This window comes from Cornus florida, unplaced genomic scaffold (genome assembly GCF_030987335.1).
Source record: "Cornus florida cultivar Cherokee Brave unplaced genomic scaffold, ASM3098733v1 CherokeeBrave_3.0.0_Hap2_Chr11, whole genome shotgun sequence".
NCBI lineage: Eukaryota > Viridiplantae > Streptophyta > Magnoliopsida > Cornales > Cornaceae > Cornus > Cornus florida.
Genome location: NW_026775581.1, coordinates 110574451 through 110645253, shown reverse-complemented (window position 1 = coordinate 110645253; position 70803 = coordinate 110574451). Strand labels below are relative to the sequence as shown.

At 35.7% G+C, this 70803-nt stretch overlaps 6 protein-coding genes across 20 annotated transcripts; 2 read left to right on the top strand and 4 right to left on the bottom strand.

Annotated features, from left to right (window-relative positions):
- Positions 1-2712: 2712 nt before the first annotated feature.
- Positions 2713-5476, bottom strand: LOC132285306 (cytochrome P450 78A5-like). The gene is made up of 2 exons (XM_059787476.1): positions 4381-5476; positions 2713-3592 (listed from the first exon to the last, which is right to left on the bottom strand). The coding sequence occupies exons 1-2, from the start codon at positions 5353-5355 to the stop codon at positions 2978-2980; spliced, it is 1590 nt and encodes a 529-aa protein (XP_059643459.1). The 5' UTR covers positions 5356-5476; the 3' UTR covers positions 2713-2977.
- Positions 5477-6693: 1217 nt separating this feature from the next.
- On the bottom strand, positions 6694-9289 carry LOC132286638 (cytochrome P450 78A5). The gene is made up of 2 exons (XM_059788995.1): positions 8250-9289; positions 6694-7607 (listed from the first exon to the last, which is right to left on the bottom strand). Exons 1-2 carry the CDS (start codon positions 9225-9227, stop codon positions 7005-7007), a joined length of 1581 nt encoding a protein of 526 aa, XP_059644978.1. The 5' UTR covers positions 9228-9289; the 3' UTR covers positions 6694-7004.
- Positions 9290-22375: 13086 nt separating this feature from the next.
- Positions 22376-27420, bottom strand: LOC132284163 (transcription termination factor MTERF15, mitochondrial). 3 transcript variants are annotated; one of them, XM_059786238.1, is made up of 2 exons: positions 25804-27420; positions 22376-23046 (listed from the first exon to the last, which is right to left on the bottom strand). In XM_059786238.1, exon 1 carries the CDS (start codon positions 27341-27343, stop codon positions 25964-25966), a length of 1380 nt encoding a protein of 459 aa, XP_059642221.1. In that variant the 5' UTR covers positions 27344-27420; the 3' UTR covers positions 22376-23046; positions 25804-25963. The 3 variants fall into 3 exon arrangements, with proteins under 3 accessions (XP_059642221.1, XP_059642220.1, XP_059642222.1); XM_059786237.1 differs by having other exon boundaries at positions 22376-22982; XM_059786239.1 differs by having other exon boundaries at positions 22376-22837.
- Positions 27421-29996: 2576 nt separating this feature from the next.
- LOC132282821 (nitrile-specifier protein 5) lies at positions 29997-45785 on the top strand. 5 transcript variants are annotated; one of them, XR_009471890.1, is made up of 12 exons: positions 29999-30385; positions 31423-31572; positions 32240-32407; positions 32818-32970; positions 34196-34348; positions 34876-35040; positions 35179-35358; positions 38155-38341; positions 38451-38658; positions 42841-42991; positions 44697-44879; positions 45154-45785. XR_009471890.1 is itself a non-coding variant. In XM_059784622.1 (11 exons), the coding sequence occupies exons 1-11, from the start codon at positions 30205-30207 to the stop codon at positions 44765-44767; spliced, it is 1767 nt and encodes a 588-aa protein (XP_059640605.1). In that variant the 5' UTR covers positions 29999-30204; the 3' UTR covers positions 44768-45785. The 5 variants fall into 5 exon arrangements, 4 of the variants coding, with proteins under 4 accessions (XP_059640608.1, XP_059640605.1, XP_059640606.1 ...); XM_059784622.1 differs by having other exon boundaries at positions 44697-45785; XM_059784623.1 differs by having other exon boundaries at positions 30000-30385; positions 44700-45785.
- An 821-nt stretch (positions 45786-46606) lies between these two features.
- Positions 46607-51976, bottom strand: LOC132282953 (protein SPIRAL1-like 2). Of its 7 annotated transcripts, none has more exons than XM_059784799.1 (5): positions 51855-51953; positions 48790-48891; positions 48494-48605; positions 47868-48200; positions 46607-46982 (listed from the first exon to the last, which is right to left on the bottom strand). In XM_059784799.1, exons 3-5 carry the CDS (start codon positions 48506-48508, stop codon positions 46902-46904), a joined length of 429 nt encoding a protein of 142 aa, XP_059640782.1. In that variant the 5' UTR covers positions 48509-48605; positions 48790-48891; positions 51855-51953; the 3' UTR covers positions 46607-46901. The 7 variants fall into 7 exon arrangements, with proteins under 7 accessions (XP_059640782.1, XP_059640781.1, XP_059640787.1 ...); XM_059784798.1 differs by having other exon boundaries at positions 48790-48899; positions 51855-51938; XM_059784804.1 differs by having other exon boundaries at positions 48531-48605; positions 48790-48899; positions 51855-51937.
- A 1259-nt stretch (positions 51977-53235) lies between these two features.
- LOC132284211 (uncharacterized) lies at positions 53236-70126 on the top strand. 3 transcript variants are annotated; one of them, XR_009472219.1, is made up of 8 exons: positions 53236-53529; positions 54313-55785; positions 57400-57603; positions 60273-61155; positions 61339-64012; positions 65119-65176; positions 65298-65529; positions 69515-70126. XR_009472219.1 is itself a non-coding variant. In XM_059786295.1 (7 exons), exons 2-6 carry the CDS (start codon positions 54426-54428, stop codon positions 65146-65148), a joined length of 5151 nt encoding a protein of 1716 aa, XP_059642278.1. In that variant the 5' UTR covers positions 53237-53529; positions 54313-54425; the 3' UTR covers positions 65149-65197; positions 65298-66064. The 3 variants fall into 3 exon arrangements, 1 of the variants encoding a protein (XP_059642278.1); XR_009472218.1 differs by having other exon boundaries at positions 53237-53529; positions 65119-65197; XM_059786295.1 differs by lacking the exon at positions 69515-70126 and having other exon boundaries at positions 53237-53529; positions 65119-65197; positions 65298-66064.
- The last annotated feature ends 677 nt before the right edge of the window (positions 70127-70803 follow it).

Here is a 70803-nt window from a genome sequence, read left to right as displayed (position 1 = left end):
ATCTGTGTCATATGCCATAAGGAATTGGAATACCATAATCACTTATTTTTTTCCTATTCCTGCGTCAAGCCCTTATGGACATTTTTTCAAATGCGTTGTGGGTTTTACATTCATCCACCAAATTGGGCAAGCCTTGTATCTTGGATTGCACACCATTTGAGAAGAGATAATTGCAATCACAGAAGCTATATCTCAAGAATGGCGCTCTCATCTCGTCTATAGTGTCTGAAATGAGCGTAACAGAAGGATCTTCAAGAAAAAGTCCCTACCACAGAACTCTATCCTCCAACACACACTTGATATTGTCAGAATCAAGCTTGCTGCCCTTCCCATCTTGAATTCCATTAATGGGAAACATATTGCTGATGAGTAGGAACTCCCCATTTCTTTATCCCGACCGCCGGTGGAACTAACAGATCGTTGATTGTGGAGTCCCCTCCTTGTTTATACCGGAATGTGGAGATTTGGCAGTTACATCATTCTCCATTTGTAGGGATGGAAATGGGGCGAGGTGGGACGGGGATCTCATTCGCCGTCCCCATCCCCGGTTAAATTTTTTACCCCTATCCTCACCCTCATACCCATTTAATTTTCAACCCCCTCCCCCATCCCCGCCCCGCATAACATTTTTTTAATTCTAATTCACCTTCAACAAAATCAACACAGTTATAATATTTTTCAACCTAATAATTAAATAAAGCTTCAGCACAATTATAACAATTTAAAACATGATTAGATGTTTGATGCACAACGATTACGTTTTTTCTCTATACTGCAAAGGAATGGATCTAGGGTTTCACTTTCAGAAGTGAATATATTATATATATAGTTATGTAATTTAGTAATATTTTATAACATATAAGGGCAATTTTGTAAAAATGCACTATAAACGGGGCTGGGCGGGGTTACCCGCCCCAGCCCCATCCCCCACTGGGGTTTCAAATACAATTCATATCCCTTCCCCATTTACATAAATGGGTCCCCAAACCTACCATAAATAGGGCGGATAGGGCGGGGACCCTTCGGGTATTGGAATTTTGCCATTCCTATCCATTTGATACCCCTCTATTTCAGTTGGAGTTTTTGGCATTTCATTGGGCTGCAAATGTATATTTTATTTGGGCCTAAGTGGTCAGTTCCTCTTTTTGGGTTGTATACTACTTTATATCTATAAAATTTGAAATTAACCTTTCAAAAAAAATAAAATAAATAAAAACTATGTTAGTAGGTGTAATATGACATTTACATGTAATTTGTTATACATATTTTTTTGGCCTGTATTCTTTTTTCTTTTTTTTCATCAATTGTGGCCTGTACTCTAGCCATTCAACAAGTGGAATAAGTGAATAAAATATTTTTTTACATGTTCCTCCCTTCACTTCTCTTACAAAATTATTGACTTAATTGTTCTAATTTTTAAATTTATGGCAAATTCAGTATTCCCAATCACAACAATAAACCTTCGTCACAACATTTTGATTCAAACAAAAACTACTATAAAAATGCAAAGAAGAATTCCATTGAAGTAAGAGAACCCCTCCATGTATAGCTAGATGACGTTAATTAGGATTGAAAAGTAGTGAAATATAAAATAACCAATATCAAATACCATACAAACATGCAAATTAACAACTACTTTGGAAAATATATTATATACTAATAATGTCCAATAAAAGCTAACTATAGTGCATTAAATTTCCGAGACTGCAGGAAAATACAAGTTGTCAACCCTTCCACCAAACACAGTCTAACACATCACGCATGCAAGAGTTTCATTGTGTCGAGAGTTGTCGTTTGTATCACAAGTCTAGTAATTACTACCTCCGCCCCCAAAATAAATACGAGTCGCAATATCTAAGATATTTTGAGATGGAGGGAGTAATATTTTTGTCACTATATTCTTTGATTACTATTATCATAAGAGTAGTGTTTTCCGAGCTGCTACTCTAACTGAATCACTCACAAGAGTGGTGAATCCCACCTCTTTCACGTTGGATAGGTCCAAAAAGTACCATTCTAGCTAGCACAAGCAACTTGCAACTTAAGAGTGAAGAGGAAGAACCCTTCATGATAGGTCCCCCTGCTCAAAACAAAGAAGGGATTATCTCAGAATCTCTGGAGGCGATGGAAAAGTAAGCTAAAGATCAACTTGCATGCCACTATTTAAATTTTGGATTTTTCAAGACAAAGTTCTTATTCAATTCCATGCCTCCATCAGAACAATTTGATTCCAAGTTTGGGCCCTGGAAAACAAGGGCAACGCAGACTACTAGACTCTCATCATTACAGAATCATAAGAACAATTAAAACATGCTAGACTTTATTTCATGTTACATGAAAAGAGATTGTTTTTCCTTTTAAACATGTAACTTTCTTATTGCAACTGACCAACTTCCTTCTTTTTCTTTTTCTTTTCTTTTTTTTGTAATTGTTTTATTTAAGATAGATCAATTTTCTCTTCAATTTTTATAAAAATCTTGCTTAAAATATAATAAAAGAAAAAATAATCAATCAATATAAAGTTTTTACATCTGCTATTTTGTTCAAAAACATTATTTTATCTTATCATTTTTCAACTTGATTATGTCTCCATCGTTGCAAAACACCTGTGATGATTGTAACTAAATGCGAATAATGTTAGGGAGTTCAATAATCATAAATTGATAACATAATGAAAACTTCAGTCGGGCTTCGCAAAATAAACAATATCAAGACAAAAATGAGCATACAAGCTGCTATTGCTTTATTTATATAAGGAAAACAAAAGGTGAGTACAATGCATAAAACTTCCATATCTGTGCAAAAACATGAATCTTAATCCTCCAGTCAGACCAAAACCAAACCAGTTCATTAAACAAAATCACCAAAGACTTTGTCGCCAATATCACCACTACTTCGACAACCTAAAACAGCAAATACTTCAATAGATAGCATATGTGACCACCCCATGTAAAATTTCCAAAACGCAGAAACCCCACTATTCAAACTTTCCAGGAACCCTAGCAACAGCTTTGCAAACCAAGGGGTGCTTCATCTCCATGGAGAGTTTGAGGCACTCAGACAAGTCCACACCATTATCAGAAGCAACCCATTTCAAGTTCCGAAGCAACTGGGCTAACCAAAGCTGAACAGTTGCTAGCCCCATGGCTTTACCGGGACAGACCCTCCTCCCAGCGCCGAAAGGAGCCAACCTGAGATCAGACCCCATAATGGGAACCTCCTCCTCCATGAACCTCTCTGGTTTGAACTCATTTGGCTCCGACCACACCTGCTCGTCGTGAGCAATGGCCCACATGTTTACCATAGCAGTGGTGCCAGCCGGAATGAAGTGCTGGCCGACATGGGTGTCGTGGATGGCGAGCCGAGCCCAGGACAGTAATGGTCCTGGTGGGTGCATTCGCAGTGTTTCCTTCACTATGGCACTGAGATAGGGAAGGTGAGGTAGGTCGGAATCGGATACTGGTCGGGAGGTTCCAACCACAGTGTCAATTTCAGATTGGGCTTTGGCTTGGATTCCAGGATGTAAAACCATTCTTGCAAGTATCCACTCTAGGAGTATTACCACTGTATCAGTCCCCCTAAAGATCATTTCCTGCAAAAATACAGAAACCTCCATTCACCCACAGTACATTTGTATATTTGATGATAAAACATGTAGTATTAATAAATAAATATACATATATATAGGGAAGATAATCGCTTAATTTCTGAAAACAGGCCTTTAAGAACTCAGAATTTTATTTATGATATAAATGTAGAGAACAGTAAAAGTATCACAGTAAAAGCATCACGAACAAAATGAGAAAGGATAAGAAAATATCAGCCTCATCATCAAACAAAAAAAAAGAGAGAAAAAATTCAGATTCTCTATATCTTTGGAACCCAGATAAAGAGAACAGAACAGATTCAATTCAAGCATCTGGTTACAACAGTCTCAGGTACAATGGTAACACAAAAAAGCAAAATAGATTTAAAGATGATCAGCAGCAATCTAAAAAATTCATAGAATCCCATAAAGTAACGTAAAAATAATTCTAATAATGATAAGGAAAGGAACGAAGTATAGAAATACACAAGTTCTGTTTTCTAACATCAGTTTTCATGGTTTTGTTTTCTCAAAATAGTTGGAAAACTAAAAAATAGTAAACATTTGAAAATTCATTTATTTGAAATTCTCACTGAGGTAAAAAGAATGCATAATTTAGGAGAATATCTATTGTATTGTCTGAAAATTGTTACTCTATATATTTTTAGAGTCATTGAAATCTGTTTGAAGGAACTGAGGCAAATATTAAATCATCATCATAAGCACAATAAAAGCAACACAATTCACAAACTAAAAATTAAAGGTTGACAAGAAAGGGTAATAAAAAAAATTACCCAAAGAACTGCAACCATGTCAGAGTCATTGAGTATGTTCTCCATTTCTAAATCAAGCAAGACATCAACAAAATCAGCAGAGCTCTCATCAACACCACAACCATTTTCAACCCTCTTCATCCTATGCTCTTCTATGATCTTCCCAACAAAAACATTCACCTTAGCAACCAAATCTTTGCATCTCTTTCTCACTCCCTGCAAATCCAACCAGCCCAGAATAGGAAAATGGTCACTCCAGTTGAAAATACCAAGCAATTCATACCCTTCGCTCACTAAACCCTCCAGTTCACACCCATCCCCAACACCACCAAACTCGTAACACCTTCCGAACACACTCATCATCACATTGTTCAGAGACCCAAAATGCAAAACTCTCTTTACATCAATCTCTCCATTTCTCTCCATCAAATCCATGATTTCACTAACCATTTTGATCCCAATCGTTTGCCGAAACTCCCCAAAACAGCCGATTCTCTTGGGACTGAACATATGGGTCGCAGAAATTCTCCTCAAATTCCTCCAATACACACCATATGGAGCGAAACCCATTGCTCTGTGGAAGAGAAGCTCGTAGGCAGACTCTTTAATGGGTCGATCGGCGAAAGCCGAGCTGTAGAGAATGTCTCTGGCGGTCTCGGGTTCGCTTGAAATGATGAAACGGGTGAACCCAATCGAGAACGCCATTAACGGCACGGCCTTAAAACTCTGAGCGAGCTTTGCGAGGACTCTGTGAGTCAATGAGCCAGTGAAAGCGAAGACCAGACCTAGAAGAGGAAGACCAGAGGGTCCTGGAATGGATGTTTTAGGCTGGCCTCTGATTCCAACCTTGGAGAGAGCCCAAGCGAGTCCACCAGGTGATAACCAGAAAGCAAACGAAGCAACAAAGAGGAGAACACAGAGAAACAGCTCGAAACTGAGTACCGAGGAGGAATACCCTGTTTGAGGAATGCAGAGATAATAAAATTCGGATGACATTTTGGGCTGTTTTACAGAGAGAAAGAGGGTAGTTCAGAAATGGATGCAACCAGTGCGGAATTCTAACGGAAGGGAGAACAACGGAGGAGCGAGAAAGAGAGTGTTTGTAGTAGGAAGTGCCGAAGTGGCTAGCAGAGTGAGGAGACGAGGAGCGTGAGAAGGCAACTAAATAGGGATTGCTTATAGATTGAAATTACTTTTCTGCCCCTGAATAACGAAGTCGTTTCCATTTTTTCCTTTTTTCTAGCAAAGCATGTTGTGGCACGGATCACATTTTTTATGTACAGTGAGTTATGTGATTTAGTTATAAATGGTGGTGAAATGTTATTTATAAATAGTGATGTAATTGTCAAACACAGTCTTACTGTCTATTAAGTGGAGTAAAACGTGACCAAACCAAGGCCACTTATCGCTCACTATAAAAAACAGCATGAAATCGCACAGCAGGTGATTTGCGATCGCTGTGGCACCTTAAAATAACTGTTATAAATTTTTTATAAAGTTGCACGTTTTTAGTGTGAAAACGTGTACAAGCCCACCAATCAAATTGCTCATATTCGAATAATTCTCTACAAAATTAAAATATTTTAAAATAAAATTATGCAAGTTAACTAAAAGTATGTCTCAATAAATAAATAAATGGACTTCCCGGTTCACTTTGATCCAAAGAAGAAAGAAATTTTTAGTGCTTTATTAAGTGGTATTAATGTCGGTAAAGAGTGAGATTGTTGTCTTTTTTCCTCTTATCACTTATTTCGATCTGTATATAAAATTAAGGATTATCATGGAATTAACTTTTGTTTCAGTGGACAGTAAGTCTGAAGATAAAGAAAGGTGCGCATTGGAGTTAGGTCTAATCAAATAATATGTTAGTGGAGAATCAAAACTATGTTAACAAGATTTCTTATACATATTTTGTGGTCTGTACTCTTTTTTTGTTTTTTTCAGCACTTTGGCTTATTATTATAAATGAAACTTGTCACGCATCCTATTTAAATGGAGGTAGAAAGGAGAGTATAAATAGATGGATTTAAATGAAAGATTGAAGGAATATAGATAGGTGAATGCGAAATATTACTCAATAATTTAAATTTGAGTCGAGACTTAATTCATAATCTGGTGTCGGTATCACGTCAATGGTCGTCTGAAGAACGTTGACAATTTGATTCAAACAAAAACTTCACTATTTGAAAAATGCAGAAGACGAATTGCATAGGAACTAAGAGAGCCCCTCCATATACAGATGACATTAATTAGGACTAAAACGCAGCGAAATATAAAACCACCAAGATCAAATACCACATAGGCGTACAAATTAACAACAGCAACTTTGGAAAATATATTATATGCTAGGAATGTCCAACAAAAGCTAATTATAGTGCATTAAACTTCCGAGACTGCAGGAAAGAACAAGTTGTCAACCCTTACACCAAACACGGTCTAACCAACTACAACATCACCAAAGTTTTTACTTTCTTACCAAAATATTAATACTTCACTGACTAATACCTAAAACAACCTACTAGTAATTAAACAACGCTACTACTAAATAAAGCAGGTGAGATCTCCCATGTGAAGGTACCAAAATCATGGAGATCAAATTGCAACACCACCATTCCGCCAATACACCAAACACCTACCAAGCACTTTCAAGAACCCCTAGCAACAGCTTTGCAGACCAAGGGATGCTTCATTTCCATGGAGAGTTTGAGGCACTCAGACAAGTCCACACCATTATCAGAAGCAACCCATTTCAAGTTCTGAAGCAACTGGGCTAACCAAAGCTGGACAGTTGCTAGCCCCATGGCTTTACCGGGACAGACCCTCCTCCCAGACCCGAAAGGAGCCAACCTCAGGTCAGACCCCATAATGGGGACCTCCTCCTCCATGAACCTCTCCGGTTTGAACTCGTTTGGCTCCGACCACACCCGCTCGTCGTGAGAAATGGCCCACATGTTCACCATTGCAGTGGTGCCGGCCGGAATGAAGTGCTCACCGACATGGGTGTCGTGGATGGCTAGCCGAGCCCAGGACAGTAATGGGCCTGGCGGGTGCATTCTCAGGGTTTCTTTCACTATGGCATTGAGATAGGGAAGGTGAGGGAGGTCGGAATCGGACACTTTCCGGGAGGCTCCGACAACAGTGTCGATTTCAGATTGGGCCTTGGCTTGGATTTCAGGGTGTGAAACCATTCTTGCAAGTATCCACTCTAGGAGTATTGCCACTGTATCAGTTCCCCTGAAGATCATTTCCTAAAATGAAATGAATAGTAGTAGTTAATTAATTACACATAACATGCACAAATGATATTATCTAGGGAAGAATAAAGTTCTACGAAGACTATATATCCATATCGATAAGAACAGATGTGCGTACTGGCCGGGTACAATAATATTTATGTATGACAAAAAAGAAAATAAAGCAGCATAAGAACAAGACAAGAAAGAACCAGAAAATATCAGTCTTAGTCTATCAGGTATGACCAAATAAAAAGGAAAGAAAAAAAATCAGATTTTGTCTTTGAATACCCATAAAGAGAGAACACATCCATTTCAAGCATCTACATAGCTGTATCAGATAAATAATAATAATAATAAAAATAATATAAAACAAAATAAAAATATCAGCTTGCAAAAAAGCATTCACTCCCTAAAAAAAAAAAAAAGCACTGTACGTGAATAGCAGCAGAACTATGAAATTGTAACCGACACAATAGAACATAACAAATTATCATATAGAGATGTACAAATAAATGCAATGAACCCATAAAAAGATAACAACGCTAGGTTTATTGATAAATATATATAGAAATTAAATACTACACAAACTATATATATATATATATATATATAACTTGGAATTTTTCAGTATATGGATAGGATAAGAGAGAATACCCATAGTACAGCAATCATATCAGAATCAGTGAGCCTGTTCTCTTTCTCCAGATCAAGCAAGACATCAACGAAATCGCCAGAACTCTCATCAAGGCCACATCCATTTTCAACCCTCTTCATCCTATGCTCTTGTATGATCTTCCCAACAAAAACACTCACCTTAGCAACCAAATCTCTGCATCTCTTTCTCACTCCCTGCAAATCAAACCAACCCAGAAGAGGAAAATGGTCACTCCAGTTGAAAACACCAAGCAGTTCATACCCTTCACTCACCAAACCCTCAAGCTCAAACCCACCACCACCGCCATTCTCACCAAACTCATAAGACCTTCCAAACACACTCATCATCACATTGTTCAGAGACCCAAAATGCAACACCTTCTTGACCTCAACGTCCCCATTTCTCTCCATCAACTCCATGATTTCACCAACCATTTTGAGCCCAATCTCTCCCCGAAACTCCCCAAAACAAGCGATTCTCTTGGGACTGAACAAATGGGTCGCCGATATTCTCCTCAGGTTCCTCCAGTACTCTCCAAACGGAGCAAAACCCATAGCTCTGTGGAAGAGAAGCTCGTAGGCCGACTCCTTCACAGGCCTATCAGCGAAAGCCGAGCTGTTGAGAATGTCTTTGGCCGTCTCCGGGTGGCTTGAAATGATGAAACGAGTGAACCCAATAGAGAACGCCATTAACCGTAAGGCCTTGAAGTTCTGAGAGAGTTTGGCTAGGACTCTGTGAGTCAGAGAGCCAGTGAAGGCTAAGAGAAGACCTAGAAGAGGAAGACCAGAGGGTCCAGGAATGGAGGTTCTAGGCTGGCCTCTGATTCCAGCCTTGGACAGAGCCCAAGCTAGGCCACCAGGTGCGAGCCAGAAAGCAAACACAGCAACAAAGAGAAAAACACAGATAAAGAGCTGGAAACTGAGAACCGAGGAGTACCCAGTTTGAGGAATAAGCAGAGAGTAGCATTCAGATGACATTTTTGGAAAGGTGTGCAAAGAAAGAAATAAGAAGAAACTCAAATGAGTAGAAACAGCAGAGAGAGAGATGGAGCAGAGTGAGGAAAATAATGGGCCTGAGAGGGTTTAAATAGAAGATGGCTCAACTTTGACCCTGGTTTTAACCATACCGTGGTTAGGGTAAAATTTAGGCTTAGCTTCGGGTCGCGGTAACATATTCATGAGTTTGAGTCAATATTTTTTTTTATTAAAAAAATTTATTTATTTATGTTTTTTTTTTATTTTTTCTAGTTGAGGCTCACACACATTATCTCTACTGAGGTTCGAATTCTTGATTTTCTTTTGAAAAGTAGGAGTATTGTACCGTTAGGCCATCAGCCGGTTGGTTATTAAAAAAATAATAATAATAATTATACTTTTTACAAAATTATTAAATAAATAAAGTCCATGAAAAAAAAATGAAATTTCAAATTTCTAAAAGTTGGCTGGGTACTAACTTAAAGGCAAGTATATAATGTTTTAAAGTTTTTAGGCCAATTTATGACTGGGCTGTTAGTCAAAAAATGGCCAGCTTGGTTCAAAATCTGTCGGCTCATATGTGAATGTGTCCTGTAAATTAGGTGGTAACAAAATCGGTCTGTGTCATTTTTGGTGGGAACACATCGATTTGGCGAACACTGGATTAATTTGGAATGACTTGACCGGGGAGGTGGGACCATTGAGCCGGGGACAGCATTTTCTTTCGAATCAACTTTGATATATGGGTTTCTGTCAGGAATAAAAAATTTGAAGACCATTAGGACAATTAGTTCCGGGTTGAATTGGAATCGGATCAATCACACTATGCTGATTGCAGTGATCTTGTGAGTGTTGGGTTGTTTTGGCGGGCGATTATACATTACTTAGACATGAAAAGTAGTATTAAAAATTCACTCCAATAAAAAGTAGAATTTTCATACATTTAAAAAATTTTAAAACAGAGGAATAAAAAGTATGGTACTAACAAAAACATCCTAATTAACATAGATTAATAGATAGACAAAAGGAATTAGGAATTGATTCCATTGGACTAACCCATTTTACCCTGTGGGGCATATGAATGGTGGGTCATTACTTAGACATGAAAAGTAGTATTAAAAATTCACTCCAATAAAAAGTAGAATTTTCAAACATTTAAAAAATTTTAAAACAGAGGAATAAAAAGTATGGTACTAACAAAAACATCCTAATTAACATAGATTAATAGATAGACAAAAGGAATTAGGAATTGATTCCATTGGACTAACCCATTTTACCCTGTGGGGCATATGAATGGTGGGTCCATCATTATCTCATTCCTTGCCTTATTGTCCGTAAACTAATGCTTTTGCTTCATTTTTTTTTTTTATAATTTCCTTCTATTGTTTGATTTCTAAAGTGAACTGTACAATCGATGTTTTGTTTAATTCTATAAAAATAATTCACTTTTTCAAAATTTCTAAAAACAATTATTCCGTTAGACATTGAGAAGACCTTTCCGTCTACGCGTTTTTTTTTTTTTTAAGGAAGAGGAGGAAGACTACTTACAAAAATAATGATAATAATATTAATAACTAAATAAAATGTATATGTTTTTCATTCATTTTACTAAAGTGTTTGACAGCCTCACGGATAAGGATAGCAAAGTCTCCATACCCGACGGGTCCCAGTCTCACCCCGTCCCTGTTATGACGGGTTTGGGAACCCATTTATGTAAATGAGGGGAGGAAATGGGAATTGTATTTGAAACCCCCGCAGGGGACGGGGCGGGGCTGGGGGAGGGTAACCCCACACCTCCCCACCCCGTTTATAATATATTTTTACAAAACTGTTCTTACATGTTATAAAATATTACTAAATTATATAATTATGTATATAATATATTCATTTCTGAAATCCTATAATTCTCTCGCAGTATAGTCGTTGTTGGAAGAATGCTATTTGTTTTGATTGATCATGTTGAAAATTTTCAAACTATTCTAAAAAATGTTATATGTGATTTGTGATTTTGTTATAAGTTTGATCGAGTTAAAATGATATATTTTAAATTGTTATAATTGTGCTGAAACTTTATTAAATTATTAGGTTAAAAAATATTATAATTGTGTTCATTTTGTTTAAGATGAATTGAAATTTTAAAAAAATTATGCGAGGCAGAAACGAAGTAGGAGGTTGAAATTTAAAACATGTATGGGGGCAAGAATGGGGGGTAAAACATCGGCCGAAAATAAGAATGCCGAATGAAATTTTCGCTCCACCCCTTCCTATAGCCATCCCTACTCACGGAAGGATGCAATGGAATGGACTCGAAATGGAGGGTAAGAAGGTAATTATGGTGTTTTCCTAGGTTCTCTGATTTGGTGTTTTTACAGCGAAACCATGGTTAAGTTTGATGATTCAGTCACTGGAGGAATAGGTTTTGCTAGTTGACAGCGGACTAGCAAAGGAACGACATTGATACTTATTGACACGTGGCAACGAGCATGCCTATACGATGGAGAGTATAGAGAGGAGAGATGGTGGTTTGACTAGCACACTGACAGAGGTCTACACGCTGCATCAAAAAAAGTCTGCGCAGCCGAGCAGTCTATACACAAACACAGAGATGTAGAGTCTATGCATATTTTACCTCGCCGCCCTCCATCTCAGGGTTTCAGTAGGCTATTTACTATGACTAAAAATGGTACGACGGGATCAGTATAACCAAGTGGTTCTGATTCTGCCACGTGGATATTCCATCTTGTCTCTCTCCTATCAAGGGTTGATACTCAATCATGAGCTTTTTATATGATTCCTTGATTCTCTGATGCCTGCTGCCTCCCATACTAGACCATAGTACTAGTCCTGACCAATCAAATCTTTGATAAACGGGAATAATTATGCACCGTAATAATTCGATTCTTACCTTCGCCCAACCGCTACAGGGCCGGTTTGGCTGGCAAAGTTCTTTGGCCACTCAAAATCTTACTTTATTGGAAAAATAAATTTGCATTCCCACCGGTTACAAAAACAAAATACAACAGCTTTATTTGGTTCAAAATTATGTATCCTAATTCAGGAAGTACAGGTCCTTCTCTAAAGCTGCCATAGTAGTGTTGGATATTTTAACACATTTAAGATATGTGGATGGAAGGTAAAAGTATTCTGATTAGTGATTATTATTTTTAAACGATCACTGTGCCCTTGTTATTAAATCCACCTATCACCATCGCACCCGCAAACCTATCAATACACGAATTCAACAAAAGGATAACATAGATATAATATATATATATATATATATATAATATTATATAATATGATTTGTAAATTTATAAAATATTTAAGGATATATTACTCTTTATATCTAATTATTTAAGTTAAAGAGTTATTTTGACAAAGTTAAAAAATATTTAAGTCATTTTACATTTTGTTAGAGCTGTGCAAGAAACGGTTGGGATGTGAATAAAAAACAAAACAAAAGTTTGTAATACGTTTGTTCGATATTTTCAAAAAATATTTGAAGGTGATATTCGGTTAAATTTAAAGGAGTATCGGTGAAATTAATCATTTATTTTATTTACTTAATTGTTATAAAAATATGTAATATCTTTTTATTTAATTACTCGTGAGAAAACATCTAATGTCTTCGTATTTATGTTCATTTAAATTTGTTTTTAAAAAATTCATGAAAAAAAATTATAGAGTCTTCAAAATATGAGTGGTTGAAAAGATAGTTGTTGAAGAAAATATAAACAAACAAACAAATAATTGAATAAATATATTTTTAAAATTTTTGCATATATTTATATATATATATATATAATAAAAAGTGACTAACCTAGCTGTTGGGCTAACCACATATTCTAGCTAGCCACATTAGCCCCCTTTTGTTGACGTGGCTAGCCACAATTGTGACGCATCGAGTAGCTAAAAAAATGACACAAAATTTGAATTTATGTATTTTAAAGAAACTGTAGATATGTACAAAAATTATATTTTATACATAAAGAGAGCATGCGATCACAACTTTGTAAAATGTAGTCTAGATCCTATCTCTCAAAAACGAATGTTGAGAGTTTAAATTCTTATTCGGACAAATTGGTGCATGAGATTTTTTATAAAATTACAAAAATAATTAGTGTCCGTCGCAGCACAAATACACACTTTGGGACAAAAGATTTTGTAGAAATATCAAATTTATTTATTTTTCGAATGATTCCATCTTTGAAAAATGTCAGTTATTGAACAGAAATATATTCAAATATATTGAGCTTTGTGCCAACATCATGGCCTGAAAATTTGTTAATACAGTAAAAATGAGGATATTAAGGTAAATAATGCAGGGTAGGGGTGAATAGAAGAGATAAAAATACTTCTTCTTTCGTCCCAAAATAAATGTTACCTTTGGTATTTGAGCTCATATTTTAATTACTCTTTTCGTTCCGAAATATAGGCGACATTTATTTCGGAACGGAAAGAGTAATTAAAATATGAAAAAAAAAATAAATAAAAGTGACATACATACACAATAAACTTACATGGTATGGTCATGTTGAGAGAGAACTTATATGGAGTACATGCTTGGGTAAGATAAGGGAACTAATATACAAAGACACTGAGCAGGACCAAAATTAACACAGTTAAATATTATAAAAGATCAGATGACTTGTAATAAATAAATAAATAAATAAATAAACTAGAAATAGCAAATTTGCGACACATTCATATGAAAGGTTATGGGATTAAAATCATCTCATGCGTGTTACAGTGCATCTGTTCAAATCCGTACAAAGAATTACTGATAGACGTTACGAAAATGTCGTAACGTTTGTCCTTATATCTTAAATATTTTTCTGTACCTTTCAACATTCTTTTCGCCCATTAAAACAGATGCACTATAACGCGATGATTTTGATCCAAAGATCATATACTTCATAATGATCACAACTACACAATGGAAGAGCATTATGTACGGCTCATTGCAAAAGTAGTCCAAAGAAACACCAACTAGCTCTACTTTCTTGACTTTACTCTACTTTGTGTCTTCACAAACTTTATACTAAAGATTCAAAAGATGCACCAAAGGAACTTGGATCCTCTCACCACCGAATTTTAAGTTTTTTTTTTTTTTTTTGAAAGGAGAAATTAAGAGTTCGAGTCATATTAAATAACATTCTAAGTAAGAATATTTATTTACTTTTTAATGGTCAAAAAAGAACTTCAACAAGAAACTATCTCCATTTGTATTAGAACTATTTGGATTTGTACTAAAGATATGCTTAATTAAAAAATAATAATTGAGAACACTTTTACATTCTTTTTTTGTTAACGGTAACTTTTTAAACATTTATCGACCTCTATGAGGTCTCAAGTAGTCACTATTAGATGTGAAAATCATTATAAACACTCTCCGTTAGGACTGGTAATTATAGTAACCTAAGATGTTAAATGTACTTTTATCGTAAATAGATAATTTTAAAACTGATTAGTTTGACAAAATTTCTTACACGAATAATTCTATTTAACTCATCGACTCAAAGATAGCTACCCTTTACCTTATTATCCTTGGTGTTATTGTATTTACTCTAAAATGTATTGCCTATGCAATGATAAAATTACTAATTTTCTCCCTAATACATTTTTTTTATTTATAAAATGACTATCTTAATATCCTTATCTATGTTTGCAAAATATATATATATATATATATATATATATATATATATATGTAATGTAAATTATGTAATAACTAATGAAATGGGATGTAATTTCATAATTGGGGATATTTTATGTAAACAATTACCAATCCTTTTTAAAAGTCCGAAATAAATTTGAAAACATAACCCGAATTGAATGAGCTTGGATTCATTAATTCGAGTTCATGATCGGGTCGGTTCGAACTCAGATTAAAAATTTTGTACACTGGAATGAACTCGATGAACCCTTCCAAGTTGCACCCTAGACAATCCTAGCTCATAAAGTTATCCTTGGTACAGCTGCAAGACTGCTTCCGTCATTTTCCTAATAAAGTTAATTGACAGACACCCTATGTTTATGGGATTTAATCTTCTTACCTTACGAACACCAAGGGTTTTCCGTCCTTCCAATTGTGAAAAACATTTCGGTTTTGACTTTGAGCCAAGTGGAGTCTCTCTCTCCTCTCTCAAATACACACGGATACAAAATGTTCCCAAAATCACAAGATGTTGGTTTTGGACCGATCTTTCACCCACTGGATTCAATTTCAATACATGATCACCACAAATTTGGAGCCATTATATTTAAACCCAATTCCAACTTTCTAGTTGACCAAACATCTCTCTAATTCCTTTTGAGATGAGAAAACATTTTTATCAAATTTTTTTTTTTTGAATAAATATTCTTATCCTTTTGTTCCACTGCGTCCCAAATACTAGCTTCCATGGTTCAATTATTATGTACACTTTGGTCAACATTGTGGCTTGAGTGTACATGGAAAAAGCCAAGTTCATTTCAATCATTCCTAAAATATCAGTAAAGCAATGACAATGATGCAATTGTCAGATGATGGGGAATGCAATATTTATCAACTCATAGTTTCACATTTTACCATCGACAAGAATTAAGGCAAATTACACCCGCACTTCCTGAACTTAAGTCATTTTTAACTAGATTAATATTTTTATTTTCAATTTTACTTACTTTTGAATTAGTGATTTAACATTTTACTTACACCCCACATGTTAATTTTTGGTGTGGTCATAGTACTTTTGAGGTGTTAATTGACTATACTACTCTTTGACCTCCTGTTAACTATTGTTGTGATCAAACTGCTCCCAACATACACATTTCCTCTTCTTCCTCCTCCTCAGACCATCATCATTCCCAATTCACCCCCCATAGATCCACTAATCCTACACAGGTACCTCCTCAACTCTACCCATCCTACTTATCCATCACCCAAATCCCACCTCACCAACGCTGCTCTTCTCTCTCTCCCCTTTTTTTTTTTTTTTTTCACAGTAGACATCATATACAATGGACAGAACCACCGGATTCGCCGTTCAACCACCACCACCACACAAAACCCAATTCCTCAAAATTACACATACTTAGATATCTATCTATCTATTGTGAAAATAGAGTTACGTGGGGTGCGGAAACAGTTAGTTGATTTTAATTGTGATTAACCCTTTTAATGACATAGATCTGATTATTAGGTCAACTTGTTTAATTTATGATTGATTAAATTATATGGTCAATTTCAACCTCCACAATCACAAATATTTGTAAAGTAAAACAAGTTAAACTTAGAGAGATTGCACCAGGATTTTTTAGCGAAGAAACCCCAGTTGATAAAATACGTCAACTGTTTGCGTGTGAAAAAACCTCTTGAACTGTTCAGTCCAAAGTAAACCGATCCACTATGTTTGAAACAAAGTACACTGAAATTTGACTCTGACTCACACCTTATCATTCTACCAAACACCAATTGCTGACAATCATCTAGCTTTGCGACTCCCCGTCTAACAACAACTTGACCTCAAGCTTATGCTTGATCTTTGTAGAAGAGTAGTAGGTAGATCAGACAATACTTCTCGAATGCTCAAACCCTTTCAAAGTGTAATCGTTTTTACTTCTATTCTTCAAGATCTGAACTCGATGTAGAAGAATTAAATCCTGTTTTTCATTCGGAATCTCTGAATTTTCAATATAGTTCTAATTTCAATGAGATAGAGAACAACACTACTAAATCACTCATGAATATATGTGTGTGCTCTCATAAATAAATTCAGAACAATCAAATTTGATTTTCTGAATTTTCTCCCTCTAAAAGGTTTTCTCAAAATATATAATTGATGTTCCTTAAAGCCATGAATCAACCTAGAAGACTAACAAGGTTTATATAGAGTTTATAAAGTCCTAATCCCTCAGAAAATATGAAAAATTTCATGCATAGGACTTGGAAAGAAGTTGGGATCAAAAAAGAAACAATCAGAAAAAGGAAACTGAAATTGGAATACTACCAGGACTTCTTGAACCGGTTCAGCCCCCTTGAACTGGTTCAAGATGACCAGCAAAGAATCCCTCGGATTCTTGAACCCGTTTAACCCTATTGAACCGGTTCAAGACGGCTAGTCTTGAAGGTGTGTTGATGTTGAACCAGTTCAGCCCCGTTGAACCAGTTCAAGTTGGACAGAATGTAAATTCTTCTTTAAAAGCTTTCAATCCCCTTTCTAAATGTTTTCACTAAATCTCAAAACTTCTTAAATCAGTGTTCTTATCATCTCGGAGTGTAGTATATCATGAACACTTGAACTTCTTCAAATCCACATCCGTTCTTCAATCTTCAAAATTTTGAACCGAAAAATTACAATTTGATCGGACTTGTTTTGATAACGAAATTAGCCAATTACAAAATATATATCACACACACACACACACACACACACACACACACATATATATAGACACACACACACATGCAAAACAAGGATCGGCTAAATCGATGATAGGTTTTGGGTTGTTTGAGATACCCCTCGGATCCAAGACACGGGTTGATCAGGCCCAGGCCCAAACCCGAGGGATATCAAACAATTAATATGTTAAAACGAACACGGAATACAAAAATAATGAATTAAAGAAATAAATAATAACGTTGAACGAATACTAAATAAAAACAACCTCAATCATTAATCATTAAAACCAAACTTCCCAAAACCTCCAATTCATACAACTCGGGAATCCATCCTGTGGACCCCTAATAAAATCTCAAACTGAAACTGAAACAACTGAAATAAAAACTAAAGTTAAACATATAGAGTAGTTCTACGTAGTCGAAGGAATGAGTGTTTGTATCTGCTCTGCACGTCCAAGCTCTAACCCTAGAACTGACAAACACTTGGAAAATAAAAGAGTGGGTCAAGCTCACATGCAAGTCCTATTCTACTACGATCTAAATAGTAATCCGATACGCAGATATATCCTAGATAGCTCAACAATATCTAGAGTAATCCATATATATATATTCACAGTAAGGGACATTCACTGGACTACAGTAGGGGCCTTAACCTGAATAGAAGGCAACATGCGAAAACGCACCGAAGGGTGGGCATGAGTGCCTAGACCTAACAGGGTACACCTCAACCTACTATAACCAGCTACGCATCCACTGCATACACGCACCCTAACCAACGAGTCTGAGACTTAAGCTCATGTCGTGGTATCATAACCATATATCTAAAATCCGTCCATCCGGAGTATGTCATTCCACAATTTACTGAGCTGACATACAATATACAAACTAGTTAGTCACTCAACTTATTCAATTGATATGACTTAACTACAACCAATTAATCCAGAAAGTCATTCAACTTAGTCACAGTTGATTTGACTTAGTCACAGTTAAGATTCAATATTTTTCAATCCATTCCTTTAATCCGGTAGGTTAGGTTTAAGCGTTTTGAGCTAAACCATCCCTAGTATGTCACCGTCCTATACCGGTGCATACAATCCACAAGTCCGTATAATTGGCAAAGCAATATTAATAACTCATCAATCATATTCCAAAATATGCCCCAAAATAAATTAACACATATCCAACAATATTAGACAGTCATTATAGAGCCTAAAATCCAATTCCAATAATGTATACAGCTAAAACAAGTATAAGCGTTCACATCTTCCAAAATATCCATATACTGATGCAGTTGAATAGCAAAGTGAATATTAATTTGATCCAACACAAGCATGGTTAAGTTCAAGTAATCCATGTTACTTACAATTATATCCAAATATGATTAATTAAAATTAAATCACATATAAACAATCGTCCAAGTTCCAAAGTGTAATCTAATTAACATTCAAAGTTCAACATGTAGGATCTTCCCCTAACTGTACACTGTCCATACCTTAATCCATTTATGAATCATTGTTTACCTATATTCTTACAGGTCTAAAACAGTAATATACATCATTTAAGACAATTTAAATGAAGTGCTAACACTCTGTGTAGTCCAAACAGTGCACAAAAACCCAAACTGGGAGTTTAAAACCAAAAATCCCAACTGAGCAAGCTAAGTTACAACTGAGCAACCTCAGCTGCTAACTTAGGGAGCTGAATTGCTAACTTAGGCGCCTCAGTTGCTAACTTAGGCGCCTCAATTAGTGCTGAGGTCTTCTTTTTCGTCCGTTCAGCCTCTGTAAACCCTTAAACTTCATTGTTAAGGCCCCTAAGCTTCAACCTAAGTCCCATACGTCCACACTAAATTATTTTAAGTGTTTTAGTAGGCAAAGATTCAAGTTAAATCACAAATCATACATAAAGATCTAAGAAAATAATGAAATCATGCACAAGTATATATAACCATAAAACTCTCAGTTTTAGTCCGCTAAGCATGCATGATTACTTCGTTTTATCATTAGTTAAACCCCTGTAATCTAGCTAGGCATGCATAGAACACAGATTAAAGGGAAAGAATAGAACAAAGACTTGCCTTAGATTTCAGTCCATAAATCTTAAACCTTCGTCTCTGAGTTTTCGTCAAAGTCCTAAGCTGCCGTTAAACACCTCCAGTGCTCTTGGTTCAACCCAGAAGCACTCCACCCCTACCTCTTTGAACCTCTCTGTAAACCTCTCAAGGTTCACTATCTATTTCTCTCCAATTCTTTCTCTGTTGCTCACTGTGTTTTCTCTCTGTTACGTGAATAGGGTTAACAAACCCTTGGCAGACGTATACTTAGGTATTTATAGGCTTTATTGGAAACCCTAAATTAAATCCTAAACCAACTATATGTGTCGGCTCAAATCCTAGACACGATTTAATTACAAACAGAAAGAAACTCCAACTTTAATTAATTAATTAATTCTCCTAACTTAATTCAATTTGAAACAAATAATTAACAATAAAACAAATAATTAACAAACAAATATAATTAAAACCCTAATTAATTCAAGTAACAAACAAATAAAATAATAGAAATCTTAAAAATGCAATTAAATAATTAATTAAAATATCAGGACTACCATTTTTAAATTAAGGGTATTACATTGTGGATTGGAGGTGGAGGTGGCGGTAGCGGTGGTTGGGCGAGCTCGGAACGACGATTGACGATTGCGATGTACGACGGCGATTACATAAACGGCAAGCCGTTAGTCAAACACCCCCTCACCTAATTTTTTCATTTTGACGGAGAATTGAGAGGAAATAAGTTAGAGGAGGGAGGGGATCGATAGGGGAAGAAGTTGGTGGTGGAGGAGAGAGGGGATCGGTGGGGAAAGAAGTTGGTGATAGAGGAGAGAGACGCAGCCCAAGGTATGTTGAATGTGGAAGTTTTGTTGTGCCTTCTTGGCTTTCAATTTGGGGTTTAGATTTGGGGCGCGGTGGTTGTTGTCACAGCGACGTCTCCAACTGTGGTGGCGATGGCATGGGTGTGTTGGTGGTTGTGGGATAAAGATTATGATAGTGGTTGAAGGGGTGGGTGAGAGAGACCCATGGAGGAATGGGTATCTGGTCTGGGATTGAAAGGGTGGGATGAGGATTGTGGTGGTCGTATCCTCGCCGTCGTTAAGCTGTAGATTAGGCTCTGGCAACTAACAGCAGTGGAATGGAGGGCGAGAATCAAGGGTTGGATGACGAAATCGGTGTCGAAGGAAGAGAGACCGCATAGAGAAGAATAGTAGGTTGGATCGGAGGAGTCAGAGACCATTTCAAACTTGTCGAGCGCGGATTTGCCGGCAGTGACGAGGTGGAGTGATTTATCTAGGTTATGTTCTCAACGATCTTGTCGAGCGATGGCCCCAGTAACCGGCCACAACGAGACGTGCCGCCTAGGGTTTGCGAAGCTGATATCTTCTTTCAAAGCAATATATTTTTATACATATATATATATGTGTGTGTGTGTGTGTGTGTGTGTGTGTGAGTTTAAAGAATCATAAAATACAGATGAAAGAGATGAAACTCAAAATTATAGAGGGGCCTTTATGTCATTTAAGATTAAAGATATTTTGTATTAAAAATTTAAAAGTAAAATGGTCAATTCGCATGTGTTTGAGGCCAAAAGTTAATTGAGGTGTAAGTAAAAATTAAAACCAAAATTTTCGTCTAGCTGCAAAATGGCCTAACCTCGGGGGTGTCTATGTAATTTGCCCTAAAAATTGTACACAAATAGATCGTTTAGCCATTATTATTTTGATCTTCTCTAAAAATGTGAAATTTCTTTCATACCCTTATCCATTTTAATAATAGTTTAATAAAAAAAATTTGTCAAACACCCCACCCCCCCTTTTTTTTTTTTCAAAAACAACAAAAAAAAAAAAAAAACCCGGTAAAAAGACATCTAATCAAATGTCATTAGCGAAAAAATTATTTTTGTAAAATTTAATAATATAAAATTGGTAGACAATTGATTCTTTGGTATTTTTGTCATTTCATGTAAAAATATAAAATTATTGAGATTTTTAACACGAGAAAATGACAACTTAATGATTTTTTGAATTTCAACTTAAGGATTTTATGAATTTTCATTTTCCCAAGGAGGTATAGTTTCGCGCAATCTGTCAATCTTTTCTATTCTCTTGGAGCAGAAATTTTTTTCACAAAACTAAACCAAACGGGCACTTTTCTGACCCTACAAAAGGGAAGTACTTCGCCGAAATATTAGACGAATATACACAGAAAATGCAGCACTGAGTTTGAACTTCCCATCCGCCAAAATCCTTAAGTTCTGATAAATTTAACGGTGAATAAGTGCAGAAAATGGCTGGTACCCAAGAATTCGTATAGAAATTCCTGGATAAATATCAAACCTATGTCATCGAGAACTTGGGATAAGGCTTTAGGAAGGTCAGAATAAAAGTGTAGTAATAGCCAGAGCTCTACAGTGATGACCCTAAGATTTCTTCTCCTATTTGAAGCCACAAGTGTTCTAGTTGCCGAAAGTGAATACCAGTTGAGGTTTGGTCTGTTCATTTTTCTATCCGGTAGTCATCTTTATAAAGTTTGAATTTCCTGTTTTGTACATTCTTTAATGAGATTTTATGTGGCTACTTAACATATTTTAAAATATCAAATTATTCTTATTGTATTCAAGTATCCTAAGTTCTTCGACATTTGGAGAGCAATTCTGAGTTTTCTCCCTCCACGAAGATGGAAGTACAAAGACAATGCTTGGAAAGACTCAAAGGAACATCTCCGAAAAAAAAATATATTCTCAAGCTGTGAGGAATGTATGATGCAAAATGGTTATAAAGGTTACCACACGACAAGAGGAAGCCACCAAATTAGCAGTGCCACAGAATCATCTTCAACTTGAATCTGACAGTGTCTCGCCATCGTGGAGAAAACAATAACTAGGATAGAAGCAATGTTCCAAGGTAATGACACTGGCCAGTCTTGATGAGCTCTGCTGCAATCCTCCTCTAGGACGAGTTTGGGGATGTTGAGGGGAACATCGATCAATATTGCAGACTTCTATTGTTGCCATTACCCCACTCTTCTCCACTAATCCATGCCTTCCTAATTTAAGTACTACTGGCCCCTGAATTGCTGCTGGTGTTTCTAACCACAAGTCCAACGGATGCATTTCTGAGAGTTGGGGAAGAACACGCCATTCACAGTAAATATTTAAATCCTCCAGGAGAATGCATGCAGCTGCAACCACAATAACAAGGTCCTTACTGCTACTCTCTATCTCAAACCATATCTTCCATCACCAACCAGAAGAACAACACATGAATCCTCCAATTACGTCATATTTAGTATACCCATGAAAAATCACAAAAAGATATGGCAGCACCTGCAAAAATTTAGGGCAGGTAACATTTTCTAATGGCAAAGCATTGAAGTTCTAACAATGTTGCCTACCCCAAAAAGAAAAAACAAACGAAAAGATAGTCCTGATAAAGTTGCAATAAAAACAAGTGAAACCAACATTACTACATGGTCTCATGCCACATATGCATTCTGTTAAAATGACTAAGGCATGCATAAAACCCAATTCAAATTCAAGCAGCTCTCTTTAGCATTGAATCAGTGCTTCAGAAAATATTGAGTGATCAAAGACATGACTACCAAGGGGCCATCAAGATCCCAGTTTCTGGAATATACTAGTACCAGAACTTTTAACTTGTTCCCTGCTTCATGTACATACTTTTTTCTTGTCCAGATGTATTATGGACATTCAAAGAGAAGCTGAACAAAACTGCAGACTGCCAAGCAAATTCCAACAACTTACCCAAAAAAGAAAAGAAAAGGGAACTCCAACAATAAGTAGATTTTAGGGTTACATGCTTTACCAGGTTATTGCCCAAACGGGATCTGAATTCCAAAACCAGTTCTCTAGTTTGATAACAAAGTGCATAGTGAAAAGGAAAGAGGAGGAGGAGGAAGGGGAGTGATACTCTCATATCTACTGACGGAAGTGAAGCCAGCTTACATCAAGGACCATGCCTCAGTTTCATCACTACTAAAAGCAATCTAACTATACTCTAATAACATGTGGTTTGCCTTAGCAATACTGGAGTGAAAATTTAATATCCATGGTATGTAAAAAATAAAAATAAAAAAATAGGATAAGGCTTTGAGTTAAGCCAAGTTTGTTTATGTATTATGACAATGATATCTTCTAGTTCTCAAGTCTGACTATGAAGTTAATAGATTGATATTTTGAACAAATTTATAGTGTTATTTCTTATATAACTATACCTTTTTGTCAATTAGAATTGTTATTGCTTTAATTATTTCTTATATTATTAATTGTTGTTTGGTATATATTATATATTACCATAATAAAATTATGTGATCAACCCTAATCAAGAAGTGCTACATCTTTAATATATGATTCATAATGAATGCATGATTGGAATAATGGCCACAAATGCAACATTAGCATCATCAAGTTATCATTATAAACTTAAAATCCAAAACACCACATCAAGACTCAGCACTAGATGGTCGTGAATATATCAAAGAAATTCTTAATAATTACGAAAAAAAAAAAAAAGAAATTCGTAATAGTCACGTTCGGTGTTGGTGAGAAAACCATCAGAAATAAACAAGTTTATCTAAAATTAGTAAATTCTTGGATGGCAAAGAGCTATTATATCCGACTGAAGGCATTGTGTTGGGGAGCAGTTAGCAGTATTTCTTTTAACAATAGGTCCAAGAGCTTAATTGTGCACTAATAAAAAATAAAAGGGCAAATTACAGATAGCACCCACGAGATTTTCATCTCGTGCACCTAGATAGAAAAGTATGCACCATACATTGGTCAACCACCCTTGTGGTTTCATTGACCTAACACATCACCACCATTCTTGAGTGATGCATCAAATCAGTGTATGGTAACTATATTTTTGGACAAAAATTACCTTGCTATTGTGAGAAGACCAAATTGTCCATTAATTGAATTGAAATTACATCATTCCAAAAGGACAAAAGTGCCCTTCTGCTAATGGATCACAATGGATTACGTGACTCATTTTTCAAAGTTAATTATTATTTCTTTTAGTAGCAGTTAGGGCTCTCTCACTATGTTATTATTTCTTTTTCAAAGTACCCTTTTATATTGAATTTTTCACGAGCATTATTAAAAAAAATTTGCATTAGCAAAACCCTATATAGCATGTTAAAACACAAATTTAACATCAGATATTACATTTCAATTGTAATTAAAAAATATATAAAGTAACCCAACTCGGATCTGAACAAAAAACAAAAATTATATATTTACAATCATGACAAATAGAAAAAACACAATTTTTTTTTTATAAAAAAAAAAAAAAAAAAAAAAAAAAAACCAATATTATCTCCATAAAACAGTGATTAAAAAAAATTTTAAAAAACACAAACTACAAGTATGATGACAATTGGTACAAAAAGAAAAAAAACCTAAAATAGTGATTTATAAACAGTAAACAAAACATTCAAGATATAAATCCCTTCAAATATTAGATGTAAACCCTAAAATGATCAATCGAAATGTGACAAAAAACAAATAAACATGATCTATGTAAACACGATTTATTGAAACCTGAAATGACAAATAAACCATAAAAAATGAGGCGAATATAAGAGGAGGGGTAAAACAGTAAGTTACACTCACCCACTCCCTTCCAGAATTTTCTTTTAAACAATGGTTATGTGCATTAAGGTCATATAGGTAAATTTACCTTCATCTCCAAAGGTCAACTAGTCAATTTGGACTTTTTTGTTAATCTGCGCATACTTCTATCTAGGCTAGGCGCACGAGATGAAAATCTCGTGGGTGCTATTGTAATTTGCCCAAAATAAAAATGAATTTTTTTTCCCGGGAGAGATCAGAGAGTGAAAGTTGAGAACTTATATCATCAACAAAAGCTAATATATTTGAATCAGTTAATGATTCAATTGACACAAAATATTTCCAGTCTAAAGTACTCTAAACCAGTTCAGAATAATATTTGTACTCAGTGAGCAAACTAGCTGGACTTATTCTTAATCATACTGATTGAATTTCCCAAATTGCCAAAGAGGCCTTTAATCTATTAGAGAACCTAAACCAACTCATGACAAATTTGAAAATGATGTCTCAATTCATTCTTTCAACAAAAATATTAACACGTGAGAAGGCTGCATACCTCAAAAGGGATGAGCTACCCGTTGATCAAAACATGTAAAGCTTGTAAGAGCAATACAACATGTAAACTTGGGACGAAAAATACTGTAACTTGCATGCTATGAGAATATTCCTCAAGCAATTGCTCCATAAACACTGAAGATATCATTGTAAAGTCACCACTAAACAAATGGTTCCATGAAATACTTAATGTTCTTCACATCTTCTTTGGACTCTGGATATTTTTTCGGTTTGAAAAGCTTCCACAGTCCAACTGGATGCTGGTTTCTAACTTCAACATCTCCTGCAAACCTCCCAAACATTTTTTCACACTCCGGATATGGCTTAACATAAAGATTGTAAAACCTCAACCTACTAGACTTAATTAAAGTCTTCAATCCCACCTCATCACCAAGCCCGCCTTTTGAACTCAAATACTCAATCACATTATATCGAGGAACAATCTGTTTCTCAAAATTTACCCCTAGATACTCCGGAATGTCAACCAGCCAAAGGACATTAAATTTCATCCTATTTACCAGAAACTCAATCTTCTGATCAATATCTTCTATCTTATATAAAATTGCCCTCGGCTCTTTCCACAACACCTTAAATGCATCTCTATATATCAACCCGTGACGGCATAAGCAATCAATACGCAATTTAACTTCAAATCCAGCCCTAAAAGCTCCCTCGCTGAAAATTCTCTCTTTAATGGGTACCCGGCATTTCAAAGTCCTCAGCATTTGCAGACATCGAGAAAACTCCCCTAATTCCAATCCTAGAACTCTTGGGTCTCTAATAATCTCTTTCCTAACCACATCATTGCTAAAACCCAAATCCTTAAATTCACCAAACAAGGCCTTCAGCTTATTTTCCACCCCAAATCTCAGAATACCTGGAAACGAGTTGAATGTTCGATCAATTTGGCTCTTATTCATACCAAATCCCACTAAAAACTCAATTTTATCACAAACTTGATTTTCACCCATCATAATTACCATTGGAAACTCCTCTAATATCCTAATCACTGTACCATCACTAAACCCTACACCTTTCAAACGCTGTACACACCTAAAAAGATCATCTGGGCCTAAATCAAACTTTCTAGAAACTTCAAGAACATTCCGGATCATCAGTGAAGTAACAATAGAAACCCCCATTTCTGAAACACCCACTTCCCATTTCTTGATAAATTCAAGTTCTAGCACCCGTGGACAATTGATCACCATTGAAACAAGAAATTCCTGGGACAATTTCAAGGACAGTAGAATTTTAAGAGAGTTTTGAATCTCTGACGGATTGAATCTCAGAAAAAATCGATTCTTCGTGAGAAAATCATGGAGTTGCGATGGCGGGAAACCGTACCTTTGGAAGATATTCGCGAGGGAAATCAGTTTCCTGTATTCAGATTGTTGTGAGAAATCTGGGGAAATAGTAACTGGTGAGCTAGAGTTCGACGAAAAAGATCGGATTCTGGGGCCTGAGGAAATGGGGATCGGATTGGAGGTTGATGTGATGAAGCGGTGGAAAGTGGGTCTGGTTAGAGTCCGAATCGCCATTGGTCATGTGTGTTTTAGGTGTTGGGCTGCCTGCGACGATTTTACTTGAAAGTTTAGGCTTTGTCTGCTTAGGAGAGAAAACAAAAAGAAATGAAAATATTAGTTATGAAAAAAAATAATAATAATAATAAATTTGGATAAATTGGAGAGAAAAAAATAGAAATAATGATAATTTTTTTTTATACGATAGAGGAGAGAAAAAATGAGAAATGAAAAGAGTGAAATTATTATCAAGTTCTTCTAAATAGGTGAGATATGAGTTAATAAAGCAATTTTGAAATTTTTTCATATCTCTTCATTTTTTTTGTGAGATAGCTCCTCCTTTCACTGTCATTTCTTTTCTTTTTTTTTCTCACTTGAATTTGCAAGTCATAATTCAAGATTTCTCAATGGAACAGGCTAAATCAATATATATCAACCAAAATTAACTGTTGTTTAATTTAATTTCAGTTAATTAACAATGTTTCTTTAGACAATTGACTGATTAAAGCATTGAAAATCCTATTTGAGTAATTAATAAAAAAAATTACCAATTTATTTATGAACAATTCACCACTCAGTACCCTATCCCTATCTCTTCTTTTGACCAATTCACTAATCCTATTTGAGAATCTACTAGTGGAAGCAGAGTGTGAGGTAGTTCATGGCAAGCCCTTCCAACACTATGGAATTCACTCAAAAGCATGCTTTTTGTAAGTATTTTAATTTTCAATAAGAAACTTTAGAGCTTTACCCTATATTAAGTACTTTTGCTTGTCAAAGTTCTTGTTATGATTTATTTTTTAGTTCTGAAAAGATTTCCATCCTCAAAAAGCTTGGCATGTTGATAAAAATTGTTTCAGATTCAATCGCTGCATATTTCTGATCCAATTCAATCAAATTCAGATTCTTTTTTTTTTTTTTTTTTTTTTTTTTTTCATGCCCATATTCAAATTTTCATGTAGACATAATTGACCGAAAAAGAAAAAAAAAACAGAAATAGAAGTTATAGAAATAAAAAATATATATTTGTTTTGCTGAAATAAAATGTATCAAGTTCAGAGTTGAGATCGAGAATAGAGATGGAGGCGATTGAGGAGTCTGAAATGATTGGGTCAAGGCCGGCTCTGGACTTATTTGGCTTGGGCCTTTATTTTAGTATGGTGACTAAGTTGACTTGGGTTTGATTGAGTGGGCCAATTTTTTGGTGGGCTAATACTATTAATATATATATATTTTTTATTGGGCTAAAATTAATATAGTATATATATATTTTTTGGATGGGCTCAAGTCTACCCCTACATCCGCCCTTGCATGTCGACATAAGGGTATTTTACGTATTTTACTAAATACCTTAACTCGAACACAACCCGTTTAATATTCGTATTAGGAACCCTCAATGCTAATCCGAACTGTTTATTTAATGGGTTACACATGTAACTGTTTAATGATCAATTTAGTAAAACAAAAAATTATATTATTTAAATTATTAATAATACTCAATCAAATAATAAATATTAGAAAAATATAAATTTCAATCCACCAAAATTACTAAATACTCATTGGCCTACAAAAAAAGTAAATTATAAGACACCAGTTTAGATAATTATTTTGTAACCTAAATATTAATTTATTTATAACATTTATAGTAGTTAAACGGGTATAAATATATTACACGGGTTGAACAACTTTAACCCAAATACGACATGATTAACTAAATTTGTTTAATTTGTGTCGTATTCAAATTGTATTGATAGATCGTGTCAAACTTTGCCACCTTTACTTCCTAACCATTCAAATCTACCTTATTCAAACGTATCATTAGAGAAAGAACAATACTCCTATTGAAGTTTAATACTGATGTATCAACAAAATAAAACCACCTAAAAGATAAATAATCAACCACTTGTCACTATTTTAACACTAGGATTTGAAGGAAAGTTTTTGTTTATTTGTTTTTATTTTTTATTTTTTTAATGGTAAAACAAACTCACACATGTCAGACTCCAATCTAACTTCTTCTTTGGAAGCCAACGTTTTTGTGCGTTTGTTTTACCGACTCCAATCCTAACTTCTCCTTTGGAGGCCAAATTTACCCATTTAGTATAATTTTTTTTTTTTTTTTTTTTTTTTTCACAAAATAATCTTAATAAATTCAACACTTTGTGCCAGATACATTTTCAAAATTTTAAGTGCAAAACTAAAACTAAAACTAAAACTAAAAAAATTGAACCAAATGTGCACTTGAGATATGATTGCTCCTCAATCCAAACACTCTCACTCTATTTTTTTTCTTTTCTTTTCTTTTTCTTTTATTATGTTCTTTAATGACCATATTTATTTTTCTACTGACTGACCACACCTCTGCAGCCTTCATTAAAACTGACCCAGAACAAAGTTGGCATCCAATGATCCATAAATTTCACTACAGATTACACACACCAACACACAGTCATATATGCTATATATAAGCCTATATATATATAGTCAGGTTCTGATAATCAGCGGCTTAGAAAATTTTAAACTCACAACTTAGTATTGGGCCCCTACATCAAAGCAGCCCATCTTGCTCCACGTGTGCAGTTGCTGACATGAGCACAATTCAAAGACTCTCTCTATCCTCTCCTATTTTTATATTTCCCAAATTACCCTCTAGCCCTGCAATCTCTATTCCATTCCCACTCTGACACTTGTTATTAATGGCCGTTTCTCTTTTTTTTTGCATGAACTTAATCAAATCAAACACCTTAAACCCAAATCAAATCCATTTTCAAATTAGAAAAACAACAGTACATATCATCTCTTTCTCTCTATTTCCCCGATTTTCTTTTCTTGGAAAATTGTCACCTTTATCCGATTCTGGGTTTTCTTGAATCTTAAAAATGAGGTGGGAAAAGTTGCAGATACAGAGCAGACAGGTCGAAGGAGGTCAAGAGGTTTGTGGGCCCGGTAAGAGGTGGGGGCACACCTGCAACTCCGTTGGAGGAGGCAAGCTTCTCTACGTTTTTGGGGGTTATGGCAAAGATAACTGTCAGACAAACCAAGTACATGTCTTCGACACTGGTGGGTCTTCAATAAATTCATCACATTTTTGGTGTCCTTTGTTGTCATTTCAAAACAATGTTGAATGTATACAAACAATCTTGCTCACAGATTGTTATTGAAGCCTTGGTGTTGTGATTGCCTGTTTAATACTGATATTGATGAATGTTGTTGAACTTGTTTTTCTAGGGTTTATTAGTTTTATTACTGAGATTAATAGGATTTTGCTGTTAATATTGCAGTTTTTGAATTATTACTCCAATCTATTCTGGTTCAGAATCAATGCCTAATATGAGTTTTCGAAATGCTGGATTTTTCTTGTTGGCACCGATGTAATGCATGCTTATCAGATTGTTTAGTATTGATGAATGCTGTTGAACTTGTTTTTCTAGGGTTTATTAGTTTTATTAGTGAAGTTAATAGTATTTTGTCGTTAATAATACACTTTTTGAATTATTACTCGAATCTATTCTGGTTCAGAATCAATGCCTTATATGGGTTTTTGAAATGCTGAAATTTTCTTGTGGGCACCAATGTAATGCATGCGTTTGAGATTGTTTGTTTAATACTGATATTGATGAATGTTGTTGAACTTGCTTTTCTAGGGTTTTTTTTTTTTTTTTTTCCTAGTTGGTACTCTCTCTCTCTCTCTCTCACACACACACACACACACACACACACACACACACACACACGTCTCTTCTGAGGCTTGAACCCCTGACGTCCCTTTGGAAAGTAAGAGGTCAATACCGCTAGGCTACTAGCCCGTTAGTGGTTTATTAGTTTTAATAGTGAGATTAATAGAATTTTGTTGTTAATATTACAGTTTATTACGGTTTTTGAATCATTACTTGAATTTTAATTGGTTCAGAATTAATTCCTATATGGGTTTTTGAAATGCTGGATTTTTCTTGTTGGCACTGATGTAATGCAAGTTTATGGATTTGATGCTCTCTCTCTTTTTAATTTTTATATATGCATTGGGCTGGTTGCATTTTTATTTGGGGGGTGTTCTTGAGTTGTTCAGACTTGTCAATTAATACATCGTTGGTATGCAGTGAAGCGGACCTGGAGTGAGCCGATAATGAAAGGCACACCACCAACACCGAGAGACAGCCACAGTTGTTCTGCTGTTGGAGACAATCTGTTTGTGTTTGGGGGTACAGATGGAATGAACCCACTTAAGGATTTGCATATTCTAGACACCAGTGAGTTATTTTTCTCCTTCACGTTTCTTTGTTTGCTAATTCAATTCATATATGTAATCAAATAATTTGTTTTAGTAAGCTATGGTGATATTATTTGAGTGACGTAGAATGGTGGAAGAAATTGAAAGAAAGTTTAGTAAATATTTTTATATGTTCTGTTTCCATTTTATGTTAGTGTACTAAGCAGTATTTCAATCTTGCACCAACGGGACTGACCAAGTATGGAACCATCAACTTCAATGCTGGGTTTTACAAGGCCTTAGATTTGGAAGCTATAGTTGTCCTCTAAAGTATCAGAAAATAGGAGGGGTCTATGAATTAAGTTATTTGAGGGATTTACATTATTAATATGCGTTAGCATCGTGTCCCATTCCTACAAATTTTACAAGCAACAAGCCACAATTTTCTCTATGTTTTTGTTTTTGGTTGTTCTGCCACAAACCATTTGGTGTGGAAACGATTGATCCGTTCAACCCGGGAACTGCAGTCTTCTGTTTATAGCTATACTTGATGTTATGTTGTGCTAAGGGATAAAAACTTCATTTGCTTGCTTCTGTGGTTTGAAGATACCAAGAACATCGAGGAATTATATCAATTTATATCCATTTGTTTGTTTTACAATGTCTCATTACACATATATTCGCTAATTTTTTTAATATATGCATAGCGTCAAATACATGGATCTCACCAAGTTTAAGAGGCGATGGACCAGAGGCACGGGAAGGCCACAGTGCAGCGCTTATTGGAAAACGACTTTTCATATTCGGTGGATGCGGAAAATCTTCGAATAATTATGACGAAGAACATTATGACGATCTTTACATTTTGAATACGGGTAAGAACTTCTTCCACATGTGGCTGGTCATAGAGCCACTTATCACAAACTGTACCAGAATCCCTTTTTTTTTTTTGGAAAAATTACAAAGAAGTTCTGCTTTTCATTTGATAGGACTTGACAATGAACAAACCTACCATATCCTTGTTCATTGATTGGACTTGATGGCCTTATAAAATGAAAGTTAGGACTTCTGTGTATTTTTTTTCCCACCCAGAGCTAACATTTTCCATTAATAGTTATCGTGGAACAAAATGTATGCACTAATGTTGGGTTTTATGCTTTGAGTAAACCTGGTAAAACTTAAAGCATAAGTTACAGAAGACACTTGACCCCAGCTCAGTAATTCTCCTATTTCAGATAGCTGAGTGACAAATAATTGCTATTAATTACTTTCTCCTTGTTGGCAGAAACATTTGTATGGAAACGTGCTGTGACATCAGGAAGTCCACCTGCTAAGCGTGATAGCCATACTTGCTCATCTTGGAAAAGCAAAATTGTTGTAATTGGTGGTGAAGACACATACAATTACTATCTTTCTGATGTCCACATCCTTGATGCAGGTACCAAGTTTTTATCGCAGTGCTCATATTGAATGCCGATATATGATAGAAACTATTAGTTGATCTTGAATAGACCTGTCAACGGATCGGATTTGGACCGGATCAGGGTCAATCCGATCCGAATCCGATAAGCATAATGAGTGATCCGGTCCGGTCCGATAATCCGATGGATTTTTATTGAGTCAATCCGTATCCGATTTGTTTGATTATCGGATGTCCGATCCGATAGTCCGATCCGATAATGTAACTTGCACAAATCAACAAACAAACAACAGATTAGGGCATCTTGTAAACCTAGAAACCAAAAAATTGAATAATGTCCATCAAGTTCGATTCGTAAACAATACAGGTAATATGGTACGAAATTTCAACATCACAAATACGAATCGGTGTAATTCAATATAATATATATATATATATATATATATATATAATGATTAAGATGGAGTTAACTGGAAAGAGCTCGGTTTGGATATCAATTTCAATGTTAAATCTCACACTAGTACGCACTGCTCTATGCTTGTAGCCTTTTGGTTTAGGGCTTAACTCTTAAACCACAGGCAAGGCTCGAATCTGGTACACATAGAAGGGAAAATTTACACCCCAGGTTACTTTGAGGTATTTCAAAATACCTCTCCGTTTTCAACTTTAAAAAAATATATATATAATATGAAGAGGAGAGAAGTGAGATCGGACGAGAGAGAAAGGAAGAACACTTACCTGAGAGTAGTAATATTTTGCAGCGGTTGCCGATCCTCGTTCTCTGATTTGTGTTGCAGCTCTGCTATGTGGGAGTGTTTGGGGAGGTTGTTTTGCGGCAGGGGTAGTGTGAGTGAGAGAACAGAATGTTGTTGTGTGATATGTTAGGGTTTAGATAGATTAAAGGAGGAATGGGCTTGGGCTTGGGATTGGGAATAAGAAGTGGGCTTGGAGATGGGTTTTGGGCTAGACTCTTATATATATATATATATAATTTTAATTCGGATCGGATCGGTAAAATCCAAATCCGATTTGTTAAGTTAACAGGTTATCGGATTCGGATCATAAACGGGTTATCGGATTTTTTATTCAATCCATATCCGACTATTCGGATCGGATTCGGATCGGATTCGGATCAGAATCCGATCCATTGACAGGTCTAATCTTGAATGAACTGTGCATAGCATGAGAACTATATTAATTATATCCGGTATATGCTTCATCATAACAATACCTGATTTAATAGATACCCTTATTTGGAGCAAGCTGAACACTTCAGGCGAGCTGCTGCCACCTCGAGCTGGGCATACAACTGTTGCCTTGGGCAAGAACTTTTTTGTCTTCGGGGGTTTCACTGATGAGCAGAACCTTTATGATGACATTTATATGCTTGATATTGGTATGTAATCACATTAGAATATATTTTTTTTATGCGTACGAAACTATTAATTGATCTTTCATCCCTTACAAAAAATGTTTTGATGCTGCTCTGTAAGAGTTTCTGTATATCGGGAAATCGAAGGTGTACTGTGGATGGGAAAACATCTAAGGGATTAAGGCAAATGCCATACATGCAATTGGGTTTTCTCCAAGTTTTCGTTGGTTAATTATGAATCATGAATGATTTTGAACACCTTAATTGGCCACATTGTTTTCTATGGTGCAGTACACAAGAAAGAACTTGACAGGTCAGAATTTGGGATCAATAACTTAGTTGACAATTATTTTAGGCCTTTTTGGTGAGAATCACAAGACCATTGAAAGATATATTCAAACAATTTGTGTGATGGACTTTGTTTATGCTGCTATCTTGATAGTCTCTATCCTTTGCTCTCTGGTCACTTTAATTAAAGCTGCTTGTTTATTCTGAATGACTAGTTCATACTTGATAGTATAACATTCACTTCTGTCCTGTTAATCATTCAGATACTGGTTTATGGACCAAGGTGATGGCTACTGGCGAGGGGCCTTCAGCCAGATTTTCTATGGCTGGGGACAGTTTGGATCCAGAGAAGGGCGGTGTTCTTGTATTCACAGGTGGTTGCAATAAAAATCTCGATGCATTAGATGACATGTTTTACTTGCACACAGGTTTGCTCACACCTTTTCACCATATCCAAATTAAATTTCTTAGTTGTTTCTAAGTATTTATCTGGTCCTGAACTTTCTTAAAATTTATTATAAAGTAAGCTATAATTTTATGATATCATGTTTTACGTACAACATTAGGTCTTGCAAGGGAAGAGCGAGATGAGCGAAGGCTAGAGAAATTATCTTTGAGGAAGCAGTTAAAGTTAAAGTGCCAAGAGCAACAAGCTCTTTCTTCTGTTTGTGATAAGGCTCTGGTCAGATTTGATCCAAATGCTGATATTTACCAACCCATGCATGTGCCAAGTTATATTCAAGAAAGTAAGAACTACTATTTTATATTGAAGTGTCACTGTTCCTCCCTTGCACCATTGTTCTACAATGGTTTTGTAATCGAAGTTGACTGCACACCATTTATTTTCTGGGATTTCTATTTAACTACTTTGATAGCATTAAAGATCCTTCCAACTTGTTCTTTTTATTGCATTTTTCCATTCATTTAACTTTTTACATAATCTAAAAGTTGATATTAAGGAGAGTTGGGGTAATTCTTTATACAGTTGGTAACAAGGTTATAAAATGCAGTCGCAGTCTTGGGCTGTAATGGGGGTTTCATTGTGGGTATCACATTGTAGTGGTCTCGGGCTTTAACGAGGGTTACGTTATGGTTATTGATTGTCACGGTTGTGGAAATTTTCAACACTTAGAAGTCTGATCAAAATGAAGTCATACTCATGTTTTAACTCCATAATTCAATAAAGTCATGTTTTTAATGATTTTAAATGGATTTTGTTGGATATTCAAATGTGATTTTTTATGAGGAATGACCTATTAATTAAATTATTAAGGCGTCGCCAGTAATATCGGTGTAATAGTTCATACTTTGCACTAAATTTACGGCCCTAACTGCATATTAAATCAACAATTTTTTTTTTTGGTGTGTGTGTGTGTGTAATATTCACCAAAACATACACACTAATAACTTGCAAATTTGGAAATTAGTATATCTAGTTGTGACACAGAAATCATATATATAAATATTATATTTCTCAATGAATTTTATTAATTTTTTGATTCTTTAAGTCACTTTTTGTTAACTTTTTTATGCAAAACAGATGTAAACTAGTATACACATAATATGAAGTATGATTATTACTTTATATTACACACATATATCAGTAGTTTAAAGTTTTAAAACTTCCCAATTAAGGGACACTTAGAATGTACTAGTAAATCTTGAGTTTTTCGTGTCTTGATTTGTAAATCTAATTTTTTGTAGGGTAAGGGCTTAATTTTCTCTCTATTTTGGTCTTAAGATTTGGAGCAAATGAGAGAGGGAAGCAAAAAATAGGATTTTTTCAGGTCCAGACTAGCCGAGATTTGCCAATCAGCCGAGTAAGACCAAGTCAAGCCATGTCTTGGCTGAGACAATGGTGATTTCCTGAATCACGACTGTCTCGGTCGTAATCAGCCGAGTCAGGCTGAGATTCAGCTGTAATGGTTGTGTCAGATTGTCAGGCCGAATTTCGGCCTTGCTAGACTCGGATTTGAGTTGGGCCGAGTTTGAGTCGACTTGATTGAGTTGGGCCAAAATTTGAAAATGTGGTTGCTAACTCTATTTGAAGTAAAACTGAACTTTTGTTTAGAATTATCTTATTTATTTATTATTTTTTTATCTTTACATTTACAGACTAGAAACAACCTCTCCGCATGGTAAGGTTGATTAAATCTGATCCTCCCCAGATTCCGCAATGACTGGAGTCTCGTGTGTTGGGCTTCCCTTTTATTTAAAATTCAAAGTTTGATCACTTGAAAACTCCTAAAACACCTGTTAAGATAGGCCTATTATAGTTTTGGATTGTTTGATACATATGCCAGAAAAAATAAATGAGAAAAATAAATTAAACCTATTTATTATTATTATTTTTTAAATAACCAATATTTGTGACGTTTAACCCATTTTATGCTGAAACTAAAATAATGACGTTTCTTACTGAAGTTCAAGGTCAATGATGAATTTTTGGATTCCCTATAGCCAAAAAAAAAAAAAAAATTTTAAAAAATTTGTCCGAGAATACATGATAATGTCACAACAATGAAAGAAAACTACCAAGACCACATTTGACTAATCTGACAAGTCAAAGATCACATCATGAATTGCTCTTTTGGATGGTGGGTTAGACAGAATTGGGGTTAATAAAGAGGTTTCTAGAGGAACCACTATTCTCTCTTTTGGACCATTTGGGTGAGACAAAGGATCCTGTCTTTAAAGGCAAAGATCTTCCAATTGCGTAGTTAATGTTTATTTTGGTTAAATGCTTTTTTTTGGGCAGTCTTGTTAGGGGCCTTGAGAGATTTTTTGGGGTTCTTGAGAGGTGCATCATAAGCCTGGAAGAGAGAATGTATTAGAAGAATGATAGTATTTCCATATTAATTGCTTCTTAGAGTCAGTGGTAAGTATCTCATACTTTATTAACGAGGTTGATTATGCAATCTCAGGAGGAGTTGTATAGTATTCATTTTGCTATGGAAATGTAAAGGATATTAAGTTGAAAAGGGCATGAATCTGAATGCATTAAAGTGCCAGACATTGAAATATGTCATTATGACTGCTTTACGTTTAGAAACAGAGTGTACAAGTTGTTGTAGTTTCAGTATTGGGAAATGAATTAAGGTTTTGTTTTAGCGATACATGCGTCTTCCTCTTTCTTAGTATGTAAATACGAGCATTTGATGTAGTCTGTGTGATGATTTGAATAGATTGTGTTTAAGGTGGGTGTCGATAAGGAAAGAATTGTCCATAGCTTACGTTTTTCTTGTACATTTTCACTTGTAGAGAATTTTTTGGTTGACTAAGTGAGACTCTACCAGGGATGGGTTTCTTGATCAAAACTTGGTGTTGAATAGGAAATCAGGTTTGCGTGAAACTAGTAGTTTAAGGCCCCATTTTGTGCAAGAGCTGACCGAAGTACCAAGTTGTGGTAGAGTTCTGACAGTCAATCTGCAACATAAATCTTCTTCCTACCTGCCATCGAATGGTTATTTATTAGTTATTGGTAAATTTTGGATTTGGAATGATATTAGCTGCTCGTCTAAGACCAGTGGTTCAAAATGCAGGCAGACATAATGTTTATTTGAATGAATACCAGCCTCCTCCAGGGAAGAGGACATTTCAAGCCAAGGTAATCAAAAGCTTCCCAGATGTCTATTCTATTGAGACTGTTATTGATGGGAAGCCTCTCCGCGGAGTATTATTTTCGAACAAGCCGAGCTTTAGCCACTCGGCCGATGATAATTGTATTAGGTGAGAACATATGGTTTTACATATATACATATATCTTATTCTTGGTTATAAACTTTATCAGTTGTCATTAACCCATATTTCATGGAACTTCTGATTCAAATGATTATAGTTTTTCTCAAATCAGTAAAAAGGGAGCTGTGGAAGTTGGTGGTATTAATCTGAATGATGACCGCAAATCTAAATCAGAAACTGCTAGACCCCTCAAGCAGGATAAAATGGACGATAGGCAGGCAGGTGGGGTTCATGGAGAGATGGAAACTGCTGTTGCTTCTGATACGAACAATCCAGCAACCTCTGATGTTGCTCACCTCAATGAGGTTATATCTAACTTCCCTCTTTTCAGATGGAAAAAAATTATAATTTTTTGTTCTCTAGTACTAAAATTTTCTTAGATTTTGCAAGAAATTATCTCTTATTTACTTACTTTTTGCTCATCTTTTTACTTGTGGAGTATCCCAAAAAGGGCAAATAATAAGTAATATTTAGTTTTATATTCCATTGTGACTTGGAGGGCGAACCTTGGCACAACTGTAATGGGTTCAAAACAAGGAAACAGCTTCTCCGTATGCGGAGGTAAGGCTGCGTACATCTGACCCTCCCTAGACCCCGCAATGACGGGAGCCTCTTGTTGCCTTGCATTGGGTTCACCTTTTTTATTTAGTTTTATATTCCAGTGACTGTGTGCTTTGGAGACCTGCAGTGCATATGTTGCCCTTTACTCAACTTTAAAACACTATGGATTTTGCGATTCCTTTGCGGTTAAAACTCAAGTGCCTGAAACACAGGAGAGTGAAAGCAAGAGTTGGAACAAGTAAAATCACCATTCTTGCTCTCTCTCTCCTTGTAAATTGGAACAAATATATAATATATAATGTATATAAATGTGTAGAATGTGTCTTATCTATTTGTACTTTTTGATAAGTGTCTATCTAATTGTACTTAACTTTTATAAGGATTTTCATCTATCCTACCTAACATTTGAAATTTTAGGGTGGTTTGACACTTAAATACACATCTGCACCCAATACATATACCGAAGTTCAAGTGACATGCAGTTGTATCCTATCAAAAACAAAACACTACAAATAAATAGTCAATTAAACCATAGACATAGATCCCAAGTAAAATTTCATGCATCAAAATGAAATTGAAAACGGAGTTCAAGTGTAAGGGCATCCACTTCATGAAAATAAGTTGAAAAGTTAGGTTTATATCCAGTTCACCTCTTATAGCAGTCAATAAAACCATAGACATAGATCTCAAGTAAAATTTCATGCATCAAAGTGAAATTGAAAACGGAGGTCAAGTGTAAGGCATCCACTTTATGAAAATAAGTTGAAAAGTTCGGTTCATATCCAGTTTACCTCTGTTAGCACCTGTATTGGTCAGACAAATACTGGGCCATGGCATAATTGGGATTATTTCTTGATATAATGATAAAAGCTTTGGGTTGCCAAACATGTGAAAACAAGTTTGAATCAAAACATTTTGTTCAAAATAATGCGAAGGTTGGGTTTTAGTCCATCCCACACATTCTAGCACCCTGCATAGGCGGGGTTAACATCGGCTCTTTTTATTTTGTCAGCAAATGCGGGGAGACTGCCCACGTCTGGCAGAATTAATTGAGTGTTTAAAGAGTCTTGAATATCTCCTAGTTAGCAAATTTGTTACAACAACAAAGAAAACTGTTATCCAGATGTGCGTATGGATTTGTGCTTGAGGGCCTCATCAGCAACATAATCCTCGTCGTCATCTTACCACCAAAATTCCTCATTAGTAAAAACCTCTTTCCTTATTAGCAACATTTTTCCTTTGTAGTTGAGAATAAAGATGAATGTGAATGCAATATCACCTGGTAATCTAAGCCAGTGGGAGCAGTTCTGACCCAATGCTGAATGAGCCTAATTGAAGATGTCATTAGTTTCATAGTCTGAGGTTGACTTGTGCCCGTGGTCAAGATGATGGTAGTGTCTCCTTTACAAGGTGCTTAGTAGCCATCCATAGATAAATAAAAATTGTAAAAGTTGAAATATTATGTGATATGAGAAAGAAGAACACTGTGGACCATGTAGGGGGCTTGAAAAAGTAACTGTGGTGCGCAGAATTCTTTTAAGAAAATGTGTGTGCCATGATCAATACACCTCCCCACACCAATGCAAAGAACATGTCAAATCCAAACATGGCCATGGGACTTTGTATACAATATATTCTTTCTTTCTAATGATAGTACTTGTTTCTGGAAGACATGCTTGAATCTGTATCCTTTTTGATTACTACCAAATTACCAATGCAATTCTATTAAATTTCATAAGACACTAACTATTTTGAATAGTGAATTATTAACATTATTGCGGTACCATTAAGATGGTTTGGACATGTGCAAGGAAGACCACTTAGTGCACCAGTTAGGAGAAGAGTGACATGGTCCACATTGAAGCCTTGAAGGTAATGCTAAGGGAAGGGGGACCAAAATTAGCACGGTAGAGTTAGTAAGGAAATTACTCCAAATTAGAGTCGAACTTTTTGGATCTGCATCTGATCATAGGGTTACATTCAGTGATGAGGTGTCAAAATTTTGATGTAAACAAGATATAATTACATGAAGAATATAATTTTATTATAAGGTCAAATAAGTCAATCCATGCATATATTAACCAATAATATGAGAATTAGCGTCAAAATTCCATGTAATAGCATCATAAAATTTTGTCTCTGCCTAAGGATTCAGGGAAAGCAACCCAAAAGGAATAATTTATTATCAAATCCACAATGTAGGAACTCTAAGCCACTCAGTTATGATGCAATTTATGTTGAATTCCGTCTATACCATTTAATTACTTCTAATAATGCCTAAACTACTATCTTGAAAATTGAAGCGAAAAAGAAAGAAAATTAATGTCATGGATATTAGAATTTCTGTCTCGAGACTCAATGAATGAAAAGTCCAGCATGTTCATTTTTATTCTTCCATCATCACCTGGCTTATGTTTGGTGAGAGTAAAGGAGTGAAACAAAAGTAAGAAACAAAGAGGGATGGGATTTCTTTTTTATTCGTTATTATTTTTAGGGTGGGGTGGTGTCAAAGACATTTCAGTGTTGCTGTACTTTACAAAAACTACATCATGGTGATATAAAAGGTTTAATTATTTCATTGTGTGATAATCAGTTGATGGCATATACAGTGATTTCAAAGAAACCCATATTAGCTAAATCCCATGGGAGGAAAAATATCCCAAGATGAAAATTCGATGTTTGGCATGCAAGGTTTAGTCTAAGAAAAACTTGTTACTGAAATTATCTCTAAATTTGGGCCAACAAGTGTGTGAAAACAAAAGCCTAGAACAAATCCCAGGTTTGTATAATCCAAATGTAGTATACATCAAGTTTTTTTTTGTATGACAGTAGTAATACAGGATCTATGTGTCTCTTAAAAGAGATTTAGGGACATTATTGTCCAAGGAAGCTTGGAGCCAATCCTTCTTGTTTCAATTAACTAAGTTATGGTAGTAAAAATAGTTTATTGGAATACGTATGCGCATACCAAGAAGATAATAGGGGCATCATTGTTGAAAGAAATTTAGTGCTAGCATCTCTCTTTTTATTTTTATTTTTTTGATAAGTAATGCTAGCATCTCTCTTCTGATTAGATAATGGGCAGAAATTTGTCGATCCATACAGTGGATGGCCAAAACTCTGTCCTGTCACAGCGGTTTGGAGAAGCAACATCTTTCATGCTCCCGAATTGGTGGGTAGTTTTTTTTTTTTTTTTTGAGAGAGGGGGGGGGGGGGGGGGGGGGGGGGGGGGGGGAAGGTGGATGTAACAGTTGAAATGTTCTCAATTTGTTCACTTCTTTTGCCAGTTCTTACAGTTACCATTTGCATTTCAAGTTTTTGGCTTACCCTAATTTTTCAAGAGTGAAGGCTAAACAATCCTCAAGCACACTTGGGCAACAAAATTGATTCATGGATATGGGCTCTCTTGTCGCTGCTTATGTAATGACATTCTTGCCACTTGTCCCATGACATGTGATGAAAGTATCTGAGACACAGCCATTTCAACTTGGGGGCATTTTTTTTTTTATCTGTGTTATCTATTTGTGATCGCTTTCTGTTTTGGTTTTCCGTTCCTATTTTCGTCCTACCTTCAACTGTTGGGAAGTGAGAATTAATTATTTTTCTGCAGCTGAACTTTACTATAAATCCCCACGTATTGTCTGTTTGGCAATTTCTCATGCACCATGTGCAGCCTAATAGTAATTCTTTAATTCTTGAATTGGTGGACCAATAGCAGGATAGTCCTACTGGAATTTTTTTTAACGACCTGGAGTCCCTTATTTTTCTCCTGGTCATAATTCTTGTTCAGTATGTCATTCGAATGAGTCAATCATGTTCAATCTGTGATACCTCTTTACAAAAAATAAAAAATGCTTTTTCATTTGCAATTGGGGTCTATGCCATGAGGAATCCTTGAAATCATGTTTTTACTTTGTATTTTTCAGCGGGTCTCTGGAAACATAAAACCGGCCGTGGCACCTAATTTAGAATTTGAAGGTAATGAGTCAAGTGATGTGCCAAACTCCAACACTGAAGTCCCTAAAGAGAATATACCTACTTCAGCCGAGGACTGTGTCACTTTGCCCCCAAACCAAGGTACAAATGAAAGAAGCACGAGTCACTTCTATATTTGGTTATGGCTTATGTTTATATCCATAAGCTTATGCGTGCAATTACGTACCCTATGTTTTACACTCGTTCTCACTGCACCGTTGCTTACTCAAAGAATTAAACTGGTGAGTCAGCTCTTTGATCTTGAAATGTTGCTTCAGGATCATACCTACATTTGTTTTTTACATGGTGAAAGTAATTTTTGGATTCTTGGGATGTCAAATTTCAATTGGATCTACAAGGTATTTGGCATCTTCGAAAGTTGTCCTTGATTGATGGAATATATCCTGACAGTACTTTTTGGATTCTTGGGATGTCAAATTTTGATTGGATCTAAAAGGATATTTGACATCTTCGGAAGTTGTCCTTGATTGATGCAATATTTCCTGACAATAATATTCATTACAGAAATTGGCTTGGTTGGTTTAGTAAATACAATCTTCAGCATTCGAAAACATTTTGAGAAATGATTTGATTTTGATCTTTTTAGGGCACATTTGGATGTTGAAATGATGTTTTCTATTGCTCAGTTCTGTTTTGATTGTATTCAATGCACAAATCCAATTTCAGGGCATCACTGCAAATGATTATGAAAACTGAAACCATGTGACCTAGTGTCATCCTAACTTGACCATTCATCTGTAAAACGTTCAGACTCGTTTCGAAGGTTGAAGAAACAAATCCATTTTCAAATTATATGTCAAACACAAATGAGACAGTTGATTTTGTAGGTTATCTGAACTTGCCCTTAGCACTTGGACACACGTTATTTACTTACCTTATCATGAGTACTTCTTGTGATTAGCGTCCTTATATTCATCATTTGCAAGTTCTTTTAGTCCACACAAATGCACTAGGAATTCTAAGCAACAATGCATTAACAAATGTGTCGCATGCATCACATAAAGTTTTGTATTCTCCCTGTTCTAGTTTATCCTTGCCTCTTAAAAATTTTGACTTGTCACATTACCAGATATGGTGTCTTTGGAACTGAAGATGGGGATGAGACCAATGTGAGGTCTTCTGACTGGTTCATGGTCACAAGTATTGGTGGTAACCCCTAATATGCTATGGTATACAGAAATAGTGCTCTGAAAATTTCACAAAATTTTTAGTTAAAATAATGAGAAATGATAAATATCATGAAAATCTTCATGATATACTATCATGATCTCCTGTTTCAATTTGCCTTCTGTTATCTTTGGGGCAATGTAACCCAACTGTTGATCACTAGAATTAACTTTAGGGTGTTGCTTGGGATTATTTTGTCACGCTAGCTTTGAGTGAATTTAACTATATATATTGGTATTAGGCTATCAGCAAGATCAAGGTAGTGTTTCAATATTTGAGACAGCTCATATAACATTGGGCTATAAATTTGGATTTATTCTGCTGCTGCCATACCAACTTGTATCTGGTAATGTGAATTGGTACTTCAATACTTTTCAGCATGCTCTGCTTTAGCATAATGGATTAAATAAATAATTTAGAATATAGAGGTGCTCAGGATACAGGAATGCACATTGAAGGTGAATGCCAATGATGACAGATTTAAATATGTATATCATTCCATGCAGTTCCTGGATTCCGTCTAGTATTATTGTTTTTTCTACTACAATTAAATGACACATGATTGTGTGAATGTATATGGGGATGTTCTGATGAAGTTGGTTGCTTTTCTTTATGATAGCAGATGGTAGAGCATTGAACAATGAAGAATGCATTCTCTTGATAGAAAATCATCCACCACAGTCAGTGTAAAGGAGAACAGCGATGAAATCAATTTTCAGGTGACTTTGGACATATCTCAAATAGCAATGACAGCCATTTGTACATTTTTTCGTTGCGTGGTGATCGTAGATGCAGTTGACAGGTGATTACAAAATTTGTTTTTCCAAACTGGTTGGATTTGCCACCTACTCATATCCCCCTTTCTGTTTCAGCAATATCAATTTTCAATTATGATAGACTGTAATTAAATGTAATGCTCTTGTAAGAATTACAATATAGTAACTGCTTCAGATTCAACCGCATCACAGACTGAGATCAGCAAGAACAGAGTTGCTCATTAGAAGCGATAACTATCCTGGATGTCTTCCTAGTACTGGTGGACTTGACTAACCGATATGGGTTTCCTCTCTTTTCAGCAAAGGAATCTCTAGAAGTTGCTCTGGAATTATCAATGTTATAGAATTTGGAACCCCTTAATGTGCTCTGGCATTCCCATTGTGCGTCATTAGCTCTTTCAACCATGTAGACAACCTCTTGCAGCATTCGCATCAGACTAGGGTGATTCCGGTTCTTTTCATTTTGGTTTGGTTGAGAGAAAGAAAAGGAAAAGGAAAAGAAATGATAGAAGAAAACAGTTGGTTCTCTGATTACTAAAAGAAATGTTAAAAATTTACAGACACTAGTTGATCAAGAATTAAGACAAATGAAAAAAGCTTTACCTTTATGTGGTTGTTGAGGGAAATGAAAAGTAAAAGTAGAATTTGTATCCCATTTGTCTCATTTTGGTTAACGAGGCAAATAGTTGGAGGATTGGATGGAGGTTCTTGTCATTTTCTAGTTTCCATATTCAAGCAATTAGGTATAGGGCAAGGGGCGAGTTCTGTTAACTGGTTTGTCCTTTATGGGTTCCAAGTAATGGGGTTGAGGCTTTGTTGAGTTATTTTGTATGTTTTGAATAATTATCTTTTAATATATTTTCCACAAATGGATAATGCAAACCTTTTCAGTGTGTTGTAATAAGATTTGTTAATCTTCAGGTTCATAGAAATTGAATTGGACCCAATATTTTCAAGGATTTGGAATGGTGGTTGTGTTTATCTTTGTGTGTTGGTCTTAGTTTTCTTTGCATTTTTTCGACTTCTTACAAGATTGAATCATTTTGTACAAGCAAAAAAAAAAAAAAAAATCCATTGGAATAGCATTCCAATAAGCTTTTGGTTTTAGTGGAATACCATTGGAATAACATTTGAATAAGCTTTTGGTTTTAGTAGTATGAGAGGCCTGTGTAGTTCAGGAATCGTAATGTTGTATTATTGTCGATCAAATTCGCATAGTAGAGCATTCTAAGTGGAAAACGTGGAATAACTCAGGTGGTGTTGCGTAAAACTAGAAGAGGTTAATAGTGGGAAAAATATGGTAATAAAAACTAATTTCTCTCCCGTTACGATCTTCAAAATGTGAAATCCTCAAAGAATTGGGGATGTTGAGTAGAGATTGGATGATTTACTATTATAGTTGAGGTAGGGTTTCATGAGATTGGGATTTTATGTAGTTATCGGTCTGCCCATGGCCATAATCAATAATCCAAATTCTTAATTTCAATTCTGAAAGCCACATGGTGGATCCAGCTTCAAATCTAGTAAAGCAACTGCATATCATAGAAAAGTAGAGACTGGATCATGATGGGAATGAACTAGCATTTCACAATCTGAGGCTTGATCGCAAGTTCTCATGCTTGGTGACCTAACTTTTATGACTACACAAAACTATATCCATTCACTCATAATAGAATGTTGAGCTCATATAATCATACAACCACACTAAACCATATCTATTTGCTTTATAGTAGAATAGAATGTTGAGCACATATAATCATAAAACATTCCCATTAAATTATTAACACGCAATAGAATCAATATATTACAAGGATAAAACAAATTTAACTGAATTGACAAATGGTAAGCCAGAGATTTGGAGATTCTTCATTCATCAAACACCACAAGTACAATTAAGCAATTCTCAACATTTCAGACAACGGAAAACACTATATAACATGATACAAATCATCGTCTGCAGCGTCTAAAAGATGGACAAATTGTTTGTCCCAAACTTGGAGGGACGCAGTCACAGTGAGCAGCCAATCATTTTTTGATGGCACAAGGCGCTAGTTGCTGCCACCGCCGAACAGATAACCCAAGGACGATCCACCACCTGGGGCTGCATGGACCTTAGTTGAAGGTCGATCCTGAATATAAAAAAGTTAAAAAGAAATTATCAATGGGGGAGCTTTTGCTCATAATAGAACACAAATTAGTGCAAAGAACACTGCAAGGATACGTAGAATGATTATTAAGGAAACTGATTGAATGTAAAGAAGACCAGCATCTACAAGAATCAGAATGCGAGGACAACATCAAGCTGTGCTGTGATTGCAGCAGGAAAAAAAGATGAAAAATGTGACTCTTGGTATATTAATACTCTGAATGCTAAATTCACATACGAGAAAGCTGTCCATTTTCTCAGCCTGATTCTCGAACACAATATCTTGTATATTGTGGTTAAGAAATGCTTACTACAGGATCACAAATCCAGCACTTCATTCTGTTTAGATGCTTCTTTAACTTCCCAGCAGAAAGAATATATTGTTTAAATCTAGAAGAGAGCTCCAGTCATCATACTTCAAAATAGGAGCTCCAGTACTCCAAGGTTAATTGAACATAGGAGCTCTGGTTAACCATCAAAGTCGTTGTTTGAACAATTCGAGCTCACTAGTATTCAGTATTCTTCCAAAATAAATAGAGGCAGCTTTTCTGCATAGGAAGTGTATTAATGTGAACCAAAATCCCTAGACTTTTAACTCTTTCGGGCAGTAATTTATATGCTTCGAAGCTCCCTAAGCTCCATCTAAAACTGGTCATTGTCTCCTGTAACTATAAGAAATTTGAGTATCAACCATAAATGCCTAATGTGGTATGAAATAGGAAAATGGTGCTTTTGGGATTATTACCTACATGTTTACAATGTTAACAGGGCATCCGTAGGATAATTGTAACAGACATCATACCGTGATAAAGTTACCACTGTTCCGATTAACAGGGCATCAATAGGATAATTGTAACAGACGGCATACCGTGATGAAGTTGCCACTGTTCTGACCATCAGCTCGAAAATAGTTGTTTGCAGGATTCCCCTGGATGCCAGCTGGAATTTGCTTAGTAATATCTACTGGTGGTGCAGGGGCAGAAGGGGCAATAGGGGCAGTAGGGGCAGTAGTAGGCTTTTGAGCAAGCCCATTGCTTGCGACCTGTCCCTGGTTTTGAGGAGGTGCAGCATTGTTTGTTGTGGGTTTTGGAGCCTCTCCATTTCCAAATAGGTAGCCAAGAGAACTCTGTCCCCCACCGCTGCTGACTCCACGACCCATGATCTCTGATCTTGAACTTCTTAACAAAAAGCCAACAAAATCCTGACATTTCAGAAGAACACAATGAAAGAAAAGAACATCAACTCAACACATATTAAGCACAAAAGAACTTCAACAAAAATTATGAAGCTGAAACAGTTTTGGTAACAGTAAACAGATGAGCATAAGCAACTCATCTCAGATAAAACTGATTACATTATGTTTGGGAACCTTTTTTCCCTTTAATACGACCATGCTTTGGGAATATATTTTATCCATAATGTAATTTTTTTTTTTTTTTGATAAGTATCCATAATGTAATTCAAGCCACATCTTATCCATGAGAGCAAAAGAACCTGATTGGTGCCCATAGGAGAATGCTATGGAAATAACCTGATCGTGTAGAAACCTCGTAAATCTAACACCTAGATGCACTGTTCAAAATAATTTTTGAGAAGCCTCTCGCAGCTGCAAAGTTGGTCATTATCAGCACTCATACCAGAGAATGAGTGTGATGTAACACAACATGGCAATGTGCTTAGATAGTAATGCCATTGATGAAGGTCATAAACATTGTTGAGGTAATTCATGCCAAAACATAAACGTAAGCATCAAACTAAAGAACAATTCCACGTGCAGAAAATGAACTAACCTATTAGATTAATCTATCTAGAACTTCAGCAGATCTCCCCCGTCCCCATTTAGATGCAACTATTGTTTAAGCCAATAAGGTATCCACCCTTTAACGGTTTTCCTGCAATTCTACAACATTTATAACCAATTCATGGTGGTGACTAAATTGTTCAATTGCATTCTACAAAAAATAAAGAAGCCAAAGGTTTTCTCAACCTGAAACAACCACCACTTAGAAGTGATCACAGCCATGCTTGGCAAAACAAGTAGTACACAAGAAACAACTAAAAGGACAACGATGTCGTGATTCCATGAATTACATTTTGATCAAACAGCAATATTTCTCACACCGATTAATAGATCAAGGACAACACCAGTCATACCACGTCCATGCATTCCTTGATAAAGGATGTGAGAGTTCTCCATAAATGAATATTGCTAAAGAAGCACTTTTATCGGCTTTAGAGACCCCAATGCTAAGATTTCGTAAAAACAACTATGTGCACCACATGTGATGTATGTAAAATTATAATGAAAACGATAAAAGATATATATATATATATATATATATATATATATAAAATGGAAAAACAACAAAGACATGAAAAGGTAACAGTGAATACATGATAACATCCATTTCTTTTATTCCTTGAAAAAAAAAACATTGTTCTCTAGGTAAAAAAGAATTACTAAATTTTTATAAAAATGAAAAGAGTCAGGTTGGATTTCATTTGATATCAACATTCCACACATTTTGCATTATGTATCAGCCAGACCCCAAAACTGTTCAAGATTTGCGCATCCTAGAGAGGTTGTGCTTTGGTTTATTCAACCGTAACAAGACACTACTCTATTCACTCAACAAAGCCTTTCCCAACTACATGGGGTCAGCTACATGTACGATATTTTTCTATTCGGCTCTAAGGTAGCCTATCTAAGTCCATAATCTATCTAAGGCCATCAAGTGAAACCTCAAACAAACTTCAATCCATGAAGATTTGTCCCCATTTACATTCCCAAATTAGAATCCGTAAAAGAGGTCTATGAGATCACATGGATATTTGTCCCCATTTTTACTCCATAAGTAGGAACAGTACTAGGTGTACAAATAATTTTTTATTAGAGAGAAATATACATAAAGATAAGCAACAAGGTAGACCCGAGCATGTTGATAATTTTTAGAGCTCTAGCCTCTAGCGTATGAGAAAAATTTACTTCTGAAGAGAATCTTCTTCCATCAGGAGGAGATACTCGTTTGTTCAGTATAGAACCATCAATAGCAATTATATCAATTCTATTGTTATTTAGTAATTACTTTTGGCCATCACCTAGTTCTAGCCGAATCTGCATTTTTTCTTTTAAGTCCCCATTTCAAGTGTTCCTCCCACTGGACTAGTTATATTGGGATATGGATCAACTAATATACGTTGCTTTTTAGTTGCTCTTAACTGCTGCCCAATCATATAATTATGGAGTGACACTGTATGTATTATCATTTATCAATATCTTTATATGCGATTCACTTGATACATGAACTTTTATTTATTTCCTTCTTTTCTAACAAAGAAGTTAAATGCGTTGAATGGATATTTTTAGTATTTATACTCCAACGTGTTACGTTAGGGTTAAGCAACTACACCACATGGTTATACGAGTGAGAAATAAAAGACTGATCTCATTTCCTATATAAAGGAATTATGTGAAGCAAAATAATCACTGGATGTTGTTACCCCAAGATTGGTATGATTAGTGATCGTGGCTTGAAGTGGTTTCACAAGATGAAGTGATGAACTATACAGAGTTTTTAGCATCTATTACCCAAGCATGTACCAGTGTACAACTATAATAAGGTTTGAGTAAAACTGTAAAAAAGAATAATGTATTATTAGGAATACCATGGTCAGAGAGGATCAGTAATGGAGATTATGTTACTTTTTAGACCATTACAGACCTATTTGAGTTACTGTTGGATTCAATACGTGTTTAGTTATATTGGAGTTTCTAAGCAGGCTGATGCCATGATATTGACATCAAAACTTAACTAATAATTCAGGGAAAAAAAAAAGGGTTATAACAAATAAAAGAGCATCAGTAAGGCTTAAAATGGGGTAAATTTTAAGCCGGTAAACCTTCACTTCTTACTAAACATTATATAAATTTCATTTTATAATTAGCACTTAAATTCTAGCTCTTAAGATTTCAGTACTTTCATTGAGAACAGGAGTAGAGGAAATTCCATATGTAATTCGCCTACAACTACAAATAATAATGAATGAAAGTTGGTCCATTTTTCTTTATAGTATTGCAAAAATATCAATTGGATCCATCAAAATGAGTTTGTGATCTACCCTAACTGCTTCCTGTGAGTGGCTTCTACCAATAAATAATACTGTTTAACCAGCTGATTAGTTACAAACAGCAAATAACAATAAGAAAATAACAATTATACATTTCCTGTATCCAGAATTTTATTTTAGTTCACTTACACTTTCCAATTTCATTTATGCTATATGGACTCAAACCATAGACCTTCTCAGTAAAATATATTGAACCGATTATTGTCAAAAATGAAATTTTTTTTTTTAGAAAGAACCAACGTATACTTTTATTTATTTATGGGCTTTTATTAACTAAAATAAATAAAAGATAAGGACATGGCTCCACATGCTCTGAGTCTCTGACTCATTATTTCAATTCCGATCCAGAACCTTAAATCAGGGAAACAATTGAAAGTCCAGAGTGATTTTATCACATTCTAAACTTAATTCGAAAATGAAAATGGGAATAAACCCTATAGTATGAAACCGAAAAATACCATATAACTACGATAAAAGTCATTGCCATTGAAGATTTGGCATGTAAATCAACATCAAGAACTAGATCTTAAGCACAATTTCTATTGGTTCCTAATAAACGGCGAAGAGAATGGAAGAATAACGAAATGGAAGTTCAAAATCATCAATTACAGCAGATCCAAATGAAATGAGCTAGAAAAGAAATCGTAACAGAGACAATAGAAGTAGTAGCAGCAGGTGAAATGATAGAAAGATTAAGAATCTAGAGAGAGAAGGAGAGTGTTCTGACCTGTGATGTGCTGCTCTTCGGATCAGATCTGGACAGAAACGAAAATGGGATTCTTCATCCTTTAAATATCAATGTACGATTGGTTTAGTGGACTGTACTGTAAGTCTGTATCTATAAATAACGACAAAATGTGGGGTTTCATGTGCAATTATATATATATATATATATAATACTATATGGGAGGGGGTTAAATAAGAAAAAACGGAAATTTCAAAACCATTTTGTCCCAATTTTCTTTTTCTTTTTTTTTTTTTAAAAAAAAAAATTGAAACCTTCATTTGTCTTTTTAATTTTACTATTACTCTACTAGCGAGTTTGTTTGATTTAGGTAGTTTTTAATTTTTTTCTTTATTTTTAAAAAGTAAATTGAAATTTATCTAGAAAAAGAACCGATTTAAATTTCATTAATGTGTCAATGACACATCTTATTTTCCAATTTAAGTCTCTTATTTGTTTTTAAAAAATAAATAACACCCACTTTGTTTTTATTTTTTTACAAGGAAAGTTTGTAATTAGTAAGAATAAGGGAAGGAAATTCGAGTCTAGGAGTACAGGATGGGGGTACTTTTATTACTAGGGCAATACCGTGCACACCTACACTTTATTTTTATTGACCTCTTACTTTTCTTTGCTCTATTTTCAATACAGTTATACAAATATATGATGTTTCTTTCTGCTTTTTCATTAGGTCACTTATCTCCATTTTTCAATATATTTGTACAAGCATACATGATGTTTCTTCTTCATTTCTTTGTAATGATTCGGATTTTTTTTATTTTTTATTTGAGATCTAATTTTGTATTTTTATTTTTTTTTTACTTCGATAAAAGCTTTGTTAACTAAATAAATTGTAATGTTTGCTTTTATTTGTTAATATATATATATATATATATATATATATTATATGGGATTTTCTAGTTTAAAAGTAGACAATTTTGATACTTTATTTAAAAGGCCACAATTGGGCATGTCTATTGACTAATATCTTTATTATATATATATATATTTGTAATTTTGGATATTTAGTTGCAGATCCTCTCTATTAATTTATTTTCTCTCTCTAACATTTTTGTGAAGGTTGATGATCTTTAATTAAATAATATTGTCTCATTAAAAAAAAAAAATCAATACAAATTTACAATAACATTTATTTTCATGGAGTCCATTGAATAATTAGAGATCTTTAATTAAATTATATTGTCTCATTAAAAAAAAATTAATACAAATTTACAATAACATTTAGTATCATGGAGTCCATTGAATAATTAGAGATGAGATGACATTTATTTTAGAACGAGTCCATCGAATTATGAGAGATAGACATTTCATAAAACAAAAAGTTGATGTGTAGGGATCTGGGTCGACCCGGAGCCCATTAACAATGGATCCCATCACCTCCACGACACTCAATCCAGATACCGAAAATAATGACGCATAAGGGTTCATAGAGTTTCTTCTTTTCCTTATTCCTACGCTGTGTTCGAACTTCAGAATCCGAAGAAACAGAGCTCATATTATGTAATTAGGGTTCAATACATACGTATATACATATATATCTTATCATCACACTCGCTCACACTCCAAAACCCTTGGAAAGTTCTACAAATTCTGGGGTTTTTCATCAGATTCGAGAAATTTCTTCTCTTCAAACCTCCACAACTCTATTTTCGATTTGGTAAGCCAAACGCGACTTCACACTCACGCATATAAGTTTGTGTACTGCTTTATGAGTTTCGGTGTAAGTTTCGGTTGCTTGTGATTTGATATTTAATGATTTTCTTCTTTGTTTCAACATAAAATTTTACCCGGGTGAGTTTTATTCTCTTTATATGGAGTTCTATTGAAGTGTAAAAAAAATGTTGTGCTATTTTTTTTACTAATCGAGACAAGTGGAATTCTATGTAATAGGAAAAAATTGAATTGGAATGGGAGGAGGTTATTTGATTTGTTGTACTGCTTTTTTATTTTCCCCCTGGTAATGCTATTTGCTATTAGAATTTTATTTTTAATTGCTTTGTGATTGAGGGATGAATTTGATTTTGAATTGCCTTTTGTTTTGATGATGATTTTACAATTAGTTTTTGTTAGTTTGTGTTTAGGCTATAGTAGGGACAGATACTTGAAAGTTTAGAATTTTGGCTTGGTTTGGGTCAGCAGAGGATTGCTGGTTTTAGTGTTAGATTTCAGAATTGCCTATCATCCTAGTGAGTTCACATTAGTGAAATGCAAAGTTCATTCATTACATGTGTTCTTGCTGCCCATGGCAAGTATTTGGAACCCTAGTCTCTGTTCTGTTTAGTTTCAGCATGACATTTGTTGTTGATTGTATTCCAATATTTACTAGATGTGTTTTGAGTTATTATCTCTTATACCCCTTCCATCCTTCTCTCTCCATTTATGCATACATGTATGTTTATATTCTTAAGATTAAAGCTGATGAGTTTTATTCATGTTTCAGATGGCCTCTTCTGAGGCTTAGTTGATGAATGTGCTTTGTGCAAACAAGGTTCTGTATGCAAAACTCTACCATTGGATTTTATTGATTTGCTAGTTTGAGTCTGGCCACTTGAGATGTATGGTCAGGGTAATTATGCACCTCCGTTTGGGCAGGGCCCCCATGCACCCACGCCTTCCTTCCAACAGCGACCTCTGGCTCCTCCACCTCCTCCCTTCCAGCAAGGCCCTCCAGCTCCCCAACCTTCTACAATTCAACAAGGTCCTCCATCTATTCCACCTAATGTAGGTCAGCTTGCCCCACCTGCATATCAGAATGCCCCACCTGCCCCACTTCAGCAAGGCCCTTCTGCTCAAGGTCTGCCAAGTGCAATGTTGAACGCAGGTCAATCTTACTTACCTCCGCCCCCACCTCTGCCCTCACACATCCATGGAAGCACCTCAATGGCACATTCTTACCCAGCTTCTCATCAGAACACCCCATGGACCCACAATGTACATCATATGCCGCCGGTCGCTCCTCTTGGTCGGCCTCCAGGGGGCCCAAGTCACCCAGAAATGTTCCAACCCCCACCCCCTCCTAGAGTATTACCTCCTTTTCTTTCACAAGGACACACAATGTATAGAGGTCAAGTTCCCCCACCACAACCTGGTGGTGTGCAGGCCACTCAACATATCCCACCACCTCCTCTGCCTCCGACTTCTAGTTTCTTCACTCCAGCTTCATTTGAAACCTTTGTACATTCAGCACATCAAGATTCTTATATGCCAGCCTCTGGTCCCCCTCCACCACCGCCTCCTCCACCCTCTTCTCCTCCACCTCCTCCACCTTCTCCACCACCGCCTTCCTCTCCCCGTCCTTGTTCTGGGACTTTGTCTTCTACACCTTCCCTTATTGCTTTTGACTTGCCCTATCATTCCGAGTATCGTCCAAGTTCCAGTGAACATTCTGGCTTTGAAGTGAAGGCTTCAAATTCTTTTGATAAACTCTTAGACTCCCATCAGACCAGGGGTTCACCTACATGTGATGGCAATAGGGATCCTGAAGGTCGGAGTAGCTCTGAAGTGAGTTTGCTTGTGGATGATGGCTTATCATCAGTTGTAAGTGCTAAATGGGATCTTCCTCCACCCCCATCCAAGCCGGCAGAGGAAAAAATTGTTCAAAGAATTGAAGATCTATGTCAGTCTATTGCAAAGAATGGTCCTGGTTTTGAAGATATGGTTCGTCAAAAGGAGGTTGGCAACCCGGAGTTTGAATTTTTGTATGGTGGTGAGCCAGGCAGTAGAGCAGCAGTTGCATATGAATACTTTGTATGGATGAAAAGGGGATCTAGTTTGGCATGTAAATCACTTGAAGAGCATGATAAAAGTGATTCAGCACTGAGGCTTTCAGAAATTGGTACTTCAATGCAACCTGATAGTTTGATGGATGCAGGTCTATCTCAGTCACCTTCCTTTTCTGACATGGATGTCGAAGGTTAGTGCAATTGATGGTGGTGGATTTCATGAACATTTCATTCTTCTTCTTGTTTTAAATTCTATTGGTACCTGCTAACAAGTTCACATTTCTATATTTCTGTTTTGTTTGTGTATTTATTTAATTTGTGACAGTCCTTATGTTTGTGCATTCCTCATTCGTAAATAACATTTAGAGCTTGGAAACTCCAATACTCGGCTTAGCCCTTCTCATTTGCAGCTCTATATTTAATCTATGCATTGGTAAACCACAGAATGAAGGAACTGAGAAAATGTTGCAAGTTGTGAAAAAAAAAGGTTTTGTTCCGACTCATGTAAATGATATCTTCATTAGCTTGTTCTTGTTTAGCCTATTATCTCCGGTGGGTTTATGAGAAAGCATGGTTGTTATGTGCAGTAAGAAAGTTGACATAAGCACATTGTGTTATTTCTAACTAGGGAAGTAGATGTCTAACTGCCGTAGAAGTACATTAGTTGACAGCTCAAGAGATAAAAGTATAATGGTAAGATAAGATTTTCGCCAACATTATTTTTTGTTCTTTGTTTACTAATTTTCTATTCATTAATATACCCATCTTTTTGTGATCCTAGTAGGAGTTTTCATGAGACTCTCAGTGCTGTAATATTGGGTTTTAGCATCTAAGAAAGAGTGAAAGACGCCATACCATGTAAAAATGGACACTGGTTGTCACTTCTAGAGTTCGATATGTAACATTTATTCATCAAAGTATCAGGTTCTTCTTCTGCAACCTGTTGATTTTTATACTCTGATTGGGTTGGACATGTTATCAATTAGCTTCTTAATGTACAAAGAAGCAAAGAATGAGTGCACCCAACACTACATGTACTGTATGTCGGTAACAAATTGTAGAAGAGAATCTAAAATCTTAAAAGGAATACTGTAATTGAGATCCAAGAAAAGAAGCAATGGTAGAGATAGTGTGGTTCTCTAAAAGCCCAGAAGAAAATTCATGCAGTTTATTTTGGATGAATTGGTCATTAATGAATGTAGCAACTTTTTGTGTGCTCTATAATTTGGTTCACTTAGCAGTAAGAAATTCCACCAAAGATGGCAGTGTATTTCAATTTTTGTTTATACACAGACCTGCTAACAAAGTTTGTTTTAGCAACAAGAAATCAGGCAATAGATCATCTTGTGGATGCTAATTATGTTGTTTGGTGATAGAACCTACTCTAAAAGGCTAATGGAAGATTGAAGTTTTTTCTTTTTTGTCTTACTGTTTCAAACTGAATGTTGTGATGTTTGACCTAATTTTTTAAAGCACATTTCGTGTTTCACTTTTGAAAGATTATGTTTTATTTTTATTTGAAGTTTTTCAGTTGCTACATGACAAACTAGTTTCTGGGTTTCAAGTCCCTAGCACAACTCTTTGCTTTTGGAATAGTTGTGCTGCTGTTGACGACTTTCTTTTCTTTTCTTTTGGTGGAAAGTTCTAGTAGGGGAGAAGCAGAAGAAACTGCAAGCTGTTTAGACCTGTTAACTTGTATTGTATTTCCAATATATTTACTCTGATTAATTGGCTATGAGTAGTTTTTGTGCTGTTGGAATGCTAAGCTCGCTCTTATCTTTATTTTTCTGTGAATGTCCGTATAGATGATATCACCCAGCTTGATGAAGAACGGCAGGGTTATAACTCAGTTAAAGGTGTGAACTTGAATAGTGATTCGATACCTACTGAGCTTGATATGAAAGTGCAGTTATATGCTGTACCAGCAGCAAATAATGCTTCAGAACATATTCCATCCAAGGATGCGATAGATGACAATTTTCCTTGTGGATCCCCAAGAATATCAGAAGGTATCAAGTTAACTCTTGAGCTTTAGCTTTGAGATCAAGTTAAGGATTTTTTTCGTTCCTCCATTACCTTCCCTCTTAATTTTTAATGTCACCTAGTTGTTAATTTTTTTGGATCATTACATCATTTGTGGATTTTGAAGTGTTGTTTTTATATATACATATATAAATTGTTTGCTGTGTGATTTTCCACCTTATATGCTGACAGTTAATATCCCAGGGAGACAGGGACACTGAAATTATTTAATTTTATTTATTATTGCCCTTTGAGTCTTTAGATTGTATTTAATGGTCAACAAGCATTTGTGGTCTGCTTGAATATTACCCGTGTTTGCTCACTTTTCTCCTTTAAGCCCGGTGGGAGGAAATACATGTAGTGAGTGCTGCCTATGGATTAATTTTTCCTGATTTGATTTAAATAAATTGATTTGCCTCTCTCTCTCTCTCTCCCCCTCCCTCTCTCTTGTTTTCTGTTTTCTGTTTTCTGTTTATGCATTCTAGGAGCTGGGGTGGCCTTGTCAGTGTTTACTCAGATTTTAGTACTTGTGACTCAATATTGTGGTGGAAGTTACCTTTTTTATGTTGGTATATTATAAATTTTTGAAGGGTGTTTTGGACGGTGATATGGCTTTGAAGTTTAATCATTTTGTACTGGAAAAAAAGTGGTGAATTTGCCAATGCTATGTATCAATTTATAGATTATTTTATGGAGTTGGATATATGCTTGAACAAGTGAATAAGTGATCACTGCAACACAAGGAGTTGATCAAATATGACAACAGATGAGGTTGTAGAAGAACACATGGAATCCTAGGGTTTGACCAAACTATGGCTTAAATTGAATGGAATGGTGAAACATGAATCATTTGCTTACCAAAAAAATTAGGGCAGGGTTTTGCTTCTAGTTTTCAATTTTGCCTACTGGACCAGCTGATTTATAGTCTGATGTATTATACTCATTGTTCCTAATTAGTTTTGCTCAATTATTTATTTATTTGTTAATTAATTAGGAGGAGGAAATGCACATAATTGTAGCGCAAGTCACTTTAAGCAGCATTAGTGGGTATTTTTTACTGAATTTATCTTGACTCTAGTTATGCTGCTGTAAGCAGTAGAATTCACTGGATGAGAATATATATATATATTTTTTTATATTGGATTTTTTATCAAGATTTGTGTTCTTCAATGGGCAAAATGGTTTATTTATAATGTATTTCCCTAAAAAAAATTCTGATGTTTTGCTGTTGAGATTTTAATAATGAGGGCTGACAGTCTGCTGTGGGATTGAGTCTCTTCTTTTAAACTCTAAAGTCTTTATTCTTTTTGTCTTTAATAGTGCTTCGTGGAGCCTTACTATTTTCTTTTTTGTCCTCCTAACTTCAGGCTCTCAACAAGTATTTACTTTTTCTTTCGTAAGCACCTGCAGCTGCTACATCAAATTCTCATGCATCTTCTTCTTACAGCACTAAGTTCACTTCTATGCATGCATTTATTATATTAATATTGGACACCCTAAACATTATTTTTTTTTTATGGAATCCTTACATAAAAGAGTTTGACTAAGTTAATACAATCATAGATGCAGACTTAAGGTTCACTACTAGACTAAAATTAACCACCATTTAGCAATTCTGGTTAGATCAATATATATAATTGTTTTGGTCCATAGGTTAATGCATTGGTGCATTGAATTTATAAAATTCCAATGCCTTCAGAAACATGTCCTTCCGTCATATCATTATTGCCTCAAACACTTGAAGTTCTCAACCTTGATGACCTTTGCAAGACCCAGCTTCTCCTAGTGGTTAGTGCCTTCAGAAGCATGCGTACAGTCTGTAAAAGAGAAACACTCTCGACCAGCTGCATGTGTGTGTGTGTGTACCATGCATCTATGGTTGGAGTAGGGCATCTCCAGGAAATCCTAGCTCCAATGCTTTTCCATGAATTGGGCATGGCAAGGGGCTTTCTTCTTTTTCCTTCTTCCTGCTAGGCTGGCAAGGGACTAGTTCCGGCATAGTAGATGCTCCAAAGCCTTGAGATAAAGCATTAACCTTGGTTGAACATGGTGGGGCATGAGCTTGTATTGCAGCATTCACATGGGCATGTTCTGTGGTTGTTGCCATGAAAACCAACATGGTCTGTCAACTTTGATGGCTCAGACACAGTGCTGGCTGGATAGTTGTATCGATAGACATGGCATGAGGCTTGGCTCCATTGGCCAAGGCAATGTTGGCATAGTTCTCTCCCTCCATGGCACACACTCAAGTCAAGTGGCTTGATGGCTTGAGTATTATTATTTTTATGTGTGATTAGCACTCCCTGGTTTGTTGGGTCCTGCTATAATCATTTATTTCCGGTTTGTACCACTTTGTATAGAATAAACTTTGATGTGATTTAATAATTCAATGGAAGTTTTGATCTTATTGTGCTTGTTTATATAACATTGCTCCAGGTCTTTCCATAAATCCTCTGCCTTTATGGAGTATTATGTTTTAGTTGTCCAGCTTTTTTAATTCTCTACTTTTCATTAGCACTTTCTCTGAGATCCTATTCCAGAATGTCCTAATTGTGCAAATTTCATTTGCCATATTCATTAGTTTGGAAGACATGTAAATCAGTTGCATGTTAATATACTTTTTACAACTATTTTATTTTTTTCCTTTTATCTACAGGATATATACCGTTTCCCAATCATGATCACTCTTCCTCTGCGCGTTTTCTTAGCAAAGCTGATACAACAGTCAAAAATTTATCTGGAGCTGTTGAGTGCAACTTGAACAACAATGTAGACAACTCTTCTATTACCTCCCAACCAGATTTGGGCCAATCCAATGCCTCAGCATCTGCTGCTGACATACGTTCTGATAAGTTTCCTGGTGAACTAATTGAAGGCACTAGCCCTTTCAGACTTCTACAGGACTATGCTTCTGATGAAAGTGCAGAAAACAATGATGAGCCTCGTCTTCAAGATGTTAGCCCTGTAACAGCCTCACCATCAACTACAGATGTAGGTACAAGTTTGGATGGAGATATGGTTTCTAATTTCCAGACTGATATAGGATCAAAGAATCTGTCAACTTCTGAAGTTGGGTTTGGAACATTCTCCGAATCTGTTGTTGCATGTTCTCTAAGTATGCCTTCTAAAGCTCTGGAATTTTCCTTGGAATCACGAAGGACTTCCAAGGAAAGTGATATAACATCTATTGCAATTGGAAGAACTGAGGGACATGACAACTACAGAAATCAGGAATCTGTTCACAATGCTGCTTCTCAAGAGGCTTTTCAAGGAAAAGATGCATTGGGATGTGTTGATGCTGCAGCTAAAAGTGGCAAGTATCGGAAGGAAGATGTGAAGCATACGCCTACTCCATTAAAAGTTGATGAGTTTGGGAGATTGGTTCGAGAAGGTGTTAGCGACAGTGATTCTGATGATTCACACTATAAAGGAAGGCGTGTTAAGAGAGGCAAAAGTAGGAGCCGAAGCCGATCTCCTCATGATGCTAGGAGGAGGAGGAGTTCATGGAGAAGGAAGGAGAAGCGAAGCCAATCTCGCAGGTTTGCATTTTATTTGAGTTATGTTTTGGACTATGTATCTGAATTCTTTGTGTGATTCATAATAGCTTGCCACCAAAGTGGTTTAAGGTATTTCAGATTTGCTATCTGTTAATTTTCTTCTATAGTAATTTCCTGGATTGTGTCTTTATCAAAATCGCAAATGTTTCGCTGGTTCTGTTTCAGTTGGTCTCCGAAGAAACGAAGAAGCAGGAGCAGATCTCCCACTTTAAGGCGTGGTGTTGACTTTGGTGGTGACAGAATGAGACGGGACAACAAGGGCCAGATTCCAGCTTGCTTTGACTTTCTTCGGGGCAGATGCTACCGTGGAGCATCATGTAGGTATCTGCACAGTTATTCTGACAAGAGTGATGGATCAAGGAACTATAGGAGCAAACATCAGCATGTGGATGTTCCACCTAGTTCTAGGAGTTTGGATTTGCATGAAGAGATTGAGAATATCCCTTTCAAAAAATCAGTTCATGAGCAGGATGCAATCAAGAGCCAAGAAACACAACCCTTTCAGGACATACCTGAAGACATTTTTGGTGCTTTAAAGGAGGGGGGCAGTGATGGGAAAGAAGATACAATATCTGTAAGGAATGCTGTGCAGCCTGTAATTACTGACAGAGAGAGTATATCATTGGTTACTGATGTGGCTGAATCTGAGAGATCTACAACTCAAGTGCAGGAAACTCAAGGCATTAAAGAAGAGCTCGTGGAACCTACAATTAACCTTCCTGACAGTGTTGCGGGTCCAAAAGGAGTGGAAGTGTTACAGCCGATTGATAGAATTCCCGATTGTTCAGTAGCTGAAGTCAATGCCCCAAAGTCTCCTGGTGATACTTCTCATGGAATACCTTCCACTGACAGTTTGTCGGTTCCAAAATCACAAGCTAATCTGTCTACTCAGGTGCTTCAAAATGTTGACCACCAACCTCAGCAGAGTTCTTCTGCCTCTGATTTGTCACCCATTCAGACATCAACATCCTTCCTGAATCAGCTACCCAGCAGTGGACCTCTTACAGATAAAATCTCTTCAATTCAGTCATTCCCCGGTACGGGTTCTACAAACCAGCCATATTCCTCTGAAGGTTTTTCATCTCAATCTTTGCCTCCGAAGGAGATAACCTCACCCATTTTTCCTACTGCGGGTTTTCCACATTATTATTCACAGTTACCACCTCCCCTTCCTTCACTTTCACAAGGCACAAATATGCCACCAGCGCCACAGCTGTCAGGAGATTACAACTTAATGCCATTAGCTGCAAAATTTCCACCTCATTCTGCTTCTGTGGAAAAATTTTCTCCCTATCAAGGTCCAATGTCCAACCAACATTCTCACTTCTCTGTAGCACCAAATGCCTCTTGGACCTCCCTGCCGCCCCCGCCACCACGACCTCCATACATTAATGAATCAACTCTAAATGCAACAACTGGCATGACTAATGTTACTTCATTAAATTTCCAACCTAATCAGCTACCTCCAAGAAATGATTTCTCTTTGCAGACAGTTATGAGGCCCTACCCAACTGAAGTGCCTGCATATTCTCAAGTTGTTGACTATCCACATCGAATCCACTCTCCAAGGCAGGAGCCTAATCGTCCCCCTTTCCACATGGAAAATATTAGACCGACAACTCTCCCTGCGGGCAACCCAATGAGTCAACCATTTGGGGGACCCAATCATGTTGGGGAAGATCGCTTCACAAGGCTTCCGGTACAGGGGTTAGTCTCTTCAAATCCATCGACTCAGGGTAACATGGCCACTCAACATGTGCCTTTTTTCAGGGAACCAGCAGGAAGGCGAATGCAATCTTTCCCTGGTGACAATTTGCGCCCTGGTGAGCTTTTTATGTCGCCTTCTGACAATCCTTACCTACAGCAGCAACAGCCGTTGTACAGTCTTCAATGTCCTGCAGCTGATAGTGTTTCTGGACACCCGGACGAGCCTGGGAAGAGTGATTCTACCATGTCAAGGCACACATCAGATATTCTGGACAGGAATCATCCGTCCCACCTGTCCAACTTTGGAGGATCAAGAATTTCAAACTACTACAATCCTTATGCATCTACTTTTGACCAGCCACTAAGTTCTAAATTCAGCTCAAATATTTTCAAGCACGAAAAAGACATACCACACAGTTTTAAACATGATACTTCTTTCAGTTTGAGCCATGATCCTGTTGATGGGCAAGGTATTGGAAGTCTTAGCTCTAGGCATACGACATCCTCTCCAAATCCTGCCCGGGCTGTGGAGCATGTTTTGCCTAGATTAGGTGGTGAGCAGTATGATCCCCTATTTGACAGCATTGAGCCATCTTCAAACTCATTCAGGAAATTTGATCATGGTAAAAAGCGTGAACCCACCAATGACTCTGATGTCATGTTAAGGCTGAGCGGCACATATAAGCCATTGGATGTGGAAGAAAACAACAAGCAGAAAGACGTTGTTGCTGTAACTACATCTCTGGAAAATGATAATGATGAATTTGGTGAAACAGCAGATGCAGAAGTGGGTGCTGTGGAGAATGGAAGCCCAAGCACTCCTCTTGATGTAATGAATACAGCTGCAGGAGAGATTGAGATTGATCAGATTAAGACGCCAGGGAAGAGCAGGAAGGGCAAGGATTCCAGATCAATGAAACTTTTCAAAGGTGCCCTTGCAGATTTTGTGAAGGAGGTGTTAAAGCCATCTTGGCGACAGGGTAATATGAGTAAGGAGGCTTTTAAGACCATTGTCAAGAAGACTGTTGATAAGGTGGCTGGAGCTATGAAGAGCCACCAAATACCCAAGTCTCAGGCAAAGATAAATCATTACATTGATTCATCGCAGCGTAAACTGACTAAACTTGTGATGGTAAATCTTCTTTTCAGTTGTCGTTATGCTTTCTGATGGCAATCTGCACCTGAACCAGCATGACTTAAATCATGATGCACATAGCACACCCCACATTCATATTGTTTGTATTCTTGTTCTCCATATAAAGAAACACTATGAAAAGTAACAGGGGATGTTTCTGACTTAATTAGTGTGTTTTTAAGTACCATTAGGCTTTTAGACAATTCAATTCAACATTTAACTGAGCAAGTTAAGTGATTTTGCAATAAGTGTGTTTCATAACGCGTTTGAGTGTCTTTAAAATAAAATAAAATTAGTTCTAGTTAAAGGAGTGCATCTATCCCTTACCACTGGATTTGCTTAGCTAGAATCTGCTGAGAATTTATTTAAACTTTTTATTTAACTGAACAAATTTATCCTTAACAAAAATCAGATTTACAAATTATGCACTTGAAACTTTAGCACTTAATGTTTTTTTGGTCTCTTTGAAAGTGTAATGGCTGTTTTGGCCTGTTTTTGTTCCCTTGAGATGCGCTCCCCTTTTGAGCGCTTTTTATAAAATTCTTACTTGTCAAAAAAAAAAAAAAAAAAAAAAAAATCAATTTTCAGCTCTTATTTTTTAGTTTTTTTATGGAACAGCATCTAACACAGTAGGAGGAACAACTGGGTGTTGGTCCTATCTTGAGTTTCAGGTGTTGAGAAATTGAGTTTAATATCCAGGACCATATTTTCATATTTTGTGTTTTAGCATGTGTTATATTAAAAGAAGATGTTGAAGTATCTAAATCAAGATGTTTATGGGGCTCTAAATCTCACATAAATATTTTATTAATGAAAAAAAAAATTCTTATATGAACAGCTATATCTTGGCATGTTTAATAGTGGATTTGAGTTTGAATCTAGTATGTAACATATGAAGTTATGCTGCTTTTCTTACTTTCAATTATTTTTTATGAAAATGTTGTTTCTGTTAGTTTTTTGAAACTAGCTTGAACAATTATGAAGGTTTTACACTGAATAAGATATTCTGAGATAAATTTCTTGTTATTATAATTGGACATGCTGCTAGAATAAAATTAGTTATTTTCTTTTTAACAACATTGTTGCCACAAAATATTTTGCAGGGCTATGTTGATAAATATGTCAAAGTATAAAAGTTGGCATTCACTGTGTTTCCAGCAGGTAGCAAATTTGGTTAGACCCGTAAGTCCTTTATTTACTCTTGTGTGTGTGTGTTTGTGTAATGTACACCCTTATGTCAATTTATGTACTAACTTCTGTATTAATGACTAATCAATTGCAGCTGAAAAACTAGTATGCTTCCACTTTTAGAAACTTAAGCTATGAGGAGGGGAACTTGCAGCTCTTGTTGGGAAAAAAAAGAGAGTGCATGCTGCTGTTTGTAATGTTAGTACCTGTTAGAATGCTAGTACACCCATGAGCGATGGCGTTAGGGCCCATAAGAAGATGAACTTATTGATAGAAGATAATATAAATTCCAGCCTCAGCAAAGTTCTGAGGAAGCTCCAAAACTTGTATGTAATGAATTTCTTTAAATTCATCAGCATTTTTTTTTTCTTTAATTAATATTTCTGTGCCTATAGTCTATTTTTTTTTTTTATTTTATACCCAATGTTTATAATTTTTACAGCTAGATAACATATATATGAATGTTCTAAAATTTCAACATTGCCATTAGTTGGTAAGCTTGACTGCAAAGTGGTCAGATTATTGAAAATTTAGATTGCAATAAAGAAAATAATAATTTGAAAGCTATCTAATACATGTTACTTGTAAAAATAATAATAATAATAAATAAAGAAAAAAATTATTTCACTGAAAATAATTTCTCATGTCTTATTTTTCCCCGTGTTCCAACACTTGTCATTTTTACTCATTTTTTGGTGCATTCTAAAAAATATTGCACCCTTCTTTTTTGATAATTAGACAAACCCCTCTCAAGAATAATGGTGTGAAGTTGAATTTTTTAAATTCAACATGCTGAAAAGAGTACAAGTTCAATTTATTGAAGATGCAATCTATGACTTTCCCAAAAAAAAAAAAAAAGAAGGGAAAAGAAAATGCAGTCTATAAACACACCATGATTGTGAAAGTAGCTTTAACTGCCAGAATTTTTTGTCTTATGTCAGCTGAACTTGGCCCTAGTGACATTTAGAAAAGGCAACCAAAGGATGAATGTTGTCCTTCCAATTTCTGTGAGTCTTGCATGAGCCTCACTTAGAAAATATGTTTCCCACATGCACATATATTGACTATCATTATTCCCTAATGTTGTTATGTAATATAGTTTTTTTACATACATTACCATCGTGAATAAATTTGAGCTTGTGGATACCCTTTGCCCTTTTCAATCTAACCAAAAAATTTTGTTTATTGTTTTAGATTGATTGGTAAGAAAGAAAAAAATCTTATATATTTGAACTTGACCTGCTGGTAATTTTTCTCATTTCTTCTATTTCAGTATTTCCTGAATCTTTACAAAATAAAATTGCAAAATATTTTAGATAGTTTGCAATTCAATAATTAGGTGGGATTTATTCAAATTTGTTATTTAGTTTTTTTTTTTTTTTTTTCTTTTGCTTATTTCATCTTCCTCGGTGACCAAGAAAACGATAATCTCTGTTTGGCATATATGACTTTTTCCCAGCCTATGATAGTTTCTCGTTTATATATATTGTTGGAAAATAATATTATAGAAACCTTTAATTTCCTCCTTGACATAATATTGCTTTGGAATATCATAGGAGTGATTTTAGCCTATGATAGAATATGGGATTGATTGGAGTAATATATGGGATTGATTGTAAGAATCCTCCATCGATTTATTTTCCATATTTACCACTTATATCCTTTCACCTATAAATAAAGGTGATCATTGTATACAAAGATCAAAAGAGAATATAATAAAAGTGATCATTGTATGCCCCGTTCCTCTCGAGGGTTGATTTAGGTTTGGAGAGGTGTCTCGGTTGGGGCTCTTATTCAGGATGCAGGGAGGGCTACGCCTCTTTGTATTTGGTGGTGCATTTGGATCGAGAGGAATCGGCAATATTTCGATGGAAAGGAGAAGCCTATTTTTGTACTTAAGTTCTCCATTATTTCCACTCTCTTTTGTTGGGTTTCAGGGAGAGATTATCGTTCTGTAGAGAAGATTGTTTTTTTTTTTTTTGGCCTCTTTGAAGTTTTTTGTGGCCTTTTGTTTCTTTGGGATTCGCTCCCCTTTTGAGCGCTTTTTATAAAATCTTACTTATCAAAAATAATAATAATAAAAGTGATGTAGCCCTTTGGGCTTTGTTTTTCTATCGTTGTGTTCTCCATGTGTATTTTCTCTCTTCAATTTTTATGTCTTTCAATATGGTATCAGAGTAGATGTATCATACCCTACTCTATACTCTACTCATCGAGGATCTTCGGATCAACTCGTCTCGGCTCAGATCTTCAGATCAACTTGTCTTGGATCTCCGGATCAACTCATCTTAGATCTACTCGTCTCAAACTCTCGACACCTTCATATTTAGTTTCAAGTTGGACACTTGAGTTTAAATCTCCGTGTACCAACGTGAGGGGGGCTGTTGGAGAATAATATTATAGAAACCCTTAATTTTCTCCTTGACAGAATATTGCTTTGGAATATCATAAGAGTGATTTTAGCCTATGATAGAATATGGGATTGATTGGAGTAATATATGGGATTGATTGTAAGAATCCTCCATCAATGTATTTTCAATATTTATCACTTATATCCTTTCACCTATAAATAGAGGTGACCACTGTATACAAAGATCAAGAGAGAATATAATGTGATGTAGCCCTTTGGGCTTTGTTTTTCTATCCTTGTGTTCTCCATGTTTATTTTCTCTCTTCAATTTTTATGTTATATTCATTCGTATTATGACATCCTTAGAGAAATGGCAGCTCAAGGAAAGGTAAAGTCTTATATATTAGTATTATAACTAAAAATTTATATATTACTTATTATGTGAAAGACAAGATATGAAATTTATACTCTTACCAAAGGGATTACATCTTCAACAAGAAGTTATACTTTTTGGGAACACACCGGGCCGCTATATGTTCTTGAGTTGGAATGGCCATTTGAGTTGTTGGTATTTTCCCTTTGTAAGGTAAACTAGGTAATAATTGTTACTGTAGTCTGAAAAGGATTTTTAACTTGAGAAATCCAATATTTCTTCTTCTCTGTCTTCTGGTTACAACTTCTAACTTTCATGGATCAGTTAGATCTCCACTGCATTAGTTCAAATACAGGGCTACTTTTGTATTATTAGGAAGACAAGGGCTTCTCAAATTTTGGGGTCTGGGGGAATGAGGTGGTCCTTATTTTCTCTGATAATGGTGGTTGCAGACCCCTTTTTGTGATGCTGTGGAGGATTCATATTGGTTGACAAATGGAGAGAGTAGTTGGCCTCAAAATCCCGATTGAGGTTTATTTACTGATGGAGCTTCCATATTTTCTCCATCTTCCTGCTGGTGAATACATATTCAAATTCCCAGTGCACTAGTTTCCTAAGGATGCAGATTTTTTCGTGATACGGGCTTATATGGCTTTCCTTTTGGAGGGATGTGGATGTGATCAACATCTTTTGCTTCTGTAGTTGAGAATCACAGAGTATATAGTCCACGGAGTTATTACTGAATAAGTTCCAAACTTGCAGATTCCTATGACTCAAGCTGCCTAATGATCTTTTTCTTTTTAAAATAATAATATCAGTCATTCTAAGAATCACCCTTCATCGTCACAACAAGGGGTTGTAGCATTTCCAAGCTTGGTTCATTATGAATTGTGGTTGGACTAAGAAGTTGGGCACTGGCAACCACAAATCTCGCCTCTCCTGGGGCTGCACTAAGCTTAATGCAATTAGAGTCCCTTTATAAAGCTTTTTTGGTCTTTAATAACACTTCACCATTTCTAAAGGCATAGACTACAGCTTTTAAAATGGAACTCAACTCAAGTAGTATCTCCTTCTAGGGCTTGTTGAAAGAGTAAATTCTCCAACTTTAGGCTATTAGAGTATCATTCAATTTATTTGCAGATATGCAGCCAACAAAAGCATCTGGTTTGTGCTGCAGATGGGAGTTTATTGATTTAAGATAGAAATTATGGTTGTCATTAGTTATTCTCGCTCTCTATATGCGTGTGTACACGCGCGCGCGCGTCTATCCATCTATTTATCTATAAGCTATCTATCTCAATGTTGTAAGTTGGAGTGGGATAGCCAATTGGAAATGTAAAGCTTGCCATGGATTAAACTGAATGAGCAATAGAGGATATGACTTGAATGGATCCACCACATGTTGAGAATTTTACTTTTTCAATGTAATCCTGGAAGAAGACAGACATTGATATTTATAACCTTCTGTAGCTGTTTGACATCCTGAAATTTCTAGAGATTGTTTTCCTACATCTTAATCACTCTTTCTTGAAGTAGACGTGGGTTTCTTTGAAATCAATATGCTTACCTTAAAATGTCCATATGACAGGCAACGAGATGTTGAAGTCCTTTGGATTAAGTGGTCTCGGATTCAGCAGGAAGTTTTCAGTTGTCAATGAGTGAGTCATGGTAAATTTGAACTATCTTTTTCCATATTTTGGCACTTTGCATTACTAAGTGATTCAGGTAAGATCTTGTGATTGATGGAAGGTGAGAATTTTCTCCTCATTTTAAGATTTAAGACAGCAGACTTCATACTGTCCCCCCACCCAACCCCAACATTTTCTCCTTTTATATATTCGTAAATGTTAGTACATCTGGGAGAAAGAGATAGGGGGTATCTAACACTCCCTTCGGTTGGAACAAAGCTTTAGGTAGCGAAGTTGTTCGCAATCAAGATCAGAGGATGAGGGACAAAATGTTTACCTCGTGTAGTGCTGAAGCTTGTGGTCTTCAGGATATTTTATATTTTTTGTTCTGGAAAGTTAAATGACTGATCTATCTTATCAGGTCTTGTGTGGCTTTGTATAATTGGTATTGTTATGCTCAAGATTCAGCAAGTGTTCCAGTAATTTGACTTGGATTTTTCAAAATTTTGGGCATTATTTCTTCAGTAATTAAGAAAATGTGCGTGGTCCCTTTGTGTTTGTGTGCGAACTTATACTGATGTCTTGGTGTACTATTAACGAATATAATAGATTTGATACTAGAGATGTAGTTGCATATCCATTACATCCTATTAAGCATGTATACTTTTGAAAGGGAGTCATATTAATGTCTTATATGTCTCGTACGCGGATGCTCCTGGGTAGGCTTATTTGTGTTCAATACTTCTTAAAGAAATCCATTACTTGAAATAAACGTTTTAATTTCACCCCACATACCGATTACTTCTCGGATACTCTTGGACATGTGTACAACATATATTCAACATTTGAAACCAGCATTTTTGTAGTATAATATCATGATATAATTGTTAGGAAAATAAAACAACTGGAACAGATCCATTGGAGATGGTTGGGCCTGTACTTAAGACGATTATAACAGGTGGCTGCCTACCATGGTGTTGGGGGTCCAAATCCCTCCTCGCCAACAACCGGACCAAAAGGGAAGGACCTTTCCCTCTGAGGGTAGGGAAATCATGATGATAGCGGACCAAAAGCTATGGAACTTCAAACAACTGATTATTTCTTAGAATGGAAGGTTGATATTATACTAAGGAAAATCATGATGAATTTGGTTTACTTGACCATGTTGATGCAACATAACCATTTTTTTCTCTTATGAATTGTAATATTATTAGTTAGAAGTATATAATAATTTGATTGTTTAACAAAA

What these genes read in the sequence shown, in the direction of transcription:
- LOC132285306 (XM_059787476.1), bottom strand. Translation starts at nt 5,355, where the DNA reads ATGTCATCCGAATTTTATTATCTCTGCATTCCTCAAACAGGGTATTCC. An exon ending in ACATGGTTGCAGTTCTTTGG is followed by an intron (nt 3,593 to 4,380) that starts GTAATTTTTTTT and finishes GTATTTTTGCAG; the next exon opens with GAAATGATCTTTAGGGGGAC.
- LOC132286638 (XM_059788995.1), bottom strand. Translation starts at nt 9,227, where the DNA reads ATGTCATCTGAATGCTACTCTCTGCTTATTCCTCAAACTGGGTACTCC. An exon ending in ATATGATTGCTGTACTATGG is followed by an intron (nt 7,608 to 8,249) that starts GTATTCTCTCTT and finishes ATTTCATTTTAG; the next exon opens with GAAATGATCTTCAGGGGAAC.
- LOC132284163 (XM_059786238.1), bottom strand. Translation starts at nt 27,343, where the DNA reads ATGGCGATTCGGACTCTAACCAGACCCACTTTCCACCGCTTCATCACA.
- LOC132282821 (XM_059784622.1), top strand. Translation starts at nt 30,205, where the DNA reads ATGAGGTGGGAAAAGTTGCAGATACAGAGCAGACAGGTCGAAGGAGGT. An exon ending in TTTGCATATTCTAGACACCA is followed by an intron (nt 31,573 to 32,239) that starts GTGAGTTATTTT and finishes ATATATGCATAG; the next exon opens with CGTCAAATACATGGATCTCA. An exon ending in TCTTTACATTTTGAATACGG is followed by an intron (nt 32,408 to 32,817) that starts GTAAGAACTTCT and finishes CCTTGTTGGCAG; the next exon opens with AAACATTTGTATGGAAACGT.
- LOC132282953 (XM_059784799.1), bottom strand. An exon ending in ACAGTGGCAACTTCATCACG is followed by an intron (nt 46,983 to 47,867) that starts GTATGCCGTCTG and finishes TTTTATATTCAG; the next exon opens with GATCGACCTTCAACTAAGGT.
- LOC132284211 (XM_059786295.1), top strand. Translation starts at nt 54,426, where the DNA reads ATGTATGGTCAGGGTAATTATGCACCTCCGTTTGGGCAGGGCCCCCAT. An exon ending in ATCCCCAAGAATATCAGAAG is followed by an intron (nt 57,604 to 60,272) that starts GTATCAAGTTAA and finishes TTTTATCTACAG; the next exon opens with GATATATACCGTTTCCCAAT. An exon ending in AACTGACTAAACTTGTGATG is followed by an intron (nt 64,013 to 65,118) that starts GTAAATCTTCTT and finishes AATATTTTGCAG; the next exon opens with GGCTATGTTGATAAATATGT.